At 21.1% G+C, this 59,446-nt stretch overlaps 13 protein-coding genes across 13 annotated transcripts; 10 read left to right on the top strand and 3 right to left on the bottom strand.

The window, feature by feature from the left end:
* Window positions 1–3,460: 3,460 nt before the first annotated feature.
* On the top strand, window positions 3,461–20,781 carry SRAE_2000395200 (Dbl homology (DH) domain and CRAL-TRIO domain and Pleckstrin homology-like domain-containing protein; the record flags this gene model as incomplete). The annotated part of the gene is made up of 14 exons (XM_024642764.1): window positions 3,461–3,553; window positions 3,610–3,833; window positions 3,924–4,204; window positions 5,075–5,358; window positions 6,420–6,647; window positions 7,172–7,321; window positions 7,428–7,667; window positions 9,146–9,265; window positions 9,320–9,520; window positions 11,489–11,695; window positions 12,544–12,688; window positions 17,453–18,141; window positions 19,233–19,367; window positions 19,423–20,781. The coding sequence occupies 14 exons, from the start codon at window positions 3,461–3,463 to the stop codon at window positions 20,779–20,781; spliced, it is 4,356 nt and encodes a 1,451-aa protein (XP_024508502.1).
* A 461-nt stretch (window positions 20,782–21,242) lies between these two features.
* Window positions 21,243–21,923, top strand: SRAE_2000395100 (Hypothetical protein; the record flags this gene model as incomplete). Its single annotated transcript, XM_024642762.1, has 2 exons — window positions 21,243–21,516; window positions 21,559–21,923. The coding sequence occupies 2 exons, from the start codon at window positions 21,243–21,245 to the stop codon at window positions 21,921–21,923; spliced, it is 639 nt and encodes a 212-aa protein (XP_024508501.1).
* Window positions 21,924–25,108: 3,185 nt separating this feature from the next.
* Window positions 25,109–26,489, top strand: SRAE_2000395000 (CDP-diacylglycerol--glycerol-3-phosphate 3-phosphatidyltransferase, mitochondrial; the record flags this gene model as incomplete). The annotated part of the gene is made up of 2 exons (XM_024642761.1): window positions 25,109–25,204; window positions 25,257–26,489. The coding sequence occupies 2 exons, from the start codon at window positions 25,109–25,111 to the stop codon at window positions 26,487–26,489; spliced, it is 1,329 nt and encodes a 442-aa protein (XP_024508500.1).
* Window positions 26,490–26,623: 134 nt separating this feature from the next.
* SRAE_2000394900 (Transmembrane protein 186) lies at window positions 26,624–27,442 on the top strand (the record flags this gene model as incomplete). The annotated part of the gene is made up of 1 exon (XM_024642760.1): window positions 26,624–27,442. One exon carries the CDS (start codon window positions 26,624–26,626, stop codon window positions 27,440–27,442), a length of 819 nt encoding a protein of 272 aa, XP_024508499.1.
* Window positions 27,443–27,586: 144 nt separating this feature from the next.
* Window positions 27,587–28,718, bottom strand: SRAE_2000394800 (Paired box pox-meso protein; the record flags this gene model as incomplete). The annotated part of the gene is made up of 3 exons (XM_024642759.1): window positions 27,587–27,719; window positions 27,783–28,140; window positions 28,307–28,718. 3 exons carry the CDS (start codon window positions 28,716–28,718, stop codon window positions 27,587–27,589), a joined length of 903 nt encoding a protein of 300 aa, XP_024508498.1.
* Window positions 28,719–31,588: 2,870 nt separating this feature from the next.
* On the top strand, window positions 31,589–32,970 carry SRAE_2000394700 (Gamma-aminobutyric acid A receptor/Glycine receptor alpha family and Neurotransmitter-gated ion-channel transmembrane domain and Neurotransmitter-gated ion-channel family and Neurotransmitter-gated ion-channel ligand-binding domain-containing protein; the record flags this gene model as incomplete). Its single annotated transcript, XM_024642758.1, has 4 exons — window positions 31,589–31,870; window positions 31,934–32,516; window positions 32,559–32,707; window positions 32,770–32,970. 4 exons carry the CDS (start codon window positions 31,589–31,591, stop codon window positions 32,968–32,970), a joined length of 1,215 nt encoding a protein of 404 aa, XP_024508497.1.
* A 2,410-nt stretch (window positions 32,971–35,380) lies between these two features.
* SRAE_2000394600 (Rab-GTPase-TBC domain and PTB/PI domain and Pleckstrin homology-like domain and Kinesin-like domain-containing protein) lies at window positions 35,381–41,014 on the top strand (the record flags this gene model as incomplete). Its single annotated transcript, XM_024642757.1, has 7 exons — window positions 35,381–35,489; window positions 36,787–36,902; window positions 36,987–37,946; window positions 38,890–39,148; window positions 39,204–39,907; window positions 39,952–40,122; window positions 40,178–41,014. 7 exons carry the CDS (start codon window positions 35,381–35,383, stop codon window positions 41,012–41,014), a joined length of 3,156 nt encoding a protein of 1,051 aa, XP_024508496.1.
* Window positions 41,015–42,355: 1,341 nt separating this feature from the next.
* Window positions 42,356–43,668, bottom strand: SRAE_2000394500 (Transcription initiation factor TFIID domain and Histone-fold domain-containing protein; the record flags this gene model as incomplete). Its single annotated transcript, XM_024642756.1, has 2 exons — window positions 42,356–43,366; window positions 43,411–43,668. The coding sequence occupies 2 exons, from the start codon at window positions 43,666–43,668 to the stop codon at window positions 42,356–42,358; spliced, it is 1,269 nt and encodes a 422-aa protein (XP_024508495.1).
* Window positions 43,669–45,199: 1,531 nt separating this feature from the next.
* Window positions 45,200–46,165, top strand: SRAE_2000394400 (Hypothetical protein; the record flags this gene model as incomplete). The annotated part of the gene is made up of 1 exon (XM_024642755.1): window positions 45,200–46,165. The coding sequence occupies one exon, from the start codon at window positions 45,200–45,202 to the stop codon at window positions 46,163–46,165; it is 966 nt and encodes a 321-aa protein (XP_024508494.1).
* Window positions 46,166–47,852: 1,687 nt separating this feature from the next.
* SRAE_2000394300 (Hypothetical protein) lies at window positions 47,853–48,455 on the top strand (the record flags this gene model as incomplete). The annotated part of the gene is made up of 2 exons (XM_024642754.1): window positions 47,853–47,939; window positions 48,000–48,455. The coding sequence occupies 2 exons, from the start codon at window positions 47,853–47,855 to the stop codon at window positions 48,453–48,455; spliced, it is 543 nt and encodes a 180-aa protein (XP_024508493.1).
* Window positions 48,456–48,799: 344 nt separating this feature from the next.
* On the bottom strand, window positions 48,800–52,449 carry SRAE_2000394200 (FI20177p1; the record flags this gene model as incomplete). Its single annotated transcript, XM_024642753.1, has 3 exons — window positions 48,800–49,690; window positions 49,738–50,475; window positions 52,429–52,449. 3 exons carry the CDS (start codon window positions 52,447–52,449, stop codon window positions 48,800–48,802), a joined length of 1,650 nt encoding a protein of 549 aa, XP_024508492.1.
* A 413-nt stretch (window positions 52,450–52,862) lies between these two features.
* Window positions 52,863–53,772, top strand: SRAE_2000394100 (Proteasome subunit beta type-1; the record flags this gene model as incomplete). The annotated part of the gene is made up of 3 exons (XM_024642751.1): window positions 52,863–52,882; window positions 52,949–53,427; window positions 53,474–53,772. The coding sequence occupies 3 exons, from the start codon at window positions 52,863–52,865 to the stop codon at window positions 53,770–53,772; spliced, it is 798 nt and encodes a 265-aa protein (XP_024508491.1).
* A 1,890-nt stretch (window positions 53,773–55,662) lies between these two features.
* SRAE_2000394000 (Chromosome 1 open reading frame 9) lies at window positions 55,663–59,168 on the top strand (the record flags this gene model as incomplete). The annotated part of the gene is made up of 2 exons (XM_024642750.1): window positions 55,663–55,865; window positions 56,780–59,168. 2 exons carry the CDS (start codon window positions 55,663–55,665, stop codon window positions 59,166–59,168), a joined length of 2,592 nt encoding a protein of 863 aa, XP_024508490.1.
* Window positions 59,169–59,446: the final 278 nt, after the last annotated feature.

The following is a 59,446-nucleotide window of genomic DNA, read 5'->3' as shown; positions in this document are numbered from 1 at the left end:
TTAAATCTTAATAAAATGCAATTATAAAGAATAAGAATTTTTCAATAACATTAGATGTATAGTATTACGGTGAAATTTATCTTTTTATTAAGTTTAAAGAATAGTTTAGACATTCTATCAACAAGACATTACCAAAATTGAGGGATGTCGAAAGAAGTGCTTTTTTTCTATCAGTGCATTTTTATGCCTTTTCCTTATATATTTTGAATATATATATCCAACAAAGAATATATATTTCTTTTTTACAACTCCTGAGATATATCCTTTAAATTTTTTCTCTTTTATTATTTTAATGAGTTTATGCTTTTGTTGTTAGGAGAAATGAGTTTAAATATTTATCTCCACTTGATGTTATTCTAATCTATTTTTTGTTTCATTTAACATTTTTAACAACATTATTAAAACATTATTAAAAAAAATATAAAAAGTCAATATTAAATAATGTATATCTCATTTCAATATATTTTCAAATAATTATGTTTTGAAATCAAAAATATATATACCATAAGATAAGTATTGAATAATATTTTATCTTTTATATCAAAAAAATCTTCTTTTAAAGGTTATGATATCAAAAAAGATATAAATAATAGTATTTTTTCATTACTCATTTTGAAAAATTATACCAATTTTAAACGATTATCAATTTATTTATACTTATTTAACATATAAAAACCAAGTTTACACTTTTTTTATTTCTAAATGAATAATTTCAGCTAACTCATATTTAAACCATCTAAAGATACATATATATTGTCTCTTGAGTGCGCATTGACGCTTTTGTGTATTAGATTCATTGAATAACATTTATTTTTACAAAATCATTTTCCTTCAATAAATATAAAAGAGAGTTAGATTAACTTTAGGATAAATATATATATATAAAAATTTTATCTTTTTAAAATTTAATTCAAAATACCCCTTTTTTAATTTTTACAATTACCCTTTCTCAAATGTATAACTTTTTTTTTAAGTTTTTATTTTATAATATCAAATATATGATCCAATTGCTAATATTTAATTCTCTTTTCTTGAAAAATTTATTATTAAACATTACAAATATTTATTTTACCATTATTTTCACTATGCCAAATAATTTTTATTTCCCATTTCAACATCATCTTTTCTTAAATAACAATTTTAGCTAGTTAAATGTCAAAAATTTTTACCATATAATTTTGGATATTGTTTACCAAAAATTTTTTTGGTTTCTTTTCTACCAGAAGCTTTTTTTTTTTTCTCTCTCATTACAATTAAAAGAAAGTAAAGATTCAAATAACATTTGATAAATCTTAGATTATGACAATATGTCAATTATTCATATTTTATATATCATGAAATATCTAATTTATTATCTAATCTACATTCTGATATACTTCTTATCAAATTTTTAATTTTATCATTATTCACTCTTTTTTTCTCTTCAAAATTGCATGCTTTAAAGATTAAATATGTTGTATGCCAAAAACGTTTTCCGACAGAGATAGAAATTCATTTCTTTTAATCACCCATTATATAATTAAAGTCACAAAATGTCTCTTTAGTAGAGGAAAAATGGATATAAATTTATACATGTCTAAATATAAAAAGAAAATATATATAAATATCAAATATAAAAATATATATCTACATTATTTTTAAATGAAAAAAAAAGTATTTTTTTTTAAATGGCATCTCTAAACTTTAACAATTAATAGAAAAAAAAGTTGTTTTCCATTTGTTTCACACATATATATTTTTTTTTTTAAAAAAATAGTCAAATGTTTTTAACTTATTAGGAATTTTTTTATTTTCATTATCCATTTCATTTTTTTATTAATTTTATTTTGGTGGTTTAATAAAAATTAGTTTTTTAATATTATTTTTTTTTTACTATATTTAATTATTTATAAGTAAAAATTTTTATCTATTCTAGTTATTAATTCTTTATTACATTTTTAACATGATCTATTTTTAAAACTTAATCCTACTCTTTTTACTTTTTACCAAATACCCATTTAATGCATTTTTAAAGCTTTCTTGAAAAATTTTTAATTCTTTCTTAAAACTTTTTATAATGTTCAAAATAATCTATTTACAACAGCTATTAATAATAGTAACCTTATTTTTCATTTCTTTATATTTTTACAAGGATTCTTAAGAATTTATGAAGCATGAATAATTTATAATATATTCTTTAATCTTTTTAACATAATTTTATTTTAGAAAATTATATTTTGTCACTATTTTTATAATTTATTTTTTTTTTTAGATACAATTAAGTAATTAGTTCTTATAAAATTTACATTAATATTATTAATTATTCCTTAATTTTAAAATATTTATATTTATGTAGTAGAATATTAACTATTTTAACATTATTTTTATTATTATGATATATGTATTTTTGTAATTTGGTCAAAAAATATATATGCACCATCGCCTGGGGATATAGCTCAGGGGTAGAGCGCTCCCTTAGCATGGGAGAGGGCTGGGGTTCGATTCCCCATATCTCCAAACATCTTTTTGTTTTCTATCAATCAAATAAGTATATGCTTAGAGTATTATCAATCATGATAACATTCTTTTTGTTATTTCAATTATACAAGTTACAAAATTTTATAAATTCTATTTTTACATGAAATAAAAATAAACAATATTTACACGCCATTACAAGATAACATAATAATCAACTTTAACGCAATTAACGTTCTCCAGTTTTTACTTTCATTAAATATACATATATTCTTCTAATAAATTTGTTGAAGAAGTAATAAAATAATTTTCTTACGCTCTATATATTATCATTTAATTTACCAACAACAATCTTTTATATCTCTTTGTAACTTTAAAAGCGCTTAATTATTTATCAACAAGCATTCTTTAAAATTTAACCACTTTTAAATCAATATATCCTATTTAGAAATGCCTATCTAATAAATATTCATTGGTTTCAATTTATATCTTTTCAATTATAATACAAATTTAAAATTTATTCTTGTATAATATTTATATTCTTATAATATTTTTGATACCAATACCAATTTTACTTACTTAAACATGCTGAAAAAAAAAATTAAAAAGAAAAGTTATGATGATATTTAAGAGTGATATAAAAATATTTTCTAGTTTCATATATTATAAAAATCCAATTTCCTTTTTTTAAAATAGTGGTAAATAAACAATTGGTTATTAAAAAATTATTTTTCCTGAGAGTAAGAAAAAAAAATTCTTTATTTCCCTTTTTGACTATAACTTTTTATAATTATATAAAGAAATATGTATAAGCATAAATATATATTGAATTCCATTTTCATTTTATTAATATTTAATGCTGTATATTTTTAGCCTACATATTTAATTATTTTTTTATAATATTATAATTTAAAGTATAAATATTATTATTATTATTTTAGAAGCATAAAAGATAAAAATATAATATTCTATTAAAACTTTTTTATGTATATTCCTATTAAAAGGAATGCCTTCAACATTTAATTCACTTAAAAGTAACAAAAATGATAGAAAAAGAATGGAGAATCCTTTTTTTGTAGCAAAAAACCAATGTTTTCAGGTAAGATTTCTTTTTTTTATAATATAATTTATAATAAAAAAAATTTTTTTTTAAAGAATATTAGTGGATCTTCAGGACGTGTGAAATCTTCTTATTATCAATCAAATTTCGATGATGATTGTACAGGGTATTGTAGAGAGAATGATACTTCAATTTTTCAATTACCAACATCATTAACAAAAAGTTTTGAGGATTCAGAAGAATATTGTAAAAATACCTATTATACACCTAGAGAATATAATCAAGAAAAACATATAAGACCCTCAAAAATTGATCTTGAGTATGTTTTTGCTATAATTGAATTAATAATTTTATAATAAAAAAAAATATACTACATTTATTATTAAATAAACAATTTTCCCCATTATAGTTGTTACAATGGACCAAAAAAAAATGAAAAATACAATAATAAGAAAGGAGGCCTTTATAATTATGACTTGTCATTTGATCTAACAATCTTTAAAAATACCTTAGGACAAGCTTCATTTTTAGATGATTCTGGTTACAAAAGTACAGTTAATGAAAAAAGCTTTTATATGTCACCTGATAGTAGAAATAAAAATACATTACTTACATCTTCTTATTATGGAACTGGATGGTTGTTAGCTGAGTCATTAACTCCAGAAGATGAAGATAACTCCAATGATTGGGGTATGTTTATATATTTATTTTCTTTTTTTTTATTTCTTGTCCTTATATTATATATTATGAGTTTACTATTTTCTCATAAACAATTAAAAATGGAATGAAAATTCTAGATTTTAGTTATTATTGATAATAATTATTGCCACCTATATCCAATCAAATATATATATATTTATATAATATATTTGATATAATATATATTTATTTATTGAGGAGGTTAACATGATTATTATTATTATTTATAAAACTTAATTTACCATATTGTCCATGTCATTTTAAATAGAAAAACTTTTCATATATATATATATATATCATAACAACCATATAATAATGACCTATTTGAACTGTTATTTTAGGAGAAAATAGTAAGGTCACCTTTTTATATTATCTACAAAAAGGCAAATTATAAAAAGCTTTTGTTTAACTATATAAAGCTATATCCAAAACCAGGTGTTTATGATAACTGTAAATAAAAAGAGAGATAAAATAATCAATATATTATCTGATTATATTATCTCATTCCATATATTTTATTTTTTTTAAGTATTAAAAATAACATTATTTAAATGTTAAAATAAAAATAAATAATGTCTATTTTATATTGTTTTCTTAACAATATTTTAACCTTAAAACCAACTATTATAAAGGATATATATCTTTTTTGCTTACCATTAAACCAGTTTTTTAAACAAAATATTGAAGTTCTTTTGATATAAAATAATCTTTTAAATAGTATCTCTATACATATATAAGATAACTCTATTTTACCCATATTAATTTTTTTTAAATATATTTTTTAATATACCAAAAAAAAAAATACATATTTTTATTGTTTACATTATAAAAATAGTTATTTATTTTAATTTTTTTTTTTAGAAGCTCAAATGACGGTTGGTAAGCAAAAAGTTCAGGTGACGGAGGTTGAAGAAATTCTTAGTACAAATTTTGCCTTTATTTCTGGATCATCCACAAGAGAAGGTCATCCAATATTAACATTTCCTGATGCTAGAAGTCAAATAACATTTGAACAATATCATTTATTGATAACATACTTATTTCAAGTACCATTATTAGAAGATACACAAAAAGGGTTTGTTTTAATTATTGATAGAAGAAATGATAAATGGTCTTCATTGAGGATATTATTTTCTTATTTAATGGTAAGTTTTTATATTTCTCATACACAATTATATATATATATATATATATTCTTGTAAAAAGACTTAATTTCATTAACTATTATTATTTAATCAGATTGTGGAATTATATTAAATTCCAATTTTCCTCTTTCTCTTTATAAAATTAATCATTTAATTAAATTTTTATAGTTAACAATTTAAGCATACAATTATACTTTTTATTTTTCCTATTTAAAAATGGTTCATTTTTAAATGTTTGATCATTACATTCATCTTATCAATCATTTTACATCAAATATAATTTACTTTCATATTTATTCATAAAAATATTTTTAAACACCTAATAAATTATCATAAATTATATTTTATAAATTGGTATATATATATATATATCTATTTCTCTAAATTTATTTTGAGGTATCATTTTAAAAATTATTTTATATGAAATAACTCTTTTTTTAATAAGAAAACAATAATTTTGTTATACAAAATTTTGGTTTACACAATATATTATAACAAAAAAAAAGAAAAATTGTTTCTTTTTATTTTAAAAGATTTTCTTTGTCGATGATACTGGTCATTCAATTTTTATTGAAAAAACTATATAACAATCACTCTATTTTATTATACTCTTTATAATATTTAAAAATGGAAAAAAAAAATTTATTCTTTATTTATATTTTTCCCTCTATTATTTTTATAAAATGTATGATAATCTTAACTTTAGGAATAAATACATAATAATATTTTATTCAAAATAATAAGAGTATAATTTGAAACTTTTACTCATATATCAGTTTTTAATTGTTCATTCCTTTATTTGTATCACACCCCAAAATACTACATAACTGTTATCTTATCACATTAAATAAAAACCAAGAAAGGATATCTAATTTTTAAAATAAGAAGTATATTGTTTATAATGTAAACAAAATTTGAAGTGTTTCCTCCTATTTCTAAAATATTCCAAAACAATACTTTTAAAATATTTTATCAAATATATCAAATATACAATTTTATAAATTTATTTATCTTTTTACTGATTACATTTTTACTTATAACTTTCATTTTTTTTTTTTAAGAATTACTTTCCTGAACCAATACGCTTAATATTTCTTCTAAAACCTGAAGGTGTCTTTCAACGTGCATTAGAGGTTGGATATAGAAATTTTTTTGATTCTACAAAATATAAAGTTGTTATATGTCAAAGTGTAACAGAATTAGGTGAATATATTGGTCCAGAAAGGCTAACAATGGATGTTGGTGGTGAATTAAAATATAATCATAAAGAATGGATTGATCATAGAATGGTTAGTTTACTTTAAATTTAAAGAAATTTATAAATATTTAAAAAAAAAATAAAATTTTAATTTTATAATAATTTAAATATTTATAAATATATCAAAATTACACTTATAATTATATAATAGTGTATCTACTATTATTTATATATTGACTTATTTTTATTTTAATATTCTGGTAAACTAGACAAAAATATTTTATCATACTTTAATGTAACTAGAATTTTATTTTATATCATCTTACTTTGATTGACATTAAAAGAAACATTTCTTGAAAGATTATTAAAATTTTTTTTTTTTCCTCATTATATATTATAAAATTATTAATATGTAAAAATATATACTTATTACAAAGAAATATTCAAAAATGAAATATAATATAAAAATAATAAAAAAAAAAAGATATCTATTATTAGATTAGAAAAAATATTTTTGATAATAAATAATATTATAAATAGATATATTTATAAATATATATATATTATCTTAAAATATTAATAAATAAAATAATTATAACTTTTGTTTTTTAATAGGATATTGAACGAATGAAGTCATCTGCCTCTGTTATTGCTGAATCTTTATCAAATTTTGCAAAATGTCTTCGTGAAACTGAGCTTCCAAATGATGTTGATACAACTGAAAGAATCTTACAAATACAAAGTGGTGATAGAGATGCGATAAAAGTAAGTAATATAATATTTATCTTTATTTTAAATTAAATTAAATTATAAAAAAAAAATTTTTTTTTTCTCTTTATCAATAATTTGTTTTGACATTATATTTTTAAAGGAAGATTTTCGAATTGCTATAAGAAAAGGTTTAACATTATTACGTCATATAAGACAGGCTGAGGAGAAACCTCATGCCGATGAATTATCACCAACTCGTTACCATAATGTGACGGCTGTCGAAAGGATGTTAGTTCAATTAGAGGAAACAGAACGTAGTTTTGATACTTTTTGGGAGAAACATCGCCAACGCCTCACTAACTGCCTTCAACAGAGAAGATTTGAGGAACGATTTCGAAAAGTAAGTATTAAAATATATATATTTAGATTAGGTAAAAAATTTATTTTTTTTTTTAATGTATAAATATTTACAAAAAAGATAATCTTTTCATTATAACAAAAGAATATAAGTTATATATAACTATGTAAAAATCTTTTACATTTTTATCATTTTATTAATGTGTGAAAAAGAAATGAACTTTAAAATAATGTAAAATATTATAAAAATAAAATTTTAAAAATTTTTTCTTTTAAACTTTTATTTTATTATTATTAATGAAAACATTATTACAACTTTATTATTTCTTATTATTATATTAAAACCACCTATCAAGAAAATGTAATAGATGTATTCTTGTCTTTTATAACTAAACTATTTATGCTATATGTTTATTATTATTAGATATGTGATGTATTGTTAAGATATTCCTTCTAATAAATAACTCCTTCTCTTTAGAAAAAAAAAATATAAGAATTAATTTATGTCTGCTGAAATATATGTACATATAATTTACATTTATTTGATCAATTTGTTATTATTAGAGACAACCATTTTTTTTTTTAACTATTTTACATAGCACATTCTTGAATACATTCTTTTAGTAAAAATGTTTTTTTTTTAAAATAAATTAAAAAGATAACTAAATGTCATATAGATATTTTTTTAAATTTATTATAATTAATTTAAATAATATATAAGAATAATAATAATAAGTAGGATAATAAATAGATCAAATAATTATTTTTATATATATCTTTTATAACTACTTTAACAAACAAAAAAAAAAAAAGAAGAATTTAAAATTATATTAAAATCATTCATGACCTTTAATAGAGGGTATAAATTTTCTTTTTTTTTTCTAACTATAAAAGGATTGTTAAAAGATTGTAACAAAATATATTTGAAAAGTATTAGAAAAAAAAAAGACAAATTGATATTATATAAATTTAAAAGAATATTTAATTAAATTTTTATTTTATTTCTTCACATTTTCAATTCATATTTTAATCTTTTGTTAAAATATAAAATAATTCATTTTTCATAAAAATTTTTATCTTTACATTGTTAGCATAAGTATATAAAAATTTTTTTTTATTTTCTACATTTTTACCTATTTTACTATGTATTATTTTTTTTTTTGTTTAAATAAAGAAGTTGTAATTGTTTTAAATAACTATTCTTAATATTTTATTGTAAAATAATTTTTTTTTTATGATTAATGATGTCTAATAATTTTTTATATTTTTTTAAAATATTTAGTTTTTGATGTATAAATAATTAGAAACTATATTTTTTGACATGTATTAAACTAAAAAGAAAGATTACATAATCAATTAGTATAAAGATTTGATGTATTAAAAAAAAAAGATGAAAAGGTTTTAGTTATTTTGATAAAGTAAATGTCTCAACTTAATATATAATTTGTTAACTAACTACTTTTTAAACTGTATTCTTTTAATTTTTATTTTTATACATTATTTTTTTTTTTATTTTTGTAGTTACAATCAAATTTTGCTAAACACATGATCTATCTAGAGGAACATCGTGAAGTAGGTGATTCTGTTGAGAGAGCAGAAATTTTGGCTAATGAACATAAAGAATATATTAAAATGGCAAAGGTTTGTTATTATATTTTTTTAATATTAATTAATTAATTAAATATAATTATTAAGGAGGATGTTGAGATAGCACAAGTATTAAGAAAAGAAGGAGATGAATTGATAAATAATCATTTACAAGATAATGAATTAAGTGGAAGTTTATTACCAAAATGTGATGAATTAACAAGGATGGCAGAGGCATTACAATCAGCTTTAGATAGAAGAGCAGAAGTTTTACAGTTAAGCATGACTATGCATCGTCAAATTTCAGAGGTTAGTTTATAAAAATAAAACATTAATATTTTTACAACTTTGTTTATAAATATAACACTTTTTGAACTTTTTTTTTTGTTTATATCAATGTCACATTTTAATATATACTATAAATTAGCGATAATTGTTTAAAAAATAACATTTTAAAGTTGTTTGTCATTGAAACATATATAAACAAACTTTTTTAATTATCCTAATTTAGTTATATTTTTTATTTATCTTAATTTGCAACAAACTTTTTTTCATTTAAAATATATTTAAAACAAGATTATATCAATCATCTTTGAAAATCTCTTAATTTACCTTGACACCTAAGGATAAAATTTCAATGGTACAATTATTTAAACTTCAGTTAACATTTATTAATATCTTGATGATTACATATATACTATTTGACAATAATATTTTTTTATAATACAATTTTATTATATTATTCTAAATATCTATCCTTTTTTTTTAATATTTCTACAACTAAATATATTTGTTTTAATTTATATCAAAATATTTATATTTTTAATTTTATATGTTATATATCTAATCTTTAAATCTATATACCATATACTATAATATAAAATACTTAATCAAAAAAGATTTTTTTTTTATTATTTACTTTAAAAATATAATAATATTAATGAATAAAAGTATTAACTATTTTGTGATCTTGTTCTTAGTATGCAATCACTTATATAAATCTTAGTGTTTTATTATACTGTCAAAAAACCTGGTAATTTAATAGAGTTATAAATTGTAATTATCAAGTACCTCATTTTACTTTTTAATGTGTCATTGTTAGAAATATTAGTATTAAAAAAAAAAGATTTAAAATCATTAAACTTAATCTTTTTTTCTTATACTCACACAAACTTTATTATTACTTGACACTTAATTTACAATATAATATAAAAAGAATTCCGCTATATAAATATAATAGTTTATATATTATCTCCTGTTAACAATCAAATGTATAAACATTTTTATAGCTATTTATTCACTTGCTATAACTTTTGATAAACATCCATTTATTATCATAATATAAAATTTTGTTATACTATTTTAAAATCAAATTTAGTTTTTATATAAAACTTTTATATAAAATCTTATCTATAATTCTTTTTGACATATTTTGAAGGCTATTATACAATAAATTCTCGCTTAATATTTAATAACTATAATTTTTTTTTTTTATTAAAAGTATTAAAATAAAATTTGATTAATTAACTTTGATATTATTATTTAAAAATTATTTTTTTTTTTTCAATATAATTTTTTTTTAGGTAATTTTATTTTATTTATTGTCCAGATGATTGAGTAATTTAATTGGTTTATGACACTTTAATGTATAAGTTACCATAAACTAATAAAAATTAAACATGAATAGGTGATAACATTACATTTAAAATTAACATTTGGTTAATATTATTTAGTAGTTGAGATATCATAATTCTCCATCTGGAAAATTTGATTAGTTGATTTATCTTTTTTCTTAAAATTATATAGATAAAAAAAAATTCAATATTAATAAATGAAGTGATACATTTAAAGAAGAAACAAATGTTTCATTCTTCTTCTTTTATTAAAAAGCCGCTTCTAAAAACGAAATCTATAGTGATGTGGCGTATTTATTCATATTTAAAGTTCATATTATCAACCATCTGACACATTTTCTAGTATGGTACCATATATATATATATATCTATAAAGTACATTTAAAGGATACTTGACCCATTAGTTACATTTAACACATTATATATTGAAAAAAAAAAATAATAATAAAGAAACATTAGTTAAGCTTTAAAACAAATTACTTTTATCTTACAAAAGTTTACTTATTGTTACCATTTAAAGAATAAGAATTATTAAATTATTAATTATTTATTTACTTTATAACATTATTAATCATCACAAATCTTTTTTTACAACAAAAATAATCTATTTATATAATAATAATATAATATATTTTTTTTATAGGCTAATAAATGGTGTAAAGCCGGAGTTCAACTTTTATCAAATATTCCAATAGATATCAATCCAACATCAATTTCAACAACAATTTCTAAAATGGATGAATTTTTAATGGAAGGATCCAAATTACAACTAGAACCTTTTAATGCTAAACAGACAATGAATAGTTTAATACTATTAACAACCACTGAAACGAGTACACTTTTAGCTCAGGTAAGAAAAATATACTTTTATTGGTAATAAATTATTATTATTATTATTATTATTATACTATATTTATCTATTTAATAATTTGAACACTTAAATATTTGTCTTATTTTGAAGATTATTTTTATTTATATATATATTTGTACATATATCTTATTGTGTTTTATTTTTCATTAACACAAAAATGTATTTTATTTGATCTTTTTTTTTTTTAAAAGTAACATTAAGAAATTTTATATATTTTTTTTTACTATTTGATTTATATATTATTATTTAGTTAAAAAATAGATATATATATATAATTTTTTAGATGATTTTTTTTTGATAATTTAATTAAAAAATTTTTGAATCCTATTTTTCTTTTTAATCATAAAGTTTCCCTCATTTTTTTTATAGTTAGGATTGCATTGATGATAGTATAAAAGTAAAGTAGGTATTATAGAATAGACAATGGATATAATACTTTTTCTGTTCATAATAATAATAATAGAGGTTACATTTAACCTCCAATATATTCAAAAACAGGATAAGTAAAGTAGTTTTTTTTTTACACATATTGGATTCTTTCTAATGAGATAAAGTTAATAACAAAGAATGAGAGAGAGAGAGAGTAAGAGATAGAAATGTAAAAAATAATTCTACACAATTAGATGCGTATTTATAGATGCCAAGGACAGTAACAAATTATTTTTTCTTTTGTTAAAATATTTTTTATAAGTACAAACTAATTTATTAAATTTTTTTTTTTAAATAAAAAAAAATTAAGACAAATGTTTCTTTTTTTTTTTAATATTTAAAAGGAAAAAAAAATTTTTTTTTTTAAAATAAACAATGATGTTATTAATTATTTATAGGTTGCTGAAAGAATAGATGATATAAGAAGGATGGGTGTAGCAAGGAGAGATGCTTTACTTAAATATACTGAGCGTGAAATAAAGAAACCAGTTCAAATTGTTTCTCCAGAAAAATCATTACCTTCAACTCCTGCTAAAGAATTTAGTAAATTTGATGGTGATAAAATAATTTCATCAGAGGTACGTTTTTTTAATCATAAACTTTTCATTTTTTTGATCTTTACTAAATAATTCATTGTATTAAAATTTAAAAAAAAATATAAAAATATAAAAAATGGTTAGTGATTACTAAAAATATCACATTTAAAGACGTTAATTAATTATTTTTGCAAGTAATTTTGATAGGACTTTATTATTTAATGAATGACTACTTTATTTGTAAGATTCTTTTATATATGCATCATTAATGATTACCAATAGAATGGTTAAATAATACTTTCTTTTCATCATTCTCATCTTTATCATTCACAGTCATGCTATATTGAAAAAGGAAAAGTATTTAGAAGATTACTTCAAAACACTTTTATAAAACGGTTTTTCTTTGAAATACAAATAAAACTTTATTCCTAGTAAATATTTTGCATTCTTTTGATGATTATAATATTTATATATTTATTTCTGTAAAAAAAAAATTTTTTTTTTTTTTAAAACATTGTTAAATAACAAATATAAAATAGTTCAAATTATTAAACTTCTTAAAAAGCTATTATTAAAATTATTTATGATACATTATAAATGTATTTTATATAACTATATTTCTAAATAATTCTTTTGACCCTTACCATCAAAACTATTGTTCCTATCATCAAGAACCACTTAATATTTCTCATTAATCTTTATCAGCTACTTGTTGTTAAAATTAACCTCACTATCAAATGGCTATTTAAGGGAAATGATAGAGTGAAACAATAATTAAAAACAGATCTTTGATAGTTAGGGTATAAAATATGATAGTTAAAATGATGGTCTTTTAAATTGTATTCTACTCTTTTTCATCTTTGTAACTTTTATAGCTAACAACTAATAAAAATATTTATTTTATTTTCCCATATATATTTATAACAACAAAATATTTATCTCAACAAATACTGTAATTATATAAATATTATATGCATATATTTGTATATTTTCTAATCATTCTTCAAATCACTCTTTATCATTATTCATTTTCTTTTTACTCTATTATCATTTACTACTACCTATAAAATGATTAACAAGCATGGTTCTTGTAATAATAAAAAGGAACACTTGATCAGTTACCTATATATCACTTATCAATAAACTAATAGCCAATTGTACTTATTATAATATATATAATTCTATTTTACGATTAATATTTTTATTATTATTATTATTACTATCACACTATTAAACATTTCTTTTACAAAAATGATAATAATCAGGGTGTCTCTTTAAATATTTAATATTAGGTAGACTGTTAAGATATATCAAAACAAGCTTCTGTCAATTTAAAAAATTAACTCTTTAAAAATTAATCTTGATAATAAGTTGTTTCTTTTTTTAATACCTCACCAAACCAGAAGTATTAATAATAAGTTATTTTCTTATAAATATATTTTATTTAAATTATTATTATTATTATTATTTTATTACAAAAATATTTCTATATTATATATATATATATATTATCCTTAGAATCTATTATAATAAATATATTTTTATCCTATTATACTTTTATAAATGATGAACTTTTTATTATAACATTTAAACAAAATATATATATATATATATTTAGGTGGAGGGAAATATTTTTGATATAGTTATAAATGATCTTTTATTATTTATTTGTAATTTATTCTTTTATTATGATATAATTTTTCTTATATATATATAATATTATAAAATAGTTTAAAATTTCTTAATAAAGGTTAATTGATAGTTTTGAAGATGACCGTCAAAATCATCTTAATATAAAATTATTTTATTATATAAATTTTTATTACCATTTATGGTACTATATTTTTGTCATGATAAATAAATTATTATACCCTATCTAAAAACTACTACTATCTTAATATATATATTTTTCTTAAAGAAAATTTACTGATGAAGGCGTAAAATAGATTTATGGCTTTTGATTGTTCAAAAATTATATATTTTATAAGATTTACCACATTTTAATGATATTAATAAATATTTTTAACAAAATTGTCTTTAATTATCATTAACTTCTTTATCATTCTACATTTTAATCTTTTTAATGATTTATTTCTCTAAATGACAATCAAATCCAATTAAAAATAAAAATTTATTTTATAAATTATTATGATATTTCTTTTTGTTTATCTCTGTTTAAATATCATGAATTACCAAAATAAGAATAAATAATTTAAGCTACTTTATCATATCTTATTTCTTAACTATAATAATACTAATTTTAATAAGACAATAAAAATTTAAATAACACATATCCTTTTAACAGTTATTGCCATTAAACTAATAAAAATTCACTTGAGATTTTGGTAAGTAATGTTTTTCTATTTATATATTCATACAAAATATCAAATATTTTTGAAAAGTGAAAAACACATTTTATAACTTATTATACAACTATATACTCATAAAAAAAATAATTTATCATCCTCATTTTCGTTACTTTCCATACTAGGTTTAAAGTTATTTAAAAAAAAAAAAACTATGTTTAATGAAACTATACATATATATTTATTTATTTAAAGTATATTTTGATATTCTTAACAACTTTAAACTTTTCCTTAACATTACTTTCTCATACTATTCATAATATATTTCTATTACTATTTTATAAAAATAAAAAGATTTTTTATAAATATTTTATAATATTTAAAAAGATGTTATATTTTATTTAATTTTCTTTCTCATAACAAACTATAAATATTGTAGGAAAAAAAAAATTATCTTTTTTTTTTTGTATTAATAATTATGTATGATTCTCATGTCTTTATATAAGGAGGTATTCATAAATTATGGCATATAAGAATTTTATATTTTATTATACCAAAAAAAAATACCACAATTTGTCATAAAATTCTCACTTGTAAAAGTTATACTATGATTTCAATGACCTTCAAACAAATTTTTATTTATGTCTTCTTTTTTTTTTAAAATTAGAACGGCATTAAAATGGAGGGAGAAATAAATATATATATTTTATTTTATAATATTATCTGATTAGATCTAGTTTTTTTTTTTATATAACTTATTTATTTTATAACATTTTAATCATTATTTCACTTTCATTAATAAAATAATACAAAGATACTGTTAAAACGTAAATGTTTTATTATAACTTTTAGGGATAAATTACATAAAAAAGAAACTGCTTTATTTATTAATTTTTAAATTACAATCTGTTTGTATTGAAAATTATATAACAAACAAATATTAAGATTACTAATTAAAATGTATTTTTAAGTACAATATGTTTCAACTGGATTTTAGTATTTAACATGCAAAAATTATATTAATCTTACACGTTATCTATTTGTCCTCATTTATTTTAACTTAATATAATATAGAAGAACTAAAGTAAAAACATTCTTTACTTCCGGTAATATTTAAATATTATATAACAAACTTCCCTTTTTAATATATGTTCCCCTAAACAATATTAAAATTTTTCTTTCTTTATTATGTTAATTTTTGTCAAACAATAGATGGCATATATATTATATAAATAAAACTTCTATATATGAGATTGTGAAAACACAATAATCATAACATATATTATCATTTTCTTCATTATGACATTGAATATGATGAAAAAACCTTCACGTAAAAATAATTCTTTTTATATATATTATTAATATATGTTTTATAACTATTAGAATTATTTTATAGAGCATCATACTGTTTTTTTTATTTTTTAATAGAAGTGTTTTCTATTGTTTAGTAAAATATTTATTATTTTATTGTTGGTTTCATTTATATTATTAATATATAAATAAGTGTGATTCTTTTTAAAATAACCTTATGTGTATATTTTTAACATATTTTATGACAATAATATATTATCTTAAAACAATATCAGTTTTATAATAATATTATATATATATGATCTTTAATTAAATGTGATTAAGTATGTTTATATATTGTACCTTGAATCATAGTATTTCATCATATTTTATTATTCATGTCATTTTATCACCTTTATCCATTTTATTAATCATTTTATCAAGTTATATATATCTTTGACTGATTATATTTAAAAATTTACTTTGATTTTAATTATTAATTCTAGTTAAAAGTACATTTTTGAATTGTTATTTGTTATCTCTACCTTCACTCATTTATTATCTTCTCTTCTGGTAATGATTCAATAAGTAAAGAGAATTAACTATTTAAAGATACTTGCTTAACACATAACATTTTTTAAATAACTTTATCATTAATATATAAATATATATATATTCTCTTAACTATAATTATCATAATATTAAGGATCCCTGTAAAACAATAATAATATAATATTGTAATAAGTTAAAAAATTTTTTATCTATAACTTAAGATAAATTAACAATTCAAAACATAATAGAAACAATTTTAAAATATAACAACATTCTTCAATTATTTTTAAATGTTATTTTTATATAATATATCTTTTTATCTACATTTACTAAAACAATTATATAGTATAGTGATAATATTAACTTTTATGCTTACAAAAATCTTTACCTCACTTTAATGATATGAAAGAAGGATAAGAATATTTATATATATATATATATAAATATATACATATACAAAGTTACTCCACCTATTGTTAACATGTATTTTAATCAAAAATTTTTCTATAATTTTATATATATTTTTTTAACTTCCTATAAAAATCTATTTATTATTATTATATTTTTTTTACATATATATATAATTATGTCAAATATTCTTAATATTAATAATATTTCTATAGATAATATTCCTCCAAACATAATATCTGGTGAGGTTAAAAAAAATTTCACTACTTGTAGTGAAGATATTACGATTCTTGAGATGAAACGTAGACTTCCTCGATTATTTAACTCATTTCGTGCTAAAAGAGTTTTTTTATTTAACAAAACTAATCATAATGATCATGGAATGGATTATAAAAATGATGTATTTTTATCAAAAATTGATTCAACATCATCAAATGATAAAAATACATTTATATCATCATCCTCTTCTGGACCATCTACAGGAGTAAGTAGTAATATGACAACACCTGAACATAGTGATTATAATGATGATCCTATTACAAAACAATCCTGTAATACAAATAATATTACAGAAACCATAATATTAAATAAAGGATTAGATGATATTTATGAAAATGATGATATAAAACCACGAATAAGGTATCGTAATGCTATAAAATTAGAGGAAAGAAAAGAGTCTCGTGCTAGGAGAAATATGAAAGCAGTCTCTGCTTTTATGACAACAGATGTACCACATTCTATTCAAGGATTATTTCAAAGAAAACCATCTACTAGATCATTAAGATTAAAAATGAATCCTGTTACAAGTAAGGAGAAAAATTCAAAGAAGTATACAGAAGAGGTTTGTATTGAATTTAGTGATGAGGAGGATGACTATGATAAAAAATGTTTTTATGATAATATGGTATGTCATTTTTTATTTCTTTCTATATATATTTTAATTATTTTCTTAAAAATAATTAGTTAACGTCTTTAAAATTTTATACATTATATTAGGGGAGAGGAGGGGGGGATGACAAAATTTAAAATATTTTTTCTTAAAAATATAATATATATATTATATATATTTCAATTAGTTATATTTTGACTATTTTTTAAAAGAAAATGTTAATTTTTACAACATACCCCTAATATTTATACAATATATCTATCAAAAAATAATAGATATACATAATAAAAAAAAAAAGATCGGAATGTTGCGTGTGTACTATAAATGTTTAAAATGCATGTAATTGTAAGATTCTAATTGATGACCTAACCTTATTCAATTAGCATTTATGATTGAATTAACATTTTTTTTTAAATATATATATTCTTTAAAATGAATATTATATATAATAACCTTTGTCTAATGTTTTTTTTTACTTATTTTTATTACATTAATAATATTAATGTATATATATAATTTATAAGTATCATTGATCTTTCAAGAACGTTCTTTTAAAACTTCTTAGATCTAAACTTTATTTAATTTTATTTTTCTATAACTATATATTTTTTTCTACTACACACTAACTTTTCTTTTTGTTTTCATTGTTTTAGAATGATTAATGTAAGACAATTAATGATACTGAAGCATTTTAATTATATAACAATTTAATAGTTTATTATTATTTTAAACAAATAATATATACAATATTACGTTTCTTATAAAAATTTATAAAAAGTTAGAATTTTTATTAGTAAACAAGTAAAAAAAACAATATTTTTTTTTCATTTAAAGAGAATTTTAAAATCACATTTATTTTTTTATGTATTTGAAGAGGGAATAGTTTTGTGATCATATTATTTATGATAATCTCTTTTTTAATTCTTTTTCTTAAGTACTAATAAGCTTTTACCTTTATTTAAATAGAATATTTAACAAGAATTGTGTATATATGATTCCTTAGTCAAAACTTTTAAGAAAGGTATTAGAAAAAAAAACTAAGTAAAGAGAAAGATATAAAAAAAAATTTTTTTTTTGTGGCTTATAATAATTTTATTTATTTTCAGAAAGATATTGAAATTGTTAACGATTTTCAACAGTGCACAGTAGTTGAAGATATGCCATCAACAACTAATTTTAGTTTGGAGACAGAGAATCATCGAGATACAAATGGCATAGCAAGTTTTGTCTTAGCTGAATTGGTAAATTTTTTTTTATTTAAAGAATTTTATTTTATTTCTTTTATTATTTTTTTAGATGTCAACTGAACAGTCATATGTCCGTGAATTGGCATCAATTGTTGATTATTATATTATACCATTTGAGAATTTAGAAAATACTAATACTTTACCATTACCAATACGAGGAAAATCTTCTTTGATTTTTGGAAATCTTCGAAATCTTCTTGATTACCATAATAATATATTTTTATCAGCTTTAATGACTGCAAATAATGATATCCCTACTATATGCCGTTTATTTATATCTGAAAGAAATCATCTTCTATCATTGTATAGACCATATTGTCAAAATAAATCACAAAGTGAAACTTTCCGTCGTGAATATGTAGAGGGAAAAAAATTTTTTAATGATTGTCAAAGGAGAGCAAAACATTTATTACCACTAAGTGCTTATCTTCTTAAACCAATACAACGAATTACTAAATATCAATTACTTTTAAAGGAATTAAGCCGACATTGTGATGTTGTTTATCGTACTGAGGTTGAGACAGCAATCGCAGCAATGTTAGATTTACTATCACAGTTAAATGCTGACATGCAACAATTGAGAATCTCTGGTTTTAATGGTGATCTTAGTCTTTTGGGTTGCCTACGCCTCCATACTGAATGCGAAGTTATGTCATTTAAAAAGAAAAATCACCGATTTGGTAAATCACAACGACGTTTCATACTTTTATTTGATCATGGTGTTGTTTTATGTAAAAAAAGAAATCAACCAATAACTCTTGATTCAGAGTATTATGAATTTAAATTGTTGATTCCTTTAAAGATACTAGGTTTTTCAGAATTTAGTAAAGCTGGTTCTGATAAATTTGAGATATGGGATAATAGTAAAAATGAAGGATTCGCCATTACAATCCTTGATGATCATAGTAGAATGAAATGGATTCAACGTATAGGAAAATTCCTTCAAATAGTTCATGAAAATAAAGTTACAGATACTCAAAGAGTATCAATAGAAGAATGTCATATAAATGATAATAAAATTCAAAATGACGATTTTGATGGTAAAGGTATTCAAAGAAATGGAAGACCACAATCATGGACATCAGTAGATTCTACTGCATCAAGTAAAGTTAGTTCGGAAGAAGGAATATTTGCAATTGATCCAAATGGTAATCGAAGTAGTATAGCTTCAATTGATGAGTCTAATGAAGATGAGTTATTTGATAGCAGAGATATAGTTGATAACAATTCATCAGCAAGTAATCATGTTACAACTATTATGGTACCTTCAACAGAACAAGAAAATGAAATATCTTCAAATAATTCAAAAATTCTTGATGCCCGTTCAATATCAGAGGGCCAATTACAAACAATGAATGGAGGTATTGTTGTATCTGAGTCAGCTGATTGTGTTTCAGCAGCTTGTTAAAAAAAATAATATTTAATTAACTACACTAAAAAGCTATTTATTCATTAAAAAAAAGTATCTCATCTCCGGTTAACTTGCGTGTCATTATTAATATAATAGTTTATTATTAGAAAACATATTTTTTATTTAGCATTACTTTTCTTATATTGTATATTTTTTTTACTATGTATTGATTATTTGTAAATTATTTGTAAATAAAAATTAACTTTGATTATCATAGAAATATTAACGATTAATTTTTACATTGTGAATAAAATTATTTAATTTTTATAGTTAAAATTGTTGATAAAATAAATTTTTACTATAATTATATTTTCCTCTTTTAAATTGTATTGTCATATCTAAAATAAATATTATAAATTTATATAATTATAATATAAAAAAAAATTTTAATATTAAAAATTTATTTTTTCTTTTATAAATATATAATAATTATGACTATAGAAAATATTATATAATAAATGATTTTTTTTTTGACTCAAATATTTTTTTTAACATTATTTACGAATATTATTTTATATTTTACTATTCAATGTACTTCAAGTTGTAAAAAACTTTTCAGTCAAACAAATACTGTATCAGTTCAAAAAACTGCAAATCTTTTTGGTGCTCATAATAAAAAAGTTGCTAATGAAATTACAGCTGTTAGACTACCAACATGTACATCAATGAAACCTGAAATTATCCAACCAGTTGAAATTACAAGAACAAAAAAAGAAGAAGAAATTGCTAAAGGTAATGTTTTTACCAAAAAAGACAATCACCCAACATTTGAAGATATCATTGATGACTGGGAACCATCAATTGAAGATATAAAGACAGTTGGAGCTGGTGGTCAAAAAAGTTGTGGAATAAATCAGAAATGGTTATTCAAACCACCTAAACCTGAAAATTCATATACAAAAAAAACTATGCCATTACAATCTTTAAAATCTGTCAATAAAAAAGTTAGTAATAATAATTCATCTAAAAAAGTTGGAACAAAAATTTCAGAAAAGGAGATTAATACTGATTGTAAACGACCACAACCTTCTAAATTTGCTAGAACATTAAGAGAAGAAGAAATTGCCAGAGGGGAACGTAAAACAGTTTCTGCAAAAGATGAACTTACACTTGAAGAGATATTAGATGATTGGGGATAAAATATAAATATTAGCAAAAAAATATACTTATAATAATTTTTAAATAATTAACATATTGATATAAATGTATGAAGCTGTATTATAATGAAACGTAAAATAACTTAAAAATAAACGTATTTATTTTAATGATTGTGTACTATAAATGGTATAAATTTTTTATTTTACAAAGTTAATAATTCTTTTATATTTTTTTATCTATTTACATTAACTAAAAATATTTCCTTAATTTAAAATTGTACAAGTTTCTGAAATAATTTGTTAAAAACGAAAGGAATTTTTTTATCTTTTTAATCAAAACGATAAATTTTAATTTAATCTAATTTATAATTGACTTTTATTTTTATCAGTTTTTACAACTTTAATTGATATTTTTTTATACAGAAAATAGTATTTATACTATAAGTATAACTTTTTTTAAAATCAGATTACAATAAGTTTATACTCAATTAATTGATTTTATCAAATTTAGATATTAATCATAAAAGTTTTAAAATAAAACTTTATTGAAAAAATTTTTGCTAGTTTTTTTTTTACATTCATTTTATCTATGGGTTCAATTTTCAAGGATATTATATTGTTTGTAATAAAAATGCAAGGCGAAAGTTAAGAATTAATGAAATTAAATAGTTTTTATATTTTTAATTAAAACTTTTTCTTGAATGACATTACTCTTATTAAATTATAAAAATATTTTTGTTAATTGATACAAATTAAGACAAAAAAAAACGATTAATAAATGAAACAATTTTAATTTTAATGTAAATAGAGAAATTATCTCAATGTTACTATAACTGAATTTTTATGAATAACTAATTTCTTGAAATTTTAGTTGTTCTTATTTTACAGTTGAACTTAAACATCAACTATTAATACATGTAGGAAAAAAAATAGCTATACTGTAAAGTTGATAAGAAATCACAGTTGTAAATAGATTAATAATTAAAAACTTTAAAATGCACTTATAAGCATATAACTTATGCATTATATCACAATAAAAAAATTTGTTTTTCTATCACATGTATGCTCATTTATCATTGCAAAAATTCAAAGAATATTTTTTTTACAATTTAAAAACTTTTTTTTAATAGTATACGATGTTGTTATCAGTATGTGTTAAACACTTTATATACGTTTATCATTTAAAGATTAAGAAAATACTTTATTTACTCATTTTAAAACTTTATTTTATTTTTTATTAAAAAAATTAGCAATTTATAACATTTTAATTTTGTTCTAAATTATGATAAAAAGAATATATTCAGTTATTGAAAGACTTTGTTAATTAAAATTATTTTAAACTTATTTTTGTCTTAATATTTCGAATTTTGTAAAAAGGAATAACAAAATTGTTAACTGTTAAGTTAGAAATGCCAGGATTAACTTTATTTTTTCTTTTAAAATCTTGAATTAACATATCTCTTAATAATTTTACAAAACATGATGAAGCTAAAATACATGTTGAGTTTGAAAAATAATTAACAAAATTTAAAATTCTCCATTCACTAAAGGTAAACATTTGAGCTATAATAATTTCTTTTATTTTAAGATTCGTAATTTAGTAAAACTTACAGTTCTTATCAACTAAAAAAATTACTGTACAAATTCCTTGAAAAATAAAGGGAAAAATAAATTGAATTATAACAAATATAAACAGTTCTTCATCTTTTTTCTTTAACAGTAAATTTCTGTAATTTATTACTTTACGTCTAATAGATATTTTATAAACAAAATAACTAAACAAAAAACTTAAAAAAGGTGCTACAAGATTTATAGAAAAAGTTGAAATTTTCATAATATTAACTAATGAATTACTTGTTTGTAAGCTAACGATACAAATAGTATCTAAACTTTCAAAACCATCTGATAAAATAAATGGTAACAATGCCATTAAAAAATTTGGTATTTCTACCAAGATTACAATAAAGGTCAAGAGAATTGTATTAATTGATTTTGTAAGAAAAGTATTGAAAAATCTAAAAATGCTTATAAAAAGCGGCATAACAAAGATGAAATTTGTACATATAGCTTTTAAACTTCTAAAAAGATTACAACTATAAACAAGTACTTTTTTATATGTTAAATAATGATATAAGTAAAACAAAACAAAAATTAAAGTAATAAACGATTCAAATATATAATTTGTTGTCAATACTAAAATAATATTTCGATGTGTTTTGTTATTCCATAATTTTTTGTATGTGAAAGATTTTATAAAAAAATATAAATTAATTGTTATTGTGATAAAAATTAATATTAAAAGTTCAATGGCACCAAAAAAATAACTTTTGTCTAAAGAAACAGTATTAGCATCTTCAACTTCATCTGGCATGATAAATAATCTTATCCAACAAATTATTTAATTTTAATAATTCATAAATATATTTCAAAATATAGTATTTTGATTTACCAAAAAGTATAAATATCCAGGAAGATAAAACTTATGTTTATTTAAATATTATTTATAACAAAAATTAGTTAGTATTATTTAAATACTGTGATAATTTTTTTGTAAATAGGGATTCAAATTAAGTATATCAACACAATTTATTAAAAATAATATATAAAAATTAGAAAATATTTGCAAAATAAATTTTGTAATCTCCTTTTGATGTTTAATTTGAAAAAAGTGTAAAATATTTTGTTGATATTTAGGTAAAGAGTATATAATTAACAATTAATTAACAAATTTCATAATGATAATTAATTCTCTTGTGATTTAATATCAATTATCTCAATTAGTTTTATGTTTTTTTTATCAAAGAACAACAAAAAGTTCATTTTATAAAATTATAAGCAAAATTCAACTAAGAATAATTATGCTTCATACAGTATGATACTCAATTTTATACTTTTAATATAGATTTTTTTTTATTAATGAATATTTTCATATAACATAACATCATATTAATCTTTTATCTCATAATTATAACAAAATAAGTTAATTTTTAATCTATATAAACTTATAATATAACAATTTTATAACAAAAAAAGGATAAAAATGTTTGTAAGATATTTTTTTTTTAAAAGGGACTTTCTCTTCAAAAGAAAAATTGGAAAAATATAAGCTCAATTTTAGTATTAAATATATCTCACTAATAGTAGTAGTAGTAGTGCCTACCAAAGTTTATCGATAAAGAAAGATAATTATTAACATAAATTTAAAAATTTTTACTTCCCTATCAATAATGAATAATGCTATATCTTGTTTACGTGGTATTCAAGTTAAATCTACTACTATTGAGATTATTCATGAACCAAAACAATTTTATGAAACTTTATGTGTTTGTTAAATGTTCTTTTTTGTTATTATTATTATTATTATTATTTTTTTAGAGATTGGCCTATGATGCTCAAAAACGAATAACTTTATCAACATTATATTTAGGAACAGGGAAGTTAGAAAGAGAATTTGTAAATAAAATATCTAGTAATAAAAATTTTTGTGATAACAAATTAAAAGTGAACTTCTTATGTGATTATCTACGAGGAACTAGAGGTGAACCGACAAATTCAGTAAGTATTTTAAAAGATTTACATAGTAAAGGAAATATCTATTTATATCATACACCAGATTTAAGAGGCCTAGCAAAAAAAGCTTTACCAGAAAGAGTAAATGAAATTGTTGGTGTACAGCACATGAAATTTTATGTCTTTGATGATGATATTATTATTTCTGGTGCAAATCTTTCACATGATTATTTCACTAATCGTCAAGATCGTTATTTATTAATCAAAAATTGTCCACAGTTAGCGGAGTATTTTGATGATTTAGTTCAGGCTGTTGGAACTTGTTCCTTCAAAGTACAAGCTGATGGTAATCTGAAACTAGATAATAATTGTTTAGTACATCCTTTTGATGGTGATATTAGAGATTTTAAAGCTATGTTTAATGGTAGAATAGAGACACTTCAAAATAAGTTAGAAGTTTTAGGTGAACTTTCCTCAAGTAATGGAAAAACATCAATATATCCATTATTTAATATGGGTACATATGGAATTAATGATGAAAGAAATTTTTTAGTTAATCTTTTTTCTGAAAAAGATTTAAATAGTCAATTAACTATAGCTAGTGGTTATTTTAATTTAACTGAACAATACATTGATCTTATAACAAATAATAAAAATAGATTAGTTAATGTTATTACAGCATCACCAAAAGCAAATGGATTTTTTAATGCTAGGGGATTATCTTCAAATATACCTTCACTTTATGTTCATGTAACTAAAGAACTTTTTGAAAAGATGAATGATAATATAAATATATATGAATATTTTAAAAAAGATTGGACATTTCATGGTAAAGGAATATGGTATAGTAATAAAAGTGATCAAATGATTACCGTTGTTGGTAGTTCTAATTTTGGTGAAAGAAGTTGTAAAAGGGATCTGGAAGCTCAATTATTACTAGTTACTTCAGATAATGAATTGAAAAAAAAATTATGTGATGAAAAAGATAATTTATTAAAAAATTGTAATCTCGTAACAAAAAATACTTTTTTTGAACCTGATCATATTGTACCATTATGGGTAAAATTTGCTTCCAAATTTATTAGGAATTTTTTTTAAAAATTTTTGTTTTTTAATATTTAATTTTTTTTTTTTTTTTAAATGAGTTTTAAAAACTCTAATTAAATATTTGTATTAAATTATATAATTTGTTTAATCTATATAATAATATTTTTAGTTCATTGATCTTAGTTATGTTAACTTGGATGGCAGCACGTCAGGCATCATTAGAAGCCTTATCACGTCAACAAACTGTAACACAAAATGTTTACCGTAGTGTACACAGAAATGAAAGAAATATTCCAACATTACGTAAAAAAAAAGTATCAGGAACATCTAGTGATGCTGTTTTAAATTTTAATAAACAACGCTCTTTACAAAAGATGAATCCTTATGAAAGAAGTGAAATTCTCAATAGAATTGGTGGTACATGTATAAGAAAACTTCATACAACATCAACAAAAATGAATGAAAAAGAAATGTTTAATATAAAAGAAATTATGAATGATCTTAATTTTAAACCTGTTTATAGATTTAATGGAATTTGGGTTGGGGCATTTTTAGCTAAAGCTAAATTAGCTCAAACTGTAGTTTCATTATTATTAATACCATATGCATCATATCAATTATCTACAGGATTTTATGATTTTAAATATTTCCTAATTATAACATTTATTTCATTACTAGCACCAATTTTTCTTTATATTTTTTCTAGATTTTATTCAAGAGTTATTGGAGTTATTTCAATGTCTGAATGTAATGAATATATAAGAGTTGGATATTTATCATTTTTTGGTACTAGAAAAAATAGATATATTAAAGTTGATGATATTGTACCTATATTTGATACATCATCAAAACCATCAAGAAATTTAATAGTTCCACTTTATCAAAACTCTAGAAAAGATCATCTTTATCTTGCTACAAAAAGTGTAGAAATTGTTGATGAAAAAAGAGCCTCTTCATTATTTGGTAGTTTGAAAATTTTTAATATTGATAAGAAATTAAAGTAAATTATATAATATTAATAATTTTTAAAATAAAAAAATAATAATAATAAATTTTTATACTAAATATTTAATTTTTTAGTACCATTAATACTGAATAATGATAAATAATTTTTTGTCTTTTTAATTATTTCTTTAACAACAATATTATTACCAACCAATATGTGTTTGTTGAGGAAGTGGTATATTTTGATCTCTGGTATTGTTGAAAGATTTTTGTGAATTTTTTAAACTCCTATTTAATGGATGATTTTTTTGAAAATTTCGTAATATTCTTGATATACTAAAAAAATAAATATTATTTTATATAATATTATTTATAAAAATAATAATAATAAAAACATACGTTGAAACACTTGGAGTATTCCCACTATCACATATATTATCCTCAACTAATTTATCTTTAATTTCCCAGGCAAAAATTCCAGGATCATTTGTTTTGAGGCGATGTATATAACCAACAACTTTTGGTGTGGCAACTCTTGGTTTGGAGCCACCTATAGTTCCTGGTAATATTGATCCTGATTCTGCAAAACGATTTAATATTTTTGACACACATCCATGAGATATTTTTAATTGTCTTGATATATCACATGGCCTTATACCAATTCTTGCTAAATCTACAATCTTCTTACGTATTTGTAATGGTAATGGACGACCATTTACAAATATTCCTCCTAACTGGTTCTTCTCACCATATTGTTCTATAAAATAGTTAAAAAAAAAAAAGTTTTATTAATTTTATACTATGTAGTTATATAAATAATATATATAGTAGAGAGAAAGATTCATTTTAATATTATAAGAATACGGTAGATATAAGATATATATATATATATATATAATATATAAATTTTTTTTTTAAATTACCTTGTTCTTGATCATTATTTTTACAATCTAATGATTGATCATAATATAAATTATTAAATGTTTCTTGTGAATTATTTTGAGAATCTATATTTGTATTATAAATATTTGTATTTTGATAATTTGTATTATTAGGAAAAATATTAGTATATAAATTTTGTTGAGGTGAATCTTGTAAAGAAAATGATAAATTTTGCATATGAATAGTTGCCTCCTGATAATAACTATTATTCCAGTCTTCTTTAGAGGATATTTCTGGATAAATATGAGGTACAGAAAATGTTTGATTATCATGATTATTATTAGTAATTAATGATGATGAATAAAATGGTAAATGTGTTGGTGGTGTACTAACACTAGAGGCATTTGAACTATTTGGTGATGGTGAATATTGTCCAATTGTAGAATCTTCCATATTATTTTTTTTTTTTATAAAAAAATATTATTAATATAATAATAATTCTTAATAAAGATGGAATGAAATATATTAATCTGTTAAATATTATTCAGTGGAATACTTTTGTCAAAGGTAGTGTTAGTTCCTGTTGAATGATAGTAAAAGAAATGATGATCTGTTTATGAATATAATGAAGCTTATAGGAAGTAATATCATCAATCTTTAATAAAACCGCCTTTTTGCCTTCTATGATGAGATATGTAGAATGATGATGTTTTTGGTATATATAACAATTTGATTATAATAGAAAGGCAAAATATATGATGAGGTAAAGATTGTTATTATTTTTAATACCACCCTATATTCTATTCTTGATTATAATACTACAAAAATTTTCTTTTTCTTTTACAAAAAAAAGGTGGAGTTAACTTGAGATGAAAAGAGATTTTGTCAATCATATATTATAAAAAAAAGCACTGTCTTCCTCTTTTGAGGTTAAAGATTAATACCACCTAACAATCAAATAAATATATATATATTATAAAATGTGTGATGTTTTGTTAATAGTAAAAGTGAAGAAGCTTACCGGAGGTCTGACCAATATATCAATTTAATTGTAGAAGAAAGTTTGTTTTCTCATATATGAAAAGAATTTACTTTACAAAATATTTTAATATACCTTTTAATATGGGAAATACAAAAATTTGATTGGTAGCAAATAAAAATGATTTAAAATTATTTTACTTTTATATTAAATATAATAAAAGCAGAATTGAAAAATTTATCATTATGATAAATAAATAGTGTTTCACTCGGGTAGGTAAAAAGATAATTTTATTTAGATCATACTTTACTTTATTTTATGTATAAAATATATAGACATTTTATTGAAGAGAAATTTTTTCACATATCTTTTTAAAAATTACTGAAATAAAATGATAAAAAAAAAACTTTAACGCCAATGGTGGAGGAACCTGTTTATGGGGTGGTAAAATATGGAGGATAGATAATGAAAAACTTTTTTTTTTGTTATAATTATAAAAATTATATATATATAAATATTTATATATATTCTCTTCTATTTCATCTTTTATAATTTTATATTTCTTCATATTTATTTTTTTTTTTTTTTTGAAATTTTAAATTAATGACAATTTTTGTGTCATTATTTTAAAATATTATCTTAACAACCTTTATATGTCTACAAAGTTATACATATATAAATAATTATTAATTGAAAGATGATAAGAATTAATTAACTTTCTAATAAAAAATTTTTTTATTATAATATTAAGTTTATAAAAAAGCATTACTATCTATTTATTTTTCCTCTAACGAATGACGTAAAAAAAAAAAAGATAATTTAACGACAAATTTTAATATATACTTCCATAAATCATTATAATAAAAAAATATCTAACTTTTAATAAAGTTAGATGTTAACAAAATAAATATATTTAAAAATGTGTTAACAATTATATTTTATATATACATTTTTTTTGTTATATACTTTGTTTTCTCTTTTTTTTTTGATGGTAGGTAATATAATACAAAAGACAAAAGCAAACGGAAGTTGAAACTTATTAATCTTAATTCTAAAACAAAGAATTTTTACCATCTAAAAGATATAAATTTAATCCAAATTCCTTTTAATCTTCTATAACTGATCATTTAAGGGTAAACTTTAAAAAGATCAAATCCAATAAATATTTACTCATTTATGGGAAAAGAACATTTAAAAGTACAAGAGGGTGTAAAAGATTTAACAAATTATAATGTATCATAAAGAAGTTACAATACACTTTATCATTTTTGAACCGAAACCAATTGAAAGAAGTATATCATTTATTATCTTTTCTCTTCAAAATATAACTAATAATAATAAAAATTTATTAATATAGATTAATTTTATTTTAATATAAAATAAGATATTACTTTTGAAGGTACAGTTAAAGCCAATCAAATTAACGCATAAGTGAAGTGTTTACATAAGTTATTAATAAGTAACTTTGTCTATCTAAATAAAAATAATTTATTAAGATGTTAAAAAGTTAGAAATATAATAAAGCATGACTAATCGCCTCGACAAAGGTTCATATTTAAATTTTTTTGCCATAACATAAGTATCATGTTTCTAAAAGAAGATTAATAAGATTATTAAAAGTACCTAAATCGGAAGTGACTTTGCTTTTAAAAATGATACAAAGTTTACGTAATATTTGATTTAACAATACTACTATCAACACATTTTCATTGAAAAGAAATTAAATGAATAAATTATTTAATTCATATTTAAAAAAATAAAAGCAGGGTCAAAGTGATTATATTTTATAATATAAATATAAAAAATTTTTTTTTTGTTAAAAATTTCATGGATGCTATATATATATGTATGTATATATTTATAAATACAATAATACACATTAAAAATATTATTATATTTTCATTTTATATAAGCTGATTATTTATTTTTTTTAAAATATGTCCTCACACTCTCTCTATCTTTTAAATTTTTTTTTTGTCTTATTTTCATTAGAGTAAACTTTTGGGATTGTTATAATAAAATTAAATATACAAATATATTTGTTGTTTTTAAATTTATAAAAAAAAAAGATGACCTTGGAATGAGAAGAGAGAAGTCAAAAGTTATATATCTTCTAAATAAATATAATTTTATATAATTAAATAGCCAAATTATGGAAAGATACTGATTACCTATTGGAGCGTTAAAAAATTTTTATAAATATTCTTCATATAATTTTCTTATTTATGAAACTTTCTTTATCTTTATTTATTTATTATAATTATTAACACATATATTGATATATATATATATAATTATTTATTTATTATAATATTGTTTCTAGTAATGATTATACTAAAATAAGATGTTAATAAAATTATGGAGTATATTAATATGTTTTCATTTTTATGTGTATTGTAGTGAAGAAAATGAAACAATTATTAATATTGATGAGACAATTCAACGTGTTAAAAGTCAATATAGATATAAAAATTCACTTTTATTACATTCAAAATATGTTATACCAATTATAAGAAAACGTAATTATGATGAAAAGGTACAACCACTTTTTTATGCTAACAAAACATTAGAAGTTAAAATGGGTGTACAAATAATGAGTCTTTCTAATTTTCAATTAGATTCTATGGTATGTTTTTTTTTTTTTAAAAAATAATAATATATAAAATATATATTTTTTTTATTATAATAGGATTTTAATATGGATGTCTGGTTTCGATTAGCATGGTATGACCCACGACTTACTCATGATTATGAACTTCCAATATTAATTAATGATTATCATGTTTTAAAACAAATTTGGAAACCAGATCCATTTATATTAAATGTTAGAGATGCTAAATTTCATCTTATATCATATCAACATTCTTATGCAATTCTTTTCCAAGATGGTGTTGTATTTTATGAAGTACATATTAAAGCAACACCTTCATGTCAATTAGTTTTATGTAAATATCCACATGATAGTCAACAATGTAGTTTAAAAATATCATCTATTGGTTATAATAATGATTCATTACATTTAACATGGTTTAGTAAAGCATCAGAAGCTGTTAAGGTTGATGAAAATGTACAATTACCTGATTTTTATTTAAAATCTCATATATTTAGTAAATGTGATGGTTCAAGAAAAACTGGGAATTATTCATGTATTGAGGTTAAATTTAATTTAAAGAGAAATTTAGGATATCATATAGCTCAAACATATATACCAGTAGCAATGTGTGTTATATTTTCATGGATATCTGTTTGGTTACCGGAAGAGTTTATTGAAGGTAGAATATTTGTTGCATTAACTGTTTTTTTAACATTATCAGCTGAAAGTACAAGTGCTAAAGAAATACTACCAAGAGTTGGATATATTAAAGCTATTGATATATGGTTTGGAATACTTTGCACATTTGTATTTATGACAGTCATCCAAGCTATTATTGTAATTTCACTTGAATTTAGTTCTAGATCATTGGTAAAAAAATTTTTTTTTCACTTTTTTTTATAATTAATATATATATTTTTTTTTCTTTGTAGAGAGATAAATTATTATCTGAACATACTTATCATGATAACCAACATCGTTACAAAATAGCAAGAAAATGTGTTTGTTATCATAGGATGGCACTTAAATTGGATATAATATGTAGAATAGCTTATCCAGTTATTTTTTTAATATTCTTATTTATATATTTTTTTATAGTTATTGAAGGAAAAGATAACAAATGTCTTATATAAATATTTATCTTTTATTAAAAAAAAATTTTTTTTTCTTTTACATTATTCTGATATTATCATATTTACCTTATCTTATTGTAAAAAAAAAATTTGATTATTATCTTCATCATCTGTTATATATTAAATGGTTAAACTATATATACATATATATATATATTGAATTCATAATAAAATAGGAAGAAATGTAAATTCTATCAAAAAATTTAACAATATTTTATAATATTAAAATAAGTTTCTAGTTTCTATAAAAGTTTTATTAAATAGGTTTTTTTTTCCCCCTTATTTACTCTTCTATCAATATATATTGATAAAAGATGTGTTAAATAAATATTAAGCTGTCCTTCAAAATCCTACAATCTTATGTATCAGTCGATTATTACTAAAAATCATTATTCATTTTTAAAAAGGTTGAATTCTTTTTTAAATATACATATTATTATTATTTTTTTTTTTTACAACTTATATATATATTTTAAATAAAAAAAAAAATATATATAGGTAACCTATGTAAACTTCCTTTCTTAACAACATGTCTTTTTCTTATTTTTAATGCTCTTACATATCTTTTTAACTTATCTTAACTTTATTACTACGACATTACAATAAAGATTTCTACCAGTTTACAATCCGGTTAACGATTATTATTTCTTTTCCTTTTATAATTTGATAAGAAAATTAGATTTACTTTTGAAAAGTATCTATTTTTGATAATTATCTTTTAAATTTTAATACCTCTAAATATTTTATCATTTATATTTAATTTTAAAATGTTTAATTAATTCGTTTAAATATTTATATTATTAAAAATTTTTATTTCTTCTTTATATCAATGACATATATTTTATATCATATATCATTGACAAAAGAATCATCGTAGTAATTATACACTGTTTCATTATTCTATTCATGATGACAAATGTATTATAAATTTAAAAGCTTTCCGTAAACACTTACTTTTTTTTTATCTAGTACAATTGTATTGTCCTTATCAATGATAAAAAAAAAAGGTAAAGTTAGATGAATAGATCAAGAACTTATTTTTATGTAATTGATAAATATATGACTAGAAATTTTATATTAAAAAATGTATGATTAATAAAGGCTTATGTATTATGAGTAATAAACATTAAAAGTTTTTTTTTTTTAATATATAAAAAATAAGTTTATTTTAAATTGACTTATTAATTTATTTAGTAATTACCCATATATAATATGTTATTAATTTTACTATATAACTATTTTATTAATATATAAAAATCGATGAGTAGAAAAAAAAATGTAAACTATTTAAAATCATTTAATATATATAAATTATCAATTAAGTGAAATTTTTATATTTTTGTTAAAGTATATGCGTAAGAAATAAGTAGAAAATTTTATTTTGCTTAAATATTTTATGAATAACCCTCTAATTAAAGCACAATTATCTAAAAATATTACAAATTTTAATCTTTTTATAAAATCATCAATAATATAAAAGTTAATTTTTTTTAGTATCATAAAAATCTTTTATCATTATTCACAACCCTTATATAGTAGTTAGGGATTAAATTTTGATGATATTTTTTACTATATTTTACTATTATCATTTATCTTTGTACCACATCCGCCCTCTAAAAAAATAAAAATTATTTTTAATGAAACAATTTATAAAATATATTTATATTTACATTATTATAATGTAATGTGATTACATAAAACTTTTTAAAAATATAAAAAAAAATTTATTGATATTTTTTTTATAGTAAACTATATTTTGGTTCTTTATTCATAATAAAAAAATTTATATGAAATTAAAAGAATTGACAAATTTTATAAAAATTAATTTATATTTACATATACTATATAACTTTATTTGAAAAAATAGCATAAAATTTATCTTCAAAATCACACTTGCATTTTAATTTGTTTTTAAAAAATATCAATTGTCATTCAAATTTAAAAATTTATAAAATAATTTTATTTATTTCTTATCAAACTATATTATCCTTCTTTTACATCATCAATCTTTCTTTTTTATTTTCTATTGAATTTATAATTTGATATATAAAATATGTATATATTTTTCTTTTATATTAAGTTTTAATTTTAAATGTTAATAAAAATTTTTTACTTTTATTTAATTTAACAAAATTTGAATATGAAAAAAAAAATATTATATCTTTTTACATAAAAATCTCATGCTCAACTCAAATATACATAGTTAAAATGATTTTTGATATATCACAATTATTATGAATTAAATATATAATCTAAAATATTTATAAGCTGATTTATTACATGTATTGCTCTAATTATTCTTTTGTAAAAATTACATAATTACACTTTTAATTAATTTTTATTTTATAGATTATTATTTTTATTAATATAAATAATAATATAATATCTTTGATGAAGTTATTAATTAATCATGACTAAAGTTTGCCGTCCATCTGACCAAATTTTGACAAAATTTAAAGGAGATTATCCTTTGACTGTTCAAAATATGTCAGCTATCAAAAGAAAACATACCCATAAAAGTAAGTTATTATTATTATTATTATATAAATATATTTTTGACTTTTTATAAATTGATTAAAAAATTATTCACTTATATATTTTAATAAACATTTTCATCATCATGATTTGTAAAGACACTTATTTATAATATTACTACTATTATATTATTATTATATTATTATTATAAATAATAGTTATAAAAATATTTTTTTTATATATAACACATTGATAAATTGTATTATTATTACTTCATCTATTTTATAAAAATTTGTTTTTTTTTTACCTTCTATATAACAATTGAAACGCCATTACTTTTTATTGTATTACTCTTTTATTTTTTAATTTAACTATTGAAAACATACAATATATATATATATTTTTAAATATATTTAATTTCAATTTATCAGTTTTTCATTTTTAATTTAAGTATATCTTCTACTATATATATAAAGATTATTTCTTTCTTTTTACAATGAAATATTATCATGTGCCAAATAGGCAGGGAAATATGTTATAACTAGAGATTTTAGAGTAAAGCTTATCTTTTATCATATATCATCCAAAAATAGGTTTTTATTCTTGTGAAGAGTTGTTTATTCACAATAACGATTGTCTTTTTTCTTCAAACTTTATCTTCAGTATTATTATATTAACTCTATCTCTACAATATTTTTCTATATATATATAAATAAAATACCGGCACGAAAAAGTACATACATACTTGCGCAAAAGATTTTATTTTCTCATCTATAAATTGATTTTTTTTTATTAGTATAAGAAAAAAAATATATATATATATATAATTTTTCTACACAACACAGGAGGCATATATATATATTAATATATATGTATGTATATATATATTATTTTGTATAAATAAAACACATAATACAACATATATTCATTTAAACTTCTAAGAAAATGGAAAATTTGACAAAATTAAAAAGTCCAAGATTACATTCTGTCTCACCATTCAGACAATTTCTTTCTGAAACTAAAAGAAGATCTGTTAGTTTAGCTAGAGATTCAAATAATCCTTTAAAAATGTCCTTAGGTGGTGGTGGAAGAACAAGTAGAATTGAAAAGAATTTAAAAAAAAGTAATACAAAAAAAAATTTATATTCTGTAATCTATCTTTTTATTTGTTTGTAATGTTATTTGATTTCTGTTATCTTTTAAATTTATCATCTTTTTTTTTTGACTTTCTATTGAGAAAAAAAACATTATTTCCTGATTACTATTTGTTAAGTTTGCGTAAACTTATACTAATTTTTTTTTCTATTGTATAGTATTATTTTAAATTTTTTTTTTTTCTAGAAAATAATTATAATGACAGTAGCAGTATAATGAGTCAAAATAATTTATCGCAATCTTGTAATTTTTTAGTTACGGGTGAAACATTATGGAAAAAAATGGGTACACAATTTGAAAATGTATGTTTATATTTATAATTATCTTTTCTTTTATTTTGTTTTTTTTTTTGAATATAAGGATTAATTATTTACTAAATTTTCTAGATATCATATTTAGGATCATCAAAAATTAATGATCCTGTTAGTGAATCAGAGATGCATCAGATAATGCATACTTTAAATTGTGAACAACAACATTCCACTGTACAAATTGTATTAACTGTTCCACATTTCTCCACAGGAATTGTTCATTTATTGGACTCTGAAAGTGGTTCAGAAATAATGTCGTTTTCTATTCATAGGATCAGGCTATGTAGTAGAGGACATATCTCCACAACAGAAAGTGAATGTTTTGCTTTAAGTTATGATAATTACAATTCAGGACAATATTCATATCAATGTCATGTATTTAGATCTAATAAACCAGAGGGTGCCGCAAAAATTTTATTTGCCTTTAGTAATACTTTCAATAATATACCACCTAATCCATTAAAAGGTTTCAATATTACTTCATCATTAGAATTAGAAATAACAAAAAAACATTCAGATGATATATATGAAGAATATGAATTTGAAAGTTTTTTTGATATATGTGAAGATGATGGTAATGGTGGTTTTCAAGCATGTCCACAAGAAAAGAATTGTTTTAGACTTCGAAGAGATAGAATAAAACGAATAATGATTGTTATAAAACAAACAAAGGGTCCTAAGTTTATTAAAATAAAAAGTTGTTTTGGTTTATTATTAGCAGCAGGTAGAAATTTAAAGGGTAGTGATATGCAATTGATGGATATATTATCATTGGGACCAGTACCACAAAATAAACATATATATGTTATTGAAGGTCTTTGGAATCCATCAACAGAAAATTTCGAAGTTCTTAATACTGAAACACCCAGAGAAACAAGAGTTTTCATGACTGTTTGTGCTGATGTAGTAATTGATGGTATTGGAGATTCAATAAGATTTTATGTAGAATGTAAAGCACGTATTTATCATCAACATGAAAGATTTTGTTCAGTTATAAGAACCCCAATTGTTGAAAGGTATTTTTTAAAAACAACTGTAAGTTTTTATTAACTAGAAAAAAAAAAGTTGTTTTCTGGGAGATTTATTTTAGTTAATTTTATTAATCAAAATATTATTTAAAATAGATGTGTAGTATATAACAATTAAATTGTTATGAAGTTGTGTTTATTTTAAGATTATACATCAATAAATGTATTCTACAAAATGATAAAAATTTTATCAAATAGTAACTTTTATTTTATAATAGTTTATAAGCAACTTTTAAATGGTAATATTATATGTATATTAAATTTTTTATTTGAACATCTGAATTTAAATTTTAAATAGGAAAATATAAGTTAAATACGATAACAAATAGACAAAATTTTCATATGCTCGCGTATATGTAGTCAGAGGAAAAAATTTAACAAAATATTCTTTATTCAATAAACGAAAAATGTGTCTATAAAGTATTTTTTTTTCTCTTCTTAGAATTAAAAATAACAAAACTTTCTATTAAAACTCAAAGCTAACAAATAATATAATGAGTATTTGTTTATTTGATTTTAATGGTTAATTTTATCTGAATATTGTTATTTTTTTATACTGATTTTTTGTTGACAAAGATACATACATAATTTTTTAGCTCCTAATCAATAAAGTACCATTGTTTAAATTAAAATAAATTATTTTATATATAATTATATTTATTTAACATTTTTAACTGATATTTAGTACTAATAAAAACATTTATCATATGAGTAATAAAACCATGTCATATTAGTTAAAAAAAATATAGATGGATATTGTTTCTGATATATGCGTATATGAATATCAATTATATATTTATCCTTTTTGTTTTTTTTTTTAACTAATGATTGTTAGTAGTATTTGTATCATAACACAATTATTTTTATTCAATAGAAGTAGAATAAATTATGTTACTTAGTTTTATATTAAAAATATTTACATGATAGAAATAATAATATTTTATTTTTAGATAGATAAAAATCAAAGAATTGAAATCATGAATAATAGCAAAGAAAAAAACGGTACATCCATAGATGAAAATATTCCACCTTCAGAAGAGACAACCAGTCAAATTGATTCTGGTATTAACAAAAGTAATAATTTAATGAAAGTTATTAATTTTGAATCAACAACTGAAAGAGATAGAACCTTAAGAAGGCAGGCTGAAGGTAAATTTCAACAAGAGATGCCTACACAATTAATACATCCTGCTGATGCTGATGATTCTGGTATATTTTTTTTATTTTAATTTTTATTAATCTTTTAATAACATTGTTATTATAGATCATGATGAACCATTATTATCTGGTAGTGGTCACGTGAATCAAGAATGTTCTGAAGAATTGTTAGAAGAATGGAATGAAATTCTTGATAAGTGGGAATTAGATTTAGATAATAAACCAGAAAAATTAGATATGTTGATGAGGAATGGTGTTCCAGATGTTGTTCGTGGTAAAGTATGGCAATATATTACTAAAGTTCCATTAACACCAGAATTATCTACTAAATATTTTGAATTAATTGAAAAACCATGCCCATGTGATTCAGTAATTTTACGTGATATACATAGAACATTTCCAGCACATGAATATTTTAAAGAACCTGATGGTCCTGGACAACAAGCATTATATAAAATATCTAAAGCTTATGCTTTATATGATGAAGAAGTATCATATTGCCAAGGATTATCATTTTTGGCTGCAAGTTTAATTTTACACATGGATGAAGATAAGGCATTTTCAGTATTAGTAAAAATTATGTTTGATTATGGATTACGCGATCTCTTTAAATTAGGATTTGATGCACTTCAATTACGTTTTTATCAACTTCAAAGACTTCTTCAAGATAATTTACCAAATTTAAATAAATTTTTAAATGATATTGGTATTGAAACACATATGTATGCATCACAATGGTTTTTAACAATGTTTACAGCCAAATTTCCCCTTCAAATGGTTTTTTATATTGTTGATTTATTTTTATTTGAGGTAGGGAATTAGAAATATTTTATGTAATTTTTTGATTGTTTTAGGGAATTGATACAATATTTCATATTTCATTTGCATTGTTAAATGATTCAGAGAGTGATCTAATGCAACTAGATTTTGATGGAGTTTTAACCTATTTTCGTGTAACATTACCAAGAAAATATAGAACAGAGGAAAGTGCTAAAGCTTTAATACACCAGGCAATTAAAATGAAGGTAATTTTTTTTTAAATATTAGTTTATTATTATCTATATTATATATTATTTTAAGGTTAAAAGTGAAAAACTTATTGCATATGAAATGGAGTATAGAGATATTCAACAAAAAGAATTAGAATTATTAAATCCTGAACAAAGATTAGAAAAAGAAAATTTAAAACTTCATGAAAGAGTTAGAAGATTAGATTGTGAAAACGATGACTTGGCAAGAGAATTAGTCACCAGTAAAATAGAACTTCGTCATAAATTAGATGCTGCTGAAGATCAAATTGAAAGATATCAAACAACAATTGAAAAATTAACTAGACAAAATAGAGATTTAGAAGATGAGAATAAAAGTTTTAGTGAAGAATTTTTGATGGTTAAGGAAACTTGTCGACGTGAAATGGATCGATTAGAAAAAGAATATCAAAAACATAAAAAAATATCACAAGATTATAAAGAGATTTGTAGTAAAATGGATAAACAGCTGAATAAACAAAAAGATGAATTTAAAATTTTAAAAAAGACTATTTCAAATAAAATATCAAATTGTTCAACATGCTCATTTCTACTTGAAGATGAACTTTTAGACTCTCCGAGAACATCAAAACGAAGCTCACCTACAACAGATGAAAATTGTGGAATTAAGATGATAGAAATGAGAGATAAAATTGATGAACAAGATGAAAGAATAAAACAATTAGAATTAGAATTGGCACAAACAAAATTAGCACTTGTTGAAGCACAATGTCAGAATCAAGATTTAACACATCAAATGAGTACAAGCATAGTTAATACAACTGAAAGTAGTAGTAAACCAGCATGGTTAAAGAAGACAATTATTTCATTCAAAGAAGCTAAAGTTTCACTAAATAAAAATCAACATTCACAAGAAGTAAAAAGCTAAATTCCTACTTTATATATGTGCAATAGAAATTAGCATTTTAATAAATATACGTTCATAATTTCACTAACTAAATCTTATTCTTTTAATAATATTTATAAAGGGCCTATTTTGGCTTTAAATTTTTGTATCAATTTGTTTATAATAAATTGTTTATAATAAATTGTTTTTCCCAATACATTTTAATTGATGTTTGGGACTAGTCAATGACTTCTCCAATGTCGATCACAAAGTCCATATTCATAGAACTCAACACAGAGGCAACTGGTAATGAAAACAAAAACATGTTAATGTACCAAAAGAAACTGTACTTTAATTGAATTCATGCAAAGAAAAATTATACGAAGGTACTTTTTCACTTCGATGGAAACTGTTTTTTTTTCTCCTCCTTCTTATATTTATACTTATCTTCTGTAGATAGTAAACAGCTACATCTTGCAGTAATTAAAAAAAATCATTCTTAATTTTGTGCTTTTGCTTTCACAAAAATCTTCAAAACAAATTTTAATATTTCCCTTGAGGTGTCTTGATGCTTTTTATTTTTCCATTCTACAATTTTTTAATTATCAGAAAAAATATCATGAAACATTAAGAAGTTAATGTTATCTTGTTCATTTCTAGAAAGACCTAAATAGATTCATTTTAAAAAAAAATAATTTAATTAAAAAAGTTTTTATAAAAAATTTTGATTAAACCTACAAGCAATAAATTATTTTTCACATCAGATTATTTAATAAAAATGTCTTATCAAATAATTTGTTATTGTTTGTTATTTATTTTCATCTAACTTGTTTTAAAATATTTTTCTAAATTTGCACAAAAATAAATATTTTAAAATTTAAATTTTTTTTTCATTTTTCTTTATTGTAAATTTGAAAATCAACTAAGTAAAATTGCTTTTGATAATTTGTTTTAAAATTCGTCTTCCTAATATTTTTTAACGCATTTAAAATACATTACTTGATAAAAAATAATTTTAAACTTTGTAATAAAATTATGAATTTTAAAATAAATTTTTATTTATTTACTCTGAAAACTTGTAGCATGACGTTTTTTGAAAAGACTAATTTTATTTCCGTAGGACATCAAATAGTTATTTTCTTTTAGTTTTTAAAATGTTCCCATTAAAATAAAAAAAGTACCTCTTGTTTTCATTTCTCCAAAACAAATTACTTTTTCTAATAAAATTTAATGAAATAAACTAAAGAATGTTGAATTAGAAATAGGTATGAATTCATTAATTTTTAGTATTTTATAAATAAATATTTCAAATTAAAAAAACAATTAAATTTATACAAATAAATACAAATAAAAACATATACATTGAATTAAAACTTTTGTCATTTATTGAGTAAGATAGACTCCTGCTATATATGGAGGTACATCAATATCATAAAACTTTTTTAAAACCATTTCGATATCTCTAGCCTCTATTTTATTACCACCTCTATGAAGGGCTAATTTCTTAGCCTTTTCCAACACATTCTCCACCAATTCATTTGATGATTCAATTAAATTATCTAAAACATCCTCTTCAACAATATCAGTTTCATCTATTGTTTTGACAAATTCTTTTAATCCATCCTTTGTCATAATTGGTACATTGTCATAATTTTCTGGATGAACTGGAGCAGGTGTAAGTTGCTTTGGTGTTTCTTTCTGTATAACTAGCTGAGGTTCTACCGGTGATATTCTACCCTGTCCAACTAGTGGTGTCATTCGTTGTTGAGAATTAGTAATATTATTATATGGTGATGTAATAGAAGCTGGTGATGTTACAACAATACTTGAACGAGTCTGTTGAGGTGATTGTTGGTCAATTTTTATTTGTGGTTGAGGTGTATGACTTCTAATTGTCATTTGTTGTTGAGGTGTAGGAGGTTGAGATGGATGTTGTGGTGGCTGAGGATTTGCTGAATACTGTACAAGTGTTGGACCTTGATGGGCATTCTGAGAACCTGAAGGATGACCTAGTGCTTGCCTTAAAGCTGAAACTCCTGTTTGATTATTTGATCCTTGTTGATGAATCACTCTTTGATTTCCTTGTGTCAGACGATTTGGGCTTTCATTAGAATAAATATAATGTGCCTGTTGTTGTTGTTGAGGATTTGTAGACATTTGTTGATTATTTGCATATTGACTAGATGTTTGAACAGTCCTCATAACAGTTCCTGCTGGCATTTGACGATGAATAATTCTTTGCTGACTGTTAGGATTTTGAGTAACATATACAGTCCCTCCTTGGCCTATTTGTGGATTTTGATTTATTTGACGAATTGGTTGTGGAGTACCTTGATGTGGTTGTGAAGATTGTTGCTGCATTGAATTTATCCTATATCCTTGTTGTTGATTTTGCTTAAAAAATATTTTAGAAAAATAAAAAGTAATATTTAAATTACCATTGGTGTATTTATTCGAGACTGCATATTAGGATTATTTTGTTGCTGCTGTTGTGGGGTATTCATGTGAGGTCTAATAGGAGGCCTTTGTCCCTGTGGCATTTGTTGAACAGTTCGTTGTTGAATATTCTGATGGTAGTGTTGTTGTTGTTGTTGCTGCATATGTTGTTGTTGGTGATGTTGTTGTGGAACATACTGTTTCTGCTGAATTTGTTGATGATGTTGGTTAGACATTTGTTGATGGTTATAATCTCCCATTTTTGTTATTAATAAAATTATTTACTAAAATAAATCAAAACATAAGAAAAAATATTAAAATAAACAGCAATAATAGATTGTCAAAACCGCCAAGAAAGGGACAAGAAAGACCTGAAAACAGTCAAGTAAACATCTTACAAATTACTTTTAGTTTTATCTTTACAGGATCAAACTAGAGAATTATTACATGGATATTGTCTATATTTGTCTATACAAAAAAAATATTATAATTTTTTTTGTTAAATATAAAGGTTCTTAAAATATACTGTTAAATGTTAAATAATTTCATGATACAGTAAAAAAAAAACTAATAATTTTAAATTGTTTAAACAGTTAAGTATAATGTAATTACATATATTTTTACTAAACAAATATTAATTATTAAAAAATTTGAATATTTGTTTATTTATACATTTATGAAATTTGCTTCATAAAACTATGTGTTAAAGTTACAAAACATCATGCAATCAATTAGAGTTTTTAATTATTTTTCTTTACTATTGCATGCTTTTTTTCTTTAATTTTGATCTAAGAATGTTCTAAGCAATATTATAAAATATTATCATATAATTAATTTAAAGATTATAAAATAAATGAATTATTTTTTCAATTTTAAATAAACGCTATTTTCTTCTCATTTATAAATTTAAAATTAATTATTTTTAAAATAAAATCTTTATTGAATAATATTTTTTAATTAAAAAAAATACTAAATTGTTACAAATTATTTTTTTTAACTTGATAAGTTGTTATCAATTATTTTTAAATCAATATGTAAAATTGAATATATTATTCTGATATATAGTATGTTGCAATAATATTTATCGTTTAAAACTTATTTATTTGAATTACAAATAATTATTATATTAACCATCACTACGATTAAGCACTTCCGACAAAGCATTTTAAATTTATTTAAAATAAAAATTATGATGTCATTGAATAAAATTGTTATGAACTAGAAAATTATATTTTGTTTTTGTGTGTTAACATCATTTTATATAAAAAACATATTCATTTAGAAGAAAAATATATCTGTAAATAATTTATTTTTTTTTTAAATACATCTCGTATATTTTGAAAAAAAAAGTTGGAAGGAAATATATAAGCAGGAAATATGATTTCTAAAAAAAAAATCATCATTTATAAATGACGTATCATTAAAAACTTTTTAAAAAAAACCTTTTATTTTTTAAAGCATAAAAAAATATAATCAACATTATCTATTATAATTTTTTTGACAGCTTAAATTACAGATATTTTTTTTAAAATTTAATGCACTTATACTTTTGTTTTAAAAATCGTTTAAAAACAGACACGTGAGAGAAGATTAAAATTTTTTTTAAATATTATGTTTCTTTCAAAATATTAATTACATATCTTTTTATCATATTTTGTTATATTCTCAATCTTTTTTTTATTTACAAATGTTAAATATAATATTAAAATTTTGATAAAATTTATATTTAAACAATTCATATATACATTAATTTAATTAATGAAATGATTACTCAATTATATGTAAAAGAGTATGAAAAATTATTACTTTGGGGGTGGGATACGTCGAAGTTTTTTGACATTTGGTGGTGTTGTACCAGAAATAAAGAAACTTGATTATGAAGTTCCATATGTTGATCCTTCAAGAATATATGGTGTTGATAGTGGGGGAAAAGTTTATCAGAAAAATACATCTACTGAACCACAAGGTCTTAAAAATAATCATTTTTTAGGAAGTGGTGATTGTGATACAAATAAATTTTCAGAAAATTTAACAAAAATAGGATCATCTAAAGTTGAGAGTCTTCCTTCAAATCCTATTTCACAAAGAAATTTAGATTTAAATATAAATAAAAATAGGAATAAGTATGAAACATTACCTTGCACTAGACTTCATACTTCAATGCAATTTAATAGAAATATGAATTCATCTTTACCTTCTACTTCACTTGGTATATCTTCAATTAATGAATCAATGAAAAATACAAAATTAGATGATTTAAAAAATTTTATTACACCAATAAAACCACAAGATAAACAAGTAGAAGTTTATTCTAAGGTAGTACCTAATAAAACACCAAGATTAAATAAGACATGGAGAAATTATCGGATAAATGTACAAAAAAAAATTGGAAAAGCAAAATTTAGAAATACTTTTACAATTCCTAAATTTTTAAAAAATCAAGAAAAAATAAAAAATGATAATGATATACATATTTACCAGGATAAAAAAGAATTAAAAGAATTATGTTTACCAACAACTATACTTAATCCAATCATTGATGAACCACAAAAACTTGGAGTGGCAAAATCTTTAAAAGAAGAATTTGAAATGTATCGTCAATGTTATAAAGTATACAAAGAAGATACTGGTGTGGAAGAGCAACTTAAAAATAGTACTGTTCAAAATTTTGAACAAACAAAAAGAAAAGAATCACATTCAATGGTAAAAAAAATAATTTTTTATTTATCAAAATGTTTACATTTAAATAAAACTTAAAGAATTTTATGTTGAAATATTTATTGTTACATGATATTAAATTTTTTTTTAATTTAAATTTATTATTTTTATTACTTTCAAAATATCTATCTACCTTGTTTTTTTTTTTAAATAATGTTAATTAGTTATCCTCCACCTATAATTTAAAAAATAAAAATATTTAACTATTATGAAAAGTTAATGAAATATAAGTAAAAAAATATGTATTTTTGATGCTTTTAAATTTATTTAATAAGAGCTGATGTAGTTTAATAGTTGAGTTGAGATTTATTTAAAAAAAATCATACATTTTTAAACTTTAAAACGACAAGAATCCCCAGATTTTAAATGTCATCACTTTTGAAAATAGCTTATCAGTTATAAATAACTTTTTTTTGTTTGATAAAGTAAGTTAACTTGATATAACAATTTTATGAATATTTAATATCTTTAAATTTATTGTCTTGCTTTAAAATATATTTTTTTTTTTAATAATTTATTAAATAAGTAACACATTTTTAAATTATATAATTAATTAATAATAATTTGAGAATTCTGATAAATTTAATATATTTAATTGTAATAATAAACTATATTTAAATATATATTTTTATTTTTTTGTAAAATTAAAAGTTAAAAAATAAAGATAAAAATATTGCGTGATAAATTAATCTCTGTTTTATTAAAAAATAAAACAATTGTTGTTGTTAAAAAACATTTAATAATATAAATGTATTTTTTTTAATTCTTTTATCATAGCATTAAATATTATGTTACTGGTATTAAAGTTACTCTTTCATAAAATATTTTTATGTATAATTTGTAAATACTTAAAGCATTTATAGCATTAATATATCAATTGTTTCAAATGTTTACTTTTAACACATTTTAATTAACTGTTATCTGTACATAAATTGAAATAAGATATAAAAATAATATTAAAAAGGTTAAAATTTTAATGTTATATTTACGACAAGAAAGATATTAGAAGTATGCTATACTATCAAATAATTACATATATCTTAGATTAATTAACTTTCATAATATATTATTTTCTAACAAAAAAAAAAGAAAAATAATTGTTTTTTTTTCTATACTAATAAACAAATATATCATATCAATTAAAGTAATTGATATTTTAAAAAAACATATATATATTTAAGTAATTTGTAAAAAATTTTACCTAAAATACTATATTATATTTATATACCTATTTTTTTATTAATCCTCATTAATATTTTTTAATGTCTTCTCTTTTATAACATCAAACATTTGAAATCTATTAATCACAAATTATGACATTTGCCATTTCTATAAAAATTTTAAAAGTGATTGAAGATAGTGATTACTTAATACTAAGAATGACTTATCAAAGTGATTTTAGGATAAATGGAAAAATGTGAATAAAAGAAAATTTTAAAACTTATACCCGCAATAGATAAATTTTTCACTTACTTCAATACATACTAAAATAATGTGATACCTTAAATTTTACAACTAATATATTTTAAAATTAAATGTTATGTATATTTGATACTTCACTTAAATTGAAGTAATCTTCTCAATTTTTTTTAAACTTTTTTTTTTTAAATTTAACTTTTTAGAAAAATTTATTATTTTATAAAGTATCATATTTTTTTAATATTTTATTTTCTACTACATTTAATTTACTTGAAAATATAATTTTTTTTAATTAAATATGTTATTTATGTATAATAAAAGCTATTCTTTACCCAGAGATGTCAATAATAATTCAATTGATAGAAATTCTGTATCTGAAAAATTGAGAATTAATGTAAGATATAGTAAAATTTATATATTAATTTTATTTAATAATTAATATATTTTTTTTTAGAAAATAACAATAACAATTTTATTACTTTATTTACTTACCTCATGTATAACTGTATTTTTACATTTACCAATTTCATTGATAACATTAATTATACCTGTATTATCTATACCATTTACAATATGGGGAATTAGATATGATATGAAACCAGCTCGTCACATTGCTCTAAATGGAATAAGTACATGTTTATGTCTTAAATTATTATCAATTTTAGCATATTATATAATTTTTGAAAAAGATAAAAATAATAATAAAATTAAAGAAAAAAGTTATTCAAGGAGAATTGCTGTGTTAGATCAAAAAAATAAAGAATATGATATGAAAGTTTTGTTTATGGCAGCTATAATACTTGGAGAAACTATAATTTTTATTCTTTATACATTTATACAATGGCATAGAGTTGCTGTTAAAAAGAATAAAAAAAGAAACAATATTGATAATGAGGTTATTAAGTTTTGAAAAAAAAAATTATCATTAAATATTATAATCTTATTAAAATAGCTATAAATGTAAATATAATAAAATTAATCTTTATTGAAAATTGATTTATTGTTTGAAAAAAAAATAGAAAAATTTCTTGGTTGGAGTTTAGACTCGGTGTCTTCTCGTTTTTTTTTATTACTTTTTTTATGATTTTACAATAAGATTTAAAAAAGTATTATTATGTGATAAAAAAATTTTTTTTTTGATTCCCCATGTTTTTTTTATATTATAAAAACTAAAAAATTGAAAAAAATATTTATTTAAAAAATTTATTTAAAAAAGTTATTTTAGTGGATACGGAATCTAAAAAATATTTTAAATTAAATTTTCTTCGGGTTAGTCATTTGCCTAACAGCGGCATCTATTTCATTTTTTGGTATTTGAGGTGATGTTAATGCTTTTAAAAGCTCTCCAACTAATAGATCACTAATTCCTGGATACATTCGTTCTGCATTCTTAAGAGAGTTTGCTAATGAATCTAAAGATGGGCCTGCATGTCGCGTTCGTGATAACTTGTCTATTATATATAATAATGAATTATCAGCCAATGAAAGTCTAGGTGCATCTGTTATCTCTGAAACATTAGATTTTTGATATGCTTGATTATGCCTTCGAAGACCCGGATAATGATTACTTTCTGATATTTCTCCTTCAACTCCTCCAACAGTTAACTTAGTTGGCATAACTTGTGGTTCAGGTACATTAATATAAGAACGATCATTTGAATTTCTACTACCATCTGAAGAGTTTGAATTAATAGACGACCTTTTTAATTTATCTACAACTTTTTGCATTTCATTTTGTTGGCCATTATTTTTTATAACAATTGTACCAGTACATGATACATCTGATTGTGATAAAACTGAAGGAGACTCAGATCTATAATTTTTACGTCCTCCTCTTAATGTACCACTATCATTACTTATCGGGTTGACATTTTCTTGCATGTTATTAGAAGACTGAATTCCATTGTTACATTCAGAATAATTTATTCCATTTAAATAATCATTTGGTGCATGTTTGACAGTAGAAAATTCCCATCCACTATCAGAATTATTAATTTGATTTGAATCATCTTCATGATCAGAATCTTGTGCTCTAATTTGGTTTGCCTTATATTGTTGAACACGTTCCAATACATCACAAAGATATGAATTTTTTTTTGCACGTTTAATAAATGGATGTCGTAGGAGTGCTTTAGCAGTAGGTCTCTAGAAAAAAATTATTAGAAAAAAAAAATTTTTAATTAAAAATTTACATTATCAGGATTTTTATTTAAACATAATTCAACAAATTCTCTAAATGATTTACTCCATTCTTTTCCAACCAATGTAGGTGGATCATTTTTTGGAATTAAAAATAGAACCCGTATAGGATGAAGATCGGCATATGGTGGATCTCCTTGAGCTAATTCAATAGCTGTTATTCCAAGTGACCAAATATCAGCTTTAAAATCATAACTTGCTTGTTTTATTACTTCTGGAGCCATCCAAAATGGTGTTCCAACAAAAGTGATTCTTTTTTTAATTGTTGCTGATAATTGTCCAGCAACACCAAAATCAGCAACTTTAACATCACCGTTTGAAGATAGAAGAACATTTGCTGCTTTAATATCACGATGTATCTTATTTTCACTATGTAAATATTCTAATCCTTTAAGAATTCCTCTTAAGATAATAGCAATATGATTTTCATCAAGTTTTCCACTTTCTGTTAAATCTAATGCACTACCACCACCAAGATATTCCATAATAATCCATAATTTCGAGCCTTTCAAATAACTACCATAATATTTTGTTACATATTCTGATTCACATTGTGACAAAACTTGTATTTCTTTCTGAATATCCTCAATTTCATCTTCTGCTTTTTCTAAGTCAATAATTTTTATAGCAACAACCTGGCCTGTGTTATTGTCGATGCCTTTGTAAACTTCTCCAAATGAGCCGCGTCCAATACGCTCTTGCCGTGTAAAAAGTAACTCTGGATCCAGCTTCTGAAACATAGCATATGATTTTTAATAAAAATTTATCATGTATTTTATATAAAAAAATTAGAATTTTATAAACTTAATATTATTAAAAATATTTTCATTTATACTTTGTTTATACAATTATACCGTTATTCCAAAGATAAAGTTTAAAAACAAAAACAATGGATAAAAATATTTGTTAATAAAAAAAAAATATAAAATTAATATTCATTCATAATAAAATGTAAACAACTGTTTTCTCATTAAATTATCAATTTTATTATTTTTGAGTGTCACTAGAAAACAATTAATGATAAAACAAGTAAATATAGTTTATCACATTAATATTTATACATTTACAATAATGAGTAGTAGATGATCAATATTTTTTTTTCTAAAATTATATTATCTTTAAAGAAAGTTTTATTTCCATCATAAAATACATAGAGATAAAGTATTCTTTTTAATTGAATAAGTATATATATTTAACAAAAATACTTCAACAACCTAAATTTAAGACAATATTTTCAAAATAAAATAAATCAAAAGTTAAAACATGAAAAGAACAGGCTGGTCAAATACAAAAGAATATTAAAATAACATAGTGTAAGCTAAATGAAAGTTAACAGAAAAAGCATCTTAACAGTTAGTCAAAGAGTTAGAAGAGAAAATTATCTTAAATGTTAATACAGTCAATAATATTTTATACATATATCTATACTCAACAAATTGATCAATGAAAAAGACATTGGATTGAGTATATAAAAGGTATGAAAGGTTACAAATGACAGTTATGAAGCTATTAATTTAGGTTAAAGTAGGTAAATAAATAATGAAACATTAGTACTTTAACTATCAATTATCCTATAGTCAATATGTAAAGTTATTAAAAGAATTTGCTCTTTAATGTTCAATAATTGTTATTTCAATTTTTAAATAAATAAAAATATTTTCATCCAAATAACTACAAATTTACATATACAAAATTGGTTTGTAGACAAACCTCAAAATTAGTATTCTTCTTAAATGAGGTAGAATTGAATAAAACATCTAAACGTAACGATCTATTTTCTTTTGACAATAAACTAGATTCCGCCTCCGATACTTTTACAATTTCTTCATTGTAAAACCGTAATGGTATCCCATTTTCATGAATTTGGTTGCCTGAATTACCTTCAATTTTATTAAAATAACCTTTACCCAAATATAAATTATCAGTTATATTTTCTGAAATTGTTACTTCTTCTGGATCTTTGTATGTATAATTTGGTTGAGAAAACGTCACAATTTCATTATACAACCCATGAATACCTAATGCATAATTTGATAATGACAACTTTGGTTTTAAGCGAAATTGTTGTAAAACCATTGATAGGATAAAATAACAAATTTTTTAATTATGTATTTTGTGTGAAGAAATACTAAACTATAAAAACGCTGTTAAGATATACAAATATATAAAAGATATCAAAATAGTAGATTGTCACTTTTTACTACATATATACGTATAAATTCTTTGAATGATTTAAGTTAAGAATAATATTACAAAAAAAAAAATTCTTTAACAAAATATAAAAATTGAATTATATATAAAGACTATTGTCAAAATTGTTAAAGAAAAAATATAATAAATAAAACATAGTGTTTCATCTCTTTTACATAATTTTTACAGGTGTTTAGTCATAATATTAAATTCTATCTATGTTCTAATTATTAGAAAGACAAATATAATCATATTGTTAATACATTGATATATACAAACATTTATTTGTAATAAAAAAAGCACATGTCCGAAATGAAGTTAAGACGATCAAATATCATAAGAAGCTAAAAAGCACAGGAAATGACAATAAATAAATATTTAAGGTGCAGAAAACTAAAATCATCTGATTAATACATGATAAGAAAAGAAAAATTTCTAATATTTAAATTCTATTATTTATATAAAAAAATTAATAAAATATATATTAAACTTACCTCATTTACTATCAACGACATTTCTTGTTTACTTTTTCAAACCAATAATTATTATAATAAAATATCTTATTAAGCTTAGTGTTTTGAGTTTTAAAAGCAAAATAATTTTAAATAATATACAAAATGTTAGATAATTAATCAAAAGTTCTCTATCCTTATTAATAAAAAGAATAATTTATATTGAAGAATATTTTCCACAATTATTTTTATTGAAGTGACTTATTATGTGCAAAAATAAAAAAAAATTATTATGCTTTTGAATGGAAGGCACTATATACAAACAACTCTCTTGATTACAAAAAAAAAGCCGCTATTTATAAAAAAGGAGGTTTGTAACACTGGGGGACGTTATTTATTTCAATTCTCTTGACAAGAATATTTTGAGTCGAAATGATGAGAATCACTGTGGAATTATGTTTCTTCTGTTGATAAGAATGTTCTTACTCTATTTCATGTGAATCTTTTTTTTTTATGAATTTTTTACTAATATTAATTTTAATCTTATTATAACATCTTTTAGATTTCACAAAATGCCACTTTTATCGGAATGTAAAAATGAATTTGACGAAATGGTTTGTTTCAAAAATGCAATGGAAGAAGTAACATCTCAACCTATGTGGATGAAATCACATCAAATAGAACGTCAACAATGGAATCCATACTCTCAAGAAGGTGGTACAACTTGTGCCATATCTGGAGATAATTTTGTTGTTGTTGGTGCTGATACTCGTATGACACAATATGACATTAACATTATTTCTCGTGATGCCGAAAAAATTCATATACTTAACAATAAAATTATCCTTGCTACTGCTGGTTTTTATGGCGATGTTTTAGAGCTCAATAGAGTTCTCGAAGCTAGATTACACAAATTTAGATTTGATTATAGAAAAGATATGACAGTTGATTTATGTTCTGAACTTTTAGCAAGAAATCTTTACTACAAAAGGTTTTTCCCATTTATCACAGGATCTGTTTTAGCTGGTATTGATGAAAAAGGTAAGTTTTTTTTTTTATTTTTTTTATTGTTCTTTTTCTTCATTAGGAAGGGGAGCTGTTTATTCATATGATCCAGTTGGTTGTATTGAACGTACAGCTTACACAGCTTCAGGAACTGGTGAACCATTAATTATGCCATTCCTTGATTGTCAAGTTGGTAATTGTACAAAGTCAGCTGATGGTGAAAAACCACAGCTTACCATTGAAAGAGCCACTGCTTTAGTAAAAGACGTCTTCCGTATGGTAGCTGAACGTGAAATTGGAACCGGTGACAAAATTAATTTGGTTATTGCAGAAGCAGGAAAACCAATTAAACATGTTTTCTTACCTCTTCGTGAGGATTAAATCTTTTATAGTGGGAGTGGTTGATTTAAAATAAATTATTTACAACATTATTGAATTGAGTATTTATAACTTTTTTATTATAAATAACACAAATAAAGATTAAATTTTATTTAGAAATTTTATTAAGGAAGATACTGTCAATAGAATGATTAGTGCACATTACATGTTTTATATAAGTGTACCACTTACACTTATCTTTGACATAGTCGCACATTTATTTTATTCATAACTTTTAATCTTTTACTAAATATTTCTATTTATATGCATATACATACTCAATGATTACTATTTTGCCAACAAATCTTATTTAATAAATCTTCTTCTATATGATTTATAGTATTTATTTCTAGTTCTTGTTGATCATCTGTTAAGAAACTTGATAAACTAATCGTGTAATTGTATACATATATAAAAATATTTATAATATGACGATTCATAATCTTCTACATTTTGTGTCATGTATATAATTGATTTAAAAAATGTATAGAAAAATATAATTGATTAAATAAAGTTTTGATATACCATATGTAAATATTATTTTAAAAAACAAAGAATATATTTAAGTAAATAAATCATCCACTTTTTTTTATTCATAAATTTCTCAAGATTTTAGTTAGAATGTGTTTGGAACAACGTGTATTTCTGGTGTTTATTGGTTTTCTATCGTGTATTTTTTAGTAATATTTGTATGTTGTTTTTTTTTATCAATTCATTGTTAATTTAAAGTTTATTCATATGTTTTTTTTATTATTTGGTTTTGAATTTTAAAAATAAACTTTTAGCTGTAATAATGTTTTAAAATTTATTTCATAATAATGTTTTTTTTTTTAACTAAAATATGTCTTATTGTTAAGGGGTAAAGTAGGATAATTGTCAGAATTGATAGATTCTATATATTTTAATTTCTAAACCTTCTATTATTCTGTCAAAATAATATTTTAGATTTTTAATGTCATAAAATGTATAATATGGCTGTTATTGGTATTAAATATTTATATACGACGTTATTTATTTTTATATATTGTTATCCCGACATATGTTGAAAAAAGTTAGTATTTATATCTTTATTTTATATTTTATATATTCATTTCACGAGGGTGGAATACTTACTCATTCAAATATTGTTATTTCATATTAAAATTAGCAAATTGATTTATAAATCTTTCTTTAAATATTGTTTCTTTTTTTTTTCATTTTATATATTAATTTATGAATGATTATATTACATCACAGGTGAGTAAAGATAACTAGGTGACGAAATGTTTGAGGTTGTGTATCCTTTTATATAATCGTTTCCTGATAACAGTTTTCTGCTATTATGTGTTTTATCATTTCTTTTGTAAGTAAAATGCAAGTATATTGTTAGCTATGTTAAAATTTTAATGTATATTTTGCACTTTTTATTTAAAGTATGATTTAAGTATGATCAATTATGCATTTTTGTAAGATAAATTTATCATGGTTTTTAATGACGTTATGTATTGTTCAATTTTTCTTGATATATAGTAAAGATTTATTTTTTTTTATTAAATATAATAATAAATCATTTTTATTTTATTTTTTTTATAAATCATTCAAATATTTAGATCAAGTTTATTTTCTGTAATTTTATTATTATAAATATTTAAAATTATTTTTAATATTCATATTTTTTTCGTCTTATTACTCAAAACAATAAATGTTTAATAATTTTTTTAATATAATGATTTTTAGATATATTTTAACCATTAAATGAGGGTAATAAATATTATCCAATAAAAAATGTTAGTACGAAATTTATTTCGAATAAAAAATAAATTATATTTATTTTTTCTGCTAGCTATTTTTTATTTATATGAGTCAAACTGTGTAATAACAAAAGGAAGTACTAATATTGGGCCCGAATTATTGATGAGTGATGGAAATTTTAAAGCTAACATTATTAAAATAGGTGAAAATTCAATTTTTTTTAATAGATGTAATAAAATTAAAAAATTACAAGAAGATGTATGTGTAGCAGAGCATGCTTTTAACTGGAGCAAATTTCAAAGTAATAGTGATTGCTATAATTCTCAACTACGTTTTGATGAATTTTGTGAGCTACCAAATAACAGGTATGTAAATATTAAAAAAAAACATAGTGCAATTTTTTTCTATTTGATTGAAAATTAATATTTTTTTTCTAATTAGAAAATTTTTTCTCTAACTATTTTATTGAAATTATAATATAATCTATAAGGAAAAAAAAAATATTGTGCAGAGAAATCGTTATACTATATAAATTTAATATTAGCATGGTCTTTATTTTAAACTATAAAATTAATGCTGTAAATCATATGCTTTCGTCTTATGATTTTTTAACTGCACAAAAATTAAATATTTCTAGTTAGAAGGTTTACAAATAAAAATGATACACTTTCAAATAACTTTACTTACTTTTTGTATATTAAATTATTGCATAAATTTGACGGATTATTTGTTTTAAATTATATAGTATATATTATATAACTTCATATTACGATATATTCTAACTTTTTTTTTTAATAACTTCCAGGAAAATATTACTTAATATTTGTTTGGTAATTATCCTTAACATTAAATATAAATGTAGTATTTTTAATATAATGTTTATAAAAACTTTCTATTATTTTTTTTTAAAATAAAATATATATATTTTAAATTATCTATTCGAATTTAAAATGTTTGCTTTATATGCATTAAAATTTATAATATTTAACATAATTTTATCATTTCCATTTTATAATCAGTCACATATATATTTAAAAGTTTGATTATTTTTTTAATTTTATATAGGAATATTGTTAGTTTTTCCATATTTTTAATATTTTCCATGTTTTTTATAAATTATATATTCTTTTTCAAATGTTAATAGAACAATTGTTATGATTATTTAAAAACAAAAATTTATAAATACACATTGATCATAAAATTTTAAAATTTTCTAAAAATTAGATTTTTATAAATATATAACTTTTTAAAATTAAATTTATTAATAAAATATTTATAGGTTTATGTCAAATACCAAAAAAAGTATTAATACAAATAGTTGTGAAATGAAAGATGAAGATAAACATTTAAATCATAAAATTAATCTAACCGATGGACCATGTTCACAATATAAAGAATTTAATATAAAAAATAATAAATCAGATAACATTTTTGAAGAAACAATACAGTCAAATTCATTTGTTGATAACCATAATACTGGTATTGAAAAAGAAATAATTTCTAAAACAAGTGATGAAAGTAGTGTTGGTAATTTTGAAGGTGATAGTAATGAAAAAAAAGAACCACAAATAGCTCCATTTGATGAATGGACAAAAGAAAAATTAAAAATGAATATTGAATCAAATAATAAAGTTAATAGTGTTAGTACAGAAAATATATCTATAGTTTCATCTACAAAACAAGGAACTGTTAATAAGCAACTTTCATCTGTGACTACAAAAAGAAATTACGCAAGTAAAGAGTGTGGTGCAAAGGTATTGCTTTCAAATGATGAAGCAGAATTTAAATCAGCAATTTTAAATGATAAAGAACGTGACATTTATATGAGAAATCCTTGTGAAAAAGCTCAACAAAAATTTTCAGTGATAGAGCTTTGTGAGACTATTGTTCCTACTGGAATAGAACTTGCCAATTTTGAATTGTTTTCCTCTGGACCAAAAGAATTTAAAGTTTTTGTTAGTGAAAGATTTCCAACTACGGAGTGGCATCAAATAGGAGAATTTGAAATGATGAATAGTAGAGAAATTCAAAAATTTGATCTTATTAAGACTGGTTTATATGTTAAATATGCTAAAATTGAACTTACATCACATTGGGGAAAGGAACATTATTGTACTTTATCAATGGTTCGAGTTTTTGGTATTAGTATGGTTGAGGAGTATGAAGCAGAAGCATCTGTTATTAATATTCCTATTCTTCCAGTATCTGTAGTTAACTCTGCCACTAATCAAACACTTGATACTAGTATTTCACAATCAAAAGAATTAGTTAGTAAAGAAATAAATAAATCTTCTAATGATGATGGAAGTGTCAAAACTTTAGTTGATAAAGTTGTTAATGCCGTTGGTTCAAAAATTGAAAGTATTCTAAATACTGTAATGAAAAATGGTAAAACGAAAGAAAATTCAATAAAACTGGAATCACTTACTTTGGAAGAGCAATGTACAAAATGTTTAGTAGATCACGATCTTGTTTATTCACATGAACTTTGTCATTTTTATAATTATGTTATACGAATAATTTCTAGAAGAAATATTATTAAAAATACTAATAAGAATAAAACTGTAACACCTCGTTCACCACCACCATCTTTAACATCAATTAAAAAGTATCGTGAACATGATAAATATGTCAAGACAAAAAAAAGACAGAGAAGAAGGTTATTATTTCAAAAATATTTAAACGAAAAAATAAAAAAAGAAGAAGAAGTTTCAAGTATTGAGAAGAAAATTATCTTTCAAAATGGAGGGGATCATTCATTACCGGCTGCAAATATGAATTATAAAGAGAGCGTTTTTTTAAAATTAAATAAAAGATTGTCTAATTTAGAATTAAATATTTCATTAACTAGTGAATATTTAAGTGAATTAAGTAAAAGATATGTTTCTCAGACATCTGATAATATGAAAATGCATGAAAGTACTATTAAAAAAAGTGAAGAATTAATAAAAAGATTGATGAATGATTTCAAATTTGAAATTGAACAACAAATAAATTTGATGAAGGGAGAAATTTTATCTTTTAAAAAAAATAATAGAAATTATCAAAAAATGGGATTTTTTGATAGTAGTTTAAGTGTAACAAAGCCTCCTGAAATTGTCAATGGAGACTGCCCATCAGGAAGACACTTACTTAACAATGGTAATGATAAAATTTGGACAACAGAACAGGTATTATTTGTTGTTGTTGGAACTCAATTCATCACAATTGTCTGTATATTTTTACTACAATGGCTTTTTAGTTGGCTTTATTCTAAAAAAGAAGAATCTAAAAAAGAGAAGGAAATAGAAAAAATTAGAAATGAAATTGAAATGTTAAAAAATATAGTTTTAGAGGAAAGTGATCAGGAAGAAAAAGAAGTAGTTGAAGTAATAGATGATTCACAACCAATTACAGTTAAAAAAAAGAAACGAAGGAAGAAGAAAACAATAATAATAGATAATGATTGGGATTCTGCATTAGATAATCCATCTCTTCCTTCCGAAACACCTACACCTTCGGAACTATCTATAGAAACAGACAGAATCCCATTGACACTATGTAATGGAAATGTTCCCTTTCAAAAAAAGCATAATTTACTTCTAACAGCCGATGGTTTTCAAATACATTCCAATAAAAAAAATTCAAAGTTAAAAAAAATCAATTCAAGTTTGATAATTAATGCTTAAACCATGTATATTTTAAATATCATCAATATGCGGGTTAATATAAAATATATTGGTACCATTCAATTTTGATAGGGTCATTTTTTTTGAATAAAATTAAGTAAAAATATTTGTATTTATTTTTAACCTGTTAATTTTATATTACGATTTTTTCTAACGGAAACAAAGTTTTTATTATATTTTTTTAAATATTAAACTAATCTTTTTGTAGCCGAAATCTTAAAAATGTTATAAGACTAATTTGAAAAAAGTTAATAATTTGCTTTACAATGAAAATACCA

This window comes from Strongyloides ratti (genome assembly GCF_001040885.1).
Source record: "Strongyloides ratti genome assembly S_ratti_ED321, chromosome : 2".
NCBI lineage: Eukaryota > Metazoa > Nematoda > Chromadorea > Rhabditida > Strongyloididae > Strongyloides > Strongyloides ratti.
Note: the sequence above shows the minus strand (reverse complement) of the source record. Positions and strands in the feature narration are given on the sequence as shown.